The following is a 71,551-nucleotide window of genomic DNA, read 5'->3' on the forward strand; positions in this document are numbered from 1 at the left end:
CCAGAATTTCTTGCAGCCAAGGTCAGTGGGGTTTTTCTCCCAGGGGGGATAAGGATTGCAACCCTAAGATGCAGAGAGTGTGTGTGGTTTTGGTGCAGCTGGCCGCCTGACCTGGTGAAGCTTCTGGGGACAGAGCAGCAAATCAGAAGTTCAGTCAGACACTGCACTACCATGCCCTGGAAACCGAAAGTTAAAAATTTGTGCTTTGAGGAAGAAAGGCAGCCCTGCGCTCTGACCTTCCCAGGGAAAGGAAACTGGGAGGAGGTTGTCTGGCCGATCAGCTTCCGCCTCTCAGTTCCTCCTCCAGCGCCAAAACTTTTCAACAGGGCTTGCAAACCAAGTTTGCAAGGAAAATCCAGCCTTTTTTGCAGCTCCGTGCCAGGTAGGTCAATATACGTAGTTCTCGCCGAGGAGGAATTTTATTTGTGCTCCCAGAAGATTCTGGCTTCTTTCCCAAGCTAGGCCCCACATCGAGCCACGACTTGAGACAGACGGGCAGAATGAGAGGCTTGTTCTCAGGCTGATTCAGCTCAACCTCAGCACTGTTGCAAACAACAACAACAACACACACAACTCCTAAAGAGTTGTTGTTGTTTTATGCAACAGTGCTGAGGTTGAGCTGAATCAGCCTTCCACCCTTGAGATTCCCAGGGCTTCAGCTCATAGCTGTCAACCCTCTCTGCTGTTTGCCAATGCTATAATAAGGGAATTTCCCGCAAAAAAGGGGGGGAAAGGTTGACAGCTATGCTTCAGCTGCCAGTACCACCAAGCCCAATGGTGCTGCCTGGATCCGATCGCTGCCGAGTCCCAAATATGCCAGGTTAGCAAAGGCTGAGCTAGATGCAGCAGCGACACAGCATAAGGACTTTTCCAGACGCTCCTGTTTGAAACCAGGCCTTTTACGCAGGCCCCATGAGGACTGGAAGCTTGTTTTGTTTTTAGGAAAGGGCTGCAGTTTAAACAGCAGAGCCTGCAAATGATCCCTCCCCGGGAAATGCGACAAGCCCCTGCCTGTTAGTTTAGCGGAGGGTTGCCAATCTTTTTCGAGCTACTGGGCACATTTGGAAATGCTGGGTCCGGCGCGAACATTGGCCGGGCTGCATGCGGCGAGAGGGAAGGAGAGAGCGAGACCATAACCGAGCCTTGAGGGTTGCCAGCGCATGAGTCACCTTTAAGGTGAGACACCTTGAGGCAAGAGACGCCTCAAACGTGGCAAGTTCCCAATCCCACGCTAAAAGGGGGTTTTGTGGCTCTGCTCGAGATCTTGAAGAGCTGCTGCCGGTCAGAGCGGGCAGCACTGGCCTAGAAGGACCAGTGGTCTGACTTGGTTTGAAAACATGCTTCGTGCATTTGGATTGGGCGAGGGGCTATAGATCAGTGGTGGTGCTTGTGTGTTGCCTGGTTTTTTTGGGGGGTGGGGAACCCACCCCTCTGCCTCCTCCAGTATCTCCAGCTAAATGGAGAATCCCAAGCAAAATCTTGTAAAAAAAATAATAATGAAATTTTATATATGCACCTCACTTGAATACCCTGTTCCCTGCCTGCACCCATAGCAGTGACCAGTTCCGGATCCTGTTAGCTTAACTTAAATATACTTGAAACCAGGGGTCAGCAAACTTTTTCAGCAGGGGGCCGGTCCACTGTCCCGCAGACCTTGTGGGGGGCCGGACTATATTTTTTTTAAAAAAATAAAATAAAAATGAATGAATTCCTATGCCCCACAAATAACCCAGAGATACGTTTTAAATAAAAGCACACATTCTGCTCATGTAAAAACATGCTGATTCTCGGGCCGTCCGCGGGCCGGATTTAGAAGGCGACTGGGCCGCATCCGGCCCCCGGGGCCTTAGTTTGCCTACCCAGTTTGAAACAGACAAGTCAGCCAAACAATATTCAGCAAGCCGATTCTTAGAATTGCCTTAAAATCCATCCACAAAAAGTGTTGTTTATTTATGTTTTTAATCTTCCCAGTTGATAAAAATCCAGAGGGCCACATTAATTAAATTATTCCCTTAACGTTTTTTTTTTAAAAAAAACCTCTGCTGGGTTCCCCTTAAGCTTGCCGATGCCGCAGAATTGTAGGGCTAAGGGACCCCCGAGGGTCACCTAGCATGCTAAGGAATCCCAGCCAACCTCTCTTGAGGAACCTCCGATGAAGGAGAAGCCACCACCTCCCAAGGGGGACTTGCCTTCCACTGTCCAGCAGCTCCAAACCACCAGCCGGTTCTTCCTAAGGTTTAATTGGAATTTCCGTTCTTGTGATTTGAATCCTTTGGATCGGGTCCCACCCTCTGGGATTTCATATGTTGGAATATATATATGAATGTACCATTTTGGCTATATAAACATCGACACTCACAGGCTGAACATTGGAAATAGAAGCTTGGGGAGTATTTATTGGGGCTCCCAGACTTTGCTCTGTGAACCATTAGTTGTCCATGAGCTCTATGAGAGCCAGTGTGGTGTAGTGGTTAAAAGCAGTAGACTCATAATCAGGTGAACCGGGTTCGCGTCTCCGCTCCTCCACATGCAGCTGCTGGGTGACCTTGGGCTAGTCACACTTCTCTCTGAAGTCTCTCAGCCCCACTCACCTCACAGAGTGTTTGTCGTGGGGGAGGAAGGGAAAGGAGAATGTTAGCCGCTTTGAGACTCCTTCGGGTAGTGATAAAGCGGGGTATCAAATCCAAACTCCTCCTCCTCCTCCTATGTGGGGCTACCTTTGAAGGTGACCTGGAAACTACAACTAATCCAGAATGCGGCAGCTAGACTGGTGACTGGGAGCGGCCGCAGAGACCATATAACACCGGTCTTGAAAGACCTACATTGGCTCCCAGTATGTATCCAAGCACAATTCAAAGTGTTGGTGCTGACCTTGAAAGCCCTAAATGGCCTCGGCCCAGTAGACCCGAAGGAGCGTCTCCACCACCATCATTCTGCTCGGGCACTGAGGTCCAGTGCCGAGGGCTTTCTGGCGGTTCCCTCACTGTGAGAAGCCAAGTTACAGGGAACCAGGCAGAGGGCCTTCTCGGTGGTGGCGCCCGCCCTGTGGAACGCCCTTCCACCAGATGTCAAAGAGTAAAACAACTACCAGACTTTTAGAAGACATCTGAAGGCAGCCCTGTTTTGGGAAGCTTTTAATGTTTAATAGATTATTGTATTTTAATATTCTGTTGGAAGCCGCCCAGAGTGGCTGGGGAGACCCAGCCAGATGGGCGGGGTATAAATAAATTATTATTATTATTAATTCAGTTGGAGTGTAGATTTGTGGCTGAAGACAGGAGATGGCACACCCATCGTAGCAAATACTCGTAACTGATTTTCAGTTGGGGTTTACATTGCTACTTTCATTTCTTACATTGCATTTTATTGCGTCTATGATTTGGATTCAATGGAATTAAAACCGCAGCGCAGCACAACACGACATAAACGGAGCGACAAAAAACCACAACTGAAAATCAGTTAATTTGCTAAAATTGCTAAACCTCAGAATGGAAGAAAAACGCCCCCATGAAATCGTCTGTCAAGACCCTTAACAATTTATTATTATCTATTAATCATAATGAATTCCATTATTATAACTTATTTATTAATTTCCTTCTAAACCTTCTCAAGGCCATTTGAAAGATAATTAAAAAGCAGTTAAAAACGCGAGAACAAGAAGTACATATAAAACAAGGCCAACTCTTCGTTGGTTCGTAAGGACCAAAAGTTTGGGAGCCACTGATTGATTGTTTTCTAAGCAATTAACCCAGGGCATAAACGAGGCCTGTCGAGACCCAGAGATGTTCTCAACGTTTCCTCCACCTTTTACATTGCAGGTTTGCACAGAAAACAAAACACCGAACCCAAAAAACCCAGAGGAAGAAGATGGCGGGCTGGTGACATCTCCTCTTTCTCAAAAGTTTCGGTGAAGATCCGAGTAAGAGGTGGTGGACAAAATCTCACTGGGAAAAGGTTGATGGCCTGCTGGCATGGTGGAGAACCTCCCTCTGCTGCCACGCTTCCACCCCTCCCGGCCCCAAGATGCTCTTCCAACTGGGGCGTTGGCCTCGCCAGACCATTCGCCAAGACGGCGGAGGGCTGTATGGGATCTCCGACCATGGAGGGCATCTTCAGGGTCTTAGCCACGATCCCGGCAGACAGGCTGGTCCAGTACAAGCACAAGCTGAGCTGCAGGCGGCAAGGCGGGAAGAGCTGCAGGCTCCTACAGGCCATGATCCTCTTGACCCTGGGCAGAGAGACGGAGGCCAGACTGAGCCTGGAAGCTTTGGAGAATTGTGCTGCCGTGGCAGACATCTACAAGAGCCACCAGTGGGGCGCTGCAGCAAGCAGGGCCGATCCAGCCCCCTCAAACCAGGATGCAGAAGTGGCGCTGGCTGTGGCCCGCATCTATTCGTTGTTAGTGGAGGAAAATCTCTGTGGGCCCCTGGCCAGAGACGAGGCCTACCGTATCGCCATCAAGGCTTTCCTCGAGAGCGATGTCCCAAGGTCTACTTTCGAGAGCCTCTTGAGCGAAGCTGGGCATAAGTGCGGGCTGGATTTCGTGGCTGCGGCGGCGGCAAGCAACAGCTCCAGCGCTCCGAGATGCGATGTGGGGAAGCCTCCCTCTGGAGCGGCAAAGAGCTCGCCGGTGCCGGTTTCGAGTTCCTGGGCTCCCTCCGAAATCCAGCCTCTGTGCTCCACGGGCAGCCCTATTTCGCAGCTCAGCCACCTGGAGATCAGCCAGTCTCCAACGTTGCCGTTCCTCACCCATTCCGTTCAGCATGGTGTCCCCGAGCCCAGCAAGCTGTGCGGAAGTGGCCCCAACTCCCTGGTGCAGCCTGGAGAAGGGGCAGCTGCTGCCCAGTCTCCAGCCAATTCTTGCTCTGGGAGACCAGCGGAGCCCGCCGTGCAAGACCAAGAGAAAACCAGGCAAACCAGCGATTCCAGAGGCAACCATAAAATTGCGCAGCCGCTGGAAGATGGAGAAAACAGGGAACCCCGAAGTCTGGTGGCCTCAGAACCGCAGGGTCGTGCAGGATGTTCGCTCCATAACTCACAAGCGCTATCCACACCTCTGCCTGGTTTAGCACCTTCTACATCGTTTGTTCCAAGAACCGTGGAAGATTCGTCTTCCCCGAAGCAGAGCTCGGAGACTGGGTCCTCTTCAAGTTCTGGCCCTCCTCCTCCTCCTCGTTCATCAGGAACCCCCTCGACAGATCTGCCGGCTGAGGAGCAACCCTTCTTCACTTTCGTTGTGGTCCATGCCCCTGAAGACGAGACAGTCGCCTGCCGGGTGAGGGAGCGGCTGGAGGCCCTGGGCATTGCCGACGGGGCGACGGTCAGCGAGGACTTCTTAGTCCCTGGGCACTGCCAGCTCAGCTGCTTCCAGGATGCCCTGGATAACTCGGCCTTCACCCTCCTCCTCATGACGGAGAACTTCAAGAGCCGCTTCTGCGCCTTCCAGGCAAACGTGGCCTTGATGGACTCCTTCCAGCGCTTCTGCAAGAACAACTCGGTGGTGCCCTTCATTGCCAAAGAGAGCCCCATGAAGAGGCAAGAGATGCCTTGCCTGCTCGCGGCGATCGTGCCGCTGGATGAGACCTCGCCCGTCTTCGCCAGGCGGGTCAAGAAAACGTTCTCCCCAGCGGTGATCCGGGAGAAGAGGGCCCTGTGGAATATCTCAAGGCAGATCCGGAACCAGGAGCGCTTGCGGGAGCAGCAGAGCGATTACAGGCACGCCCTGCAGCGCCTGTCTGCCCTCAGGGTCAGCTCGCAAACTCCGATGCCCTTGCAGAGGGGCTTTCTGGGGCTCCAAGCCCCACCTGACCAGGGCTCACAGCCATTTTTCTACTCTGAAATGCCTCAACCTCAGCTGGGGCCTGATCAACTCTCCCTTCCTTATGTGTTCTCCCGGGGACCCCCGGGGCTCATGTCTGGGGCGCCTCCGTCGCACCTCATAATCCAGAATGCCCAAATGGTCCAGATCGGAGACTACAACCAGATGCAGGTGGATAAGGCAGGTGCGGCAGCATTCAGCGCAGAAGAAGAAGAAGAAGGTGGTTTGGACGGGAGAGAGAATCATAGAATCATAGAATCATAGAGTTGGAAGAGACCACAAGGGCCATCCAGTCCAACCCCCTGCCAAGCAGGAAACACCATCAAAGCATTCCTGACAGATGGCTGTCAAGCCTCCGCTTAAAGACCTCCAAAGGAGGAGACTCCACCACACTCCTTGGCAGCAAATCCCACTGTCCAACAGCTCTTACTGTCAGGAAGTTCTTCCTAATGTTTAGGTGGAATCTTCTTTCTTGTAGTTTGAATCCATTGCCCCGTGTCCGCTTCTCTGGAGCAGCAGAAAACAACCTTTCACCCTCCTCTATATGAGAGACCTGGAGGCTGAAGCTCGAAGTTCTTCCACCTCTTTGTGGCGTTGTGATCAGGGACACGGCCATATTTAGAAGCCCTGTTTTGCTCCTTGTCGGCCCAAAATGGGCACCAGAAGATCTGGAGAGGCAGCAGCAAAAGGGAGCCCTCCTGGAATGAGTTGGTTCGGTTTAACGAAGTTTGTCAAATCGCATCAGAAATGTCTGAATGACACTCAGAAGCAGCTCACGTAACTCTCAGGAGAAGTGAATGAGAATCGAGTTCGTTTTGGAGCAGAACTCAGAACAATTTCTCGACGGTTGCCTGATTTGAGTTGACTTGCAGGCCGCTTTTCGACAATGAGCTGCACCCAACGTGACTTGCGGCAAACATTCAAAACATAAGTCATACCTCAGGAGTCGAACGCCTCGCGACTCGAACATTTTGGCTCCCAAACGCCGCGAACCCGGAAGCGAGTGTTCCAGTTTGCGAACGTTCTTTGGAACCCGAACGTCCGACGCAGGTTCCGAGGGTTCCGATTGGCTGCGGGAGTTTCCTGCAGCCAACCTGAAGCTGCGCCTTGGTTTCTGAACGTTTTGTAAGTCGAACGGACTTCCAGAACGGATTCCGTTCGACTTCCGAGGTACCACTGTATATGAAATACAGAGCATGTCAAAACTGACAAGAACACAGTTTAACAAACACAGAATGAATTCAACATTACGGAAAAACAACAACAACAAAATGCAGCAATCTAGGTATAAGTACATACAGTATAAGCAAAGCAAAATGAGAGTTAACTGACAATAAATAATGGGTTAATATGGGGAAAGTATAGTTCATCTCTAAGTTTATTCTCTTACCTGTGCTTTAGGACTTCAACCTTAAAGACCATAATAGTTTGGGGGAAATAAATTAAACTGTTCACACTCCACTCTGTCTCTATTCGTTCTGCCGCTTCCTTAGGGCACTTTTGGCGTAACCAATTTGTTCCCTGGCTTCTATTTGGACCCGGAATTTTAATCCGGAATTTTCCTGCCCGTTTCCCCTGTTTTCCACGATTTGCTGATTCAGGCCAACCTGCCTCTCTGGAAGCTGCTCCAAATAAAAATACTCCCACCGAAAACAAAACAAAAACGGACAAAGGTATTGACGTAAAGGTGACAGAAGAGCTTTGAAAGCAGAGCAGATACCTTTTTCGGATTTTCTGAGGACAGGGAAACTCAGGATTTAGCAGGGTGAAAGTTTGGGACAGCAGCTGTTCGCAGCGAACATTGTATAGACGAAGGGGGAATTAAAATGTGTGTGTTAAAGGATTAAAGCAACGGGTGCTACCACCCCCCAGGGTGGGTGGGATGACCCAGGGGGCGCTAATAGGTGAGGGGGGAGCTGGGGGCACTGGAGGCGCAAATGAATATCGGACTTCGAAAAGCTGGTATCGCTGCATCCGGTTCACGAGTCTCTCTGAATTAATTAAACTCAATAGTTTCAACTGGATTTTGACTAAATGTGTAATTAAATTACACTTGTATTAAGGCTTGCTAGGGCCAGTGGCGTAGCTTGGGTTGCCAGTGCACGGGGCACACACACACACAAAACGCTACGCCACTGGCTAGGGCAGTTCTTAGTTCAGGTGAGATTTGAGTCAGACAGAAGCTGTTCTTCATTAATTTATCCTTGTGAACAAGTCCACGAAAATTTGTAGCTCGCTCACTCAACTTGCTCAGAATCCCAGGGCACTCCCCTGCATTGAACCGAGTGTCACCTATGGTGACTATAGGAATGCAAGCGAGCTCTTGTTCCGCAGGAATGAAGGACCAGTGTTCGTGCAAAGCCCTCGCCCAGAGGAAATCACCCCTGGCTGAAATAGAGCTTGCCAAGTTTCTTGTTTCACATGCAACCCTCTCAGCTGCTCAGCTCCAAATCTGGACCAACCTGACGGCAGCTTTTATTTTTAACCTGCTGGATCCCAACAAAGGCCAAAGCAATGGGTTATTCAGTACGGCTGCCACTCAAGGTTTCCTTGCACTTGAAGTTTCAGAAGCCTAGCTGCTTAATAATAGCAGCAGAAGCAGAAGAAGAAAAACCTTCCATACCTAAATCTAGGTGCAGAAATTAAGCAAGCTGAGCAGGTGCGGTGCTTTTAGGTTGGGGAAAGGCGAGCCGGCTTCAGTGCTGGCCATAAATCCTTAGGATTCCTTGGGGACTGAGCTTGTGCCACCGTGTGCGGTTCTGGGCACCACCCCTCAAAAAGGAGATGGAAAAGGGCAACCAAACTGATCAAGGGGTGTGTGTGTGTGGAGTGACTCCCCTATGGGAATAAAGTGTCGTCGCTTGGGGCTTTTTAGTTCAGAGGAAAGACGAGAAAGAGGAGACATGGAAGACATCTACGGAATGTATGCATGGAGTTGAGAGAGGGAAATCGTTCGTGGCGGCTGCACACTGGGTCAACGTCTTAATCGAGCAGTCCATTATTTATTAGTTTATTTATTTATTTAACCATTTCCCCCCCAAGGATCTCAAGGTGGTTTCACATGGTTCCCCCCCCCTCACCATTTCCCCAAGGTCTTATTCCTGGCCAGTCACCACTGTTCCATGCCCCCTTGAGGATGTAAGTGAAATTAAGGGTGTCCTCCAGGTAAAAAATTGTATACACATACATCTTTCTACAACAGGCATTCATGCCAGGCCCAGGGTCCGAATGTGCCTCCCCAAACCTCTCTACTACCTGGCACCTAGGACTCTGCATAGGCCACACCCCCTCTCCCCAGGCCACACCCCTCGCTGGTCTTGCTTGGCACCTCCCCCACCCCCTTGAGTGTTTCTGACCGGCCAGAATGCACCCCTGAACTCTGCTGAATGCCTCCTGCTTTCCTGGATGGAAGACAGAGAGGGTTGGGTGGGTTCAGAAACTAGACTACTGAGAAAGGTTAAAATCTAAAACCCACACACATATTTTTGCTCCTGCCCCCGCCCACCAATGACATATGGCTCCCAAGGGTTTGGCCAGCCCTTTTGGGCTGAAATATTAAGCAATAGGTGTCTTGGCTGCTCTCCACAAAGTCCTCTGCCCCCATCCAAACAAGGGCTCGGCTGGAGCCCCAAGCAGATGTACCTGAATCCTAACCTGGAATCAAAGTGTACAAAATTCCCCGGGCGCCAGGTGCGTTCTGAGACTGACACAGGTCCAACTGCGACCACGTGGAGATCTTTCTGGGCGTCAGGTGGGCGACTGGCATCTCCATCTGGCTGGGCCCCCCAGCCCTCTTAAGCAGGTCAGCAGAACAGCTTATCGACTGCATTTATCTCCTATCTTTTTATCCATGGAGTACATGGTTCGCCCCCTCCTCGGTTAATCCCTACCACGACCCTGAGAGGTAGGTTGAGAGATTGTGACTGGCTCCAAGGTCAACCCACGAGCTTCATGAGCGAGTGGGGATTTGAACCCTGATCTCCCATACGCTATCTGATATGCTAACCCAGGGGTCAGCAAACTTTTTCAGAAGGGGGCCAGTCCACTGTCCCTCAGACCTTGTGTGGGGCCTGACTATACATACATATACATACATACATACATACATATATATATATATATATATATATATATTAAAAAAACATGAACGAATTCCTATGCCCCACAAATAACCCTGAGATGCATTTTAATTAAAAGCACACGTTCTACTCATGTAAAAACACGCTGTTCCCTGGACCGTCCGCAGGCCGGATTTAGAAGGCGATTGGGCTGGATTTGGCCCCCGGGCCTTAGTTTGCCTACCCATGCTCTAATAAAACTTTTATTCTTCTCCACTTAGAGAAGGATCTGAAACCTTTCCCTTGAAGCTTATATTTATTTATTCTGGATCGTTTGATTGGGTGTTCTAATGTATTGCTGTCAACCACTTTTCAGATTTTTTTTAAAGCAGTATAGAAATGAATAATAATAATAATAATAAGCCTCATTGCAATAAAGGAAAGAAAAGGTGCCTAGACGTTCCGTCATGGCGACCGCAACCTAGGTTTAAGGTGTCATTTGGGGATCGAACCTGGGGGCCCCCCTGTTTGCAAGGGAGATGCTCCACCACTGAACTACGGCCAGAATATTCCCAAATACTAGCTGCTGCTGGGGAGCTATTGCCAGAAGCCTCTCTAGCTGACAATAGGGACGGCTATTAATGGCCTTGACCCTGCAACACCGATTCCTCCGTCCATAAATAAACCTGTTTCCCTGTGAGTAAATGCGGAGCTCCTCTTCTGCAGAATAAATGGCATCCCTCAAACAACCCCTACAGTGTGGTGTAGTGGTTAAGAGCGGTGGACTCGTAATCTGGGGAACCGGGTTCGTGTCTCCCCTCCTCCACATGCAGCTGCTGGGTGACCTTGGGCTAGTCACACTTCTCTGAAGTCTCTCAGCCCCACTCGCCTCACAGAGTGTTTGTTGTGGGGGGAGGAAGGAAAAGGAGAATGTGAGCCGCTTTGAGACTCCTTCGGGTAGTGATAAAGCGGGATATCAAATCCAAACTCTTCTTCTTCTTTTACCAACCAACCAGATCCCAACAGACATAAGAACAAGAAAGTCAGAGGAAATTGGTTGTTTTTTTTTAGCAGCAGGATTTTCTTTTCCTTCTTTTCCTTTTTATTTTTTTTTAAGTGTCATTTCATTTATTTCAACTTAGGAGTTGCCACCGGCCGACAAGTTTAACACATTCCACTTATTCTGCTCAACGCGTTGATAAATGAACACTTTTCTTTGAAGCAAGAAAACAACAGCAGCAGCAGCAGCAGCAGCAGTACCCTGGAACCATCTTTCTTTACCCCTCGAAACTGTCGTTTGCTTTTTTTAACAAAGCGGGAGGGACGGGGAGGGGGGGGAAGGACAGTTGGAAGTTATTCCTCCTCTGAGGAAAACCTTTCTGAGGTTGATATGGTTCAGCAGAGCCATCCAGTCTCAAGCAGGGAAAGCACGTGGTCAGGGGTCCCGAGGGGTGCTGTGAAGAACGGAAGCGCCTAGAGGGGTGGGCAGCTGGGGTGGGGGGGAATCGCCCCTTCCTCTGCCCCCCCACCCAACCTCAGCGGCTGTTTTCTACCCTTGCTCTCCTGCTCACACCAAGTACCAAAGAGAGCCTTTTGGAACCAAACTTGGAGCCCACGACTTTGGTGTTCAACACAGAACACTCCGTCAACTTCTGCCATACACCACCCCCACAAAAAAAACCACCCAAACAAATATGTAAGGAGATTGATTCAGACAAAGCCCTTCATGCTACAGCAGCATACATTGGTTTGTGGGTAAATGGCACCTTGCAGAACTTGTGGAACTGGGGGAAGCAGTGGCCCGGTCAGGCCATGAAGGAGTCCATGGACCAGCGTCCGAAACGCCTCAATTTTCCAGCAGACATTGGCCTGGGAGAGGGACCCTTGTGCATTGCATCCTCTGGGATGAACCGTGTGGAATTGTAGAGTTGGAAGCGACCATGAGGGTCACCCTAATCCCACCCCCTGCCATGTGGGAATCTTCTGCCCAAGGTGGGGCGTGAACCCACGACCGACCCTGAGATTAAAGGCTTCACACTCTAGACCAGGAGCCACCTTGCGAGTTCACTGAATTCCCAGCCTGTAAAGTCAGGGCAGGGGGCGGGGAGGAGGATGGAACTGTCGTCTGAATCCGCCCTCTGAAAGCAAAACCAGATAGGGTCTCCTGAACCCTTCCAGAGGTTGACCCTCTGAAGGGCTATTGGAGGGGGGAAAACACCTCTGGACTAACAAGCGGCCGGCGCCTTCCAATGCCCCCCCTCCCAATCTGCATTCTGCGCAAGCTCTGTCCCTGTCAGGGCGGTGCGAGGTGGTCAGTGGGTCAACAGCGCTTTCTTGTGGCTGGCTGGCTGGCAAAAGATGGCAGCCGAGAACGGCGCTCCGGTGCCTGCCTTCCGGCCGGGAGATGATACCCCTGCTCCAAACATCTCCCCAAACAGCACTGGCAACTGTGAACAGCTATGCTCCCCCCTGCAATAAGTACGCCTTTCAGCCGCATGAGCTGCCATGCTGTTGGGTTGATGCGATGCAACCAAATGGCGAGCAGCTCAATGCGCCTTCTCCCCAGACTCTAAAACTCAGCGTGCGTTGGGTACCCTCTGAGTTCCAAATAAAGTCCAGATCCCTGCATCCTTCTTCAAAGACCTGAGACTCCTGACTCTCACCAAGCCCCGGAACAGCATGTCTGGGATTAACAGGATTTGGGGATCCATTTTCAGGGACCAGCCTTCACGGAGGATGGAGCAAGTTTCTCTTCTCCTGCTCCGGAGGAACCAATGGATTCAAAATGCAAGGGAGGAGATTCCGACTGAATGCCGGGAAGAACTTTCTGTAGTGGAAGATTCCCCCAAAGGTGGTGGACTCTCCCTCCCTTGGAGGTTTTTGAACAGAGGTTCGATGGCCACCTGTCAGTCGAGATTCCTGCAATGCAGGGAGTCGGGACTAGATGACTCTCGGGGGTCCCTTCGACTCTCTGATTCCCGGACTGAAAAACAGTTCAATTAACATGATCTCAAAAGTCTGCTGCTTACAGGTCCCGACTTTCAGAGATGGAGCAGCTGTGAATGAAGTGTACAGCTGCCTAGAACGACAGAATTGTAGAGTTGGAAAGAGACCACCAGGATCATCTAGCCCAGGGGACGGCAACGTTTACCTCGCCTGGGCCTGCTCACTCCAGCAGAGATCCCTCCGTGGGCCGGATGAGCACGTGCGCCCGCAATTTTCGGTGTCTGTGTCTGCGCAGACGCGATTTCCGGCACCATGGAAGCGAGACCCTGCGCCACGCTGCGCTGGTTTAGCACAGCGCGCGGGGACTCACCGAGCAGGCGGCTCGAGGGCCAGTTAAACGACCCCCGTGGGCCGCTTGTAGGTTGCCAACCCCTGATCTAGCCCAACCGCATGCAATGCGGGAATCCTTTTGTCCCAAGGTGGGGCTTGAACCCACGACCCTGAGATTAAGAGTCTCGTGCTTTACTGACTGTCCTTCCAGACACTTCTCTCAATGCTATTGGGAGAGGTTGCACAAGTGCAGAAACACACTAAGGCTGCTTGACAAACCTTCCGCTTTTAAGTTACAGGTGGGTAGCCGTGTTTGTCTGCCATAGTCAAAACAAAATAAAAAATTCTTTCCAGTAGCACCTTAGAGACCAACTGAGTTTGTTCTTGGTATGAGCTTTCGTGTGCATGCACACTTCATCAGATACCGCTTCTTCCGCTTTTAAGACCTGCCTGAGATGCGGCAAAACCAGCCGGTGGAGAAAGGGGCCGTCGGCTGCAGTCCGGGACAAAACCTGCCATCTAGGTCTGTGGGCCTGTGCACTGCATTTTATTTGCAAGCACAAGGTGCTGCAGTCTCTCCCCCTGCCCTGATGCCACCGAAAGACCTTTAAAGGAACATTTCTGACCCCTTTCCGCAGCTATGCGAAGGAAGAAAGGTCTGCAGGCACAGAACCTATTAGAAGAAGCAGACATTCTGGAAGACTCTTCCCCCTTAAAAAAAACAAAAACACAACAATCCCTATCTGTGCTCTGAAAAGAATGGGGCTGTCTTAACACAAAGGCGAAACAATATAAATTTTTTTCCTCCCAGTAGCACCTTAGAGACCAACTAAGTTTGTCTTACGAGTAATACCCCTTCCCACCCTCTCACTATATATAAGGGTCTGTTTCAGTGTATCTGAAGAAGTGTGCATGCACACGAAAGCTCACACCAAGAACAAACTTAGTTGGTCTCTAAGGGGGCTACTGGGAGGAATTTTTTATTTTATTTTGTTTCGACTACGGCAGACCAACACGGCTACCCTACCTGTAACTTAACTCGAAGGGTCATCTTTATTAACACACTCAGAAAAGAATCCTCATAATGGTTTTTCTGCCTCTCTCTCTGTTGCGGGTGGGGAGGAAGGTGGGTGGCCGCTGGTTTGATACTAAAGGCGATTTCAGAGTTTGGGGTTTCTCCAACCACCCTCAACTTTCCTGAACAAGCGATAGCGCCAGCTTGATCTTAAAAAAAAATAAAAATAAAAAAATGAGGGGGGAAACAGCAAAAAAACAGCACAACACCACAACCAGCCTCTCAATAAGAGCCAGCAAAATCTCAGCAATGCAATATGGGACGTTGGAAAATGGAAGTAAAATCAAACCCAGAACACAACCAAGCCTTGCCATACCGGGTTGGGTCAGCTGCGCGAGGCGTAACAAAGCTAACTTTCAACATTACCTGCAGTGTTTGGCTGAAACCTATACCCACCCCATCCCCGGCACCCCTGAAAAAAGGATAGAGTGTGTTTTTTTTGTTTAGGTTTTTTTTTAAGACTTGACTGCAGGCTCACCTAAAACCCCTCGCTTGCATTCAAGGGAGAGGAAGAAAGGCATGCAAACTTAGCTTGTAAGGCAGGCTGCGCTTCAGAAAGCAAGAGGTCAAACATAGGATGTGTGTGCTTTGAAAAGGGGAAAAAAATTAGTTGGCAATGGAGGAGTCAGCAGCGATTCTGACCCGACCGTGCTGCTTGAACCCTCCCATCTGTGTGAGCTGGGATCCTGGTGGGCTCCCTTTCCTTTCAGGGGGCAGGGCGATGAGCAGTTGGTTTTGGCCACCCTTATTCTGCCCCCAACCCCCCATAGAGCCACGCTAGGTCACAGAGTGGGGGCTAGATCCAGCCACCTGCTGTTGCTCAGGGGTTGCCGGGCCCCTCAATGGGTGCCCAGGGCAGCCACACCAACGTGGCACGGAGAGAGCAGCTCTCGATTTCCACAGGTTCCCTTTCTCGCTCGAGTCCCGGAGAGAAAGGGGGGAGGTCGACCCGGCCCCAGTGTGCAAATGGAAGCATTTTCAAATCCAAACCCGAGCAGAGGCGGGCCGAGTCCCAGCCCCAGCCCCTGCGGGAGGGGTCTCGCGATGCCGCCCACCCCCCTCTTCAGTGGAGTTCGATGAAGGCCTCCAGCTCTTCGGGGATGAAGCCCTTGTAGGGTATCTTGTGCTTGTCGAGGGCCCGGGCGGCAAGGCACTGCAAAGTGATGTAGTTGAAAGGCTGCATCATGGCTTTGGTGAGCAGCTTCTCGTCTAGGAGCTCGTAGGCCGTCTGCTTGAAGGCGTTGGTGGCGTCCATGTGCGCCCCGGCCTCGATGAGGGCGCTCATGATGAGCGGGCAGTTGTTGCGCGCGGCAACGTGCAGGGGGGTGTTGTTGTCGTAGTCGCGGCCGTCGGGGTCGGCCCCGCACTCCAGGAGGAGGTTGACCACGTGGAGGGAGGGGAACTTCCCCACCGGGTAGCGGCCGACGGAGGTGGTGTCCTTGTCGACCGCCATGTGCAGCGGCGTGAAGCCGTTCTTGCCCCGCGGGTTGCACTTCAGGAGGCGGTAGATGGTCTGCCGCTTCTGCTGCTCCTGCTCGGGGGCGCACTCCACCTTCTCCAGGAGGAAGACCAGGTGCAGGATGATGGCCAGGGCTTTGGTGAACTGGGCGCAGTCCGTCACGGGGTCCTTGCGGTGGAGAAGCGCCCGCTCGACCTCGCGCACCCCTTTGCTCAGCACGCCCATGAGGTCGGGGAAGCCCAGCTGCGTGGCCAAGGTGCCCTTCGAGCGGTCCTGCAACACGTAGGAGAACAGCTCGGCGAAGGAGAGGAAGCTGCTGGCCGTCATGGGGCTCAGCGGCTCCAGGTTGCCCTGCTGCATCTCCAGCGCATACTTCCACAAGTTGATGCAGCGCTCGAAGTTCCCCGAGTCGGCGTAGACGGCCCCCCGGTAGCGGATGTAGTAGGAGGTGTCCGGGTGCGACGGGCCGAGGATGCGCTCGCGGATCAAAAGGGCCTGCATCCGCATTTCGTCCGGGTCGATCACCAACGTCTCCAGCTCCTCCGCCGTGCTCACCTCCCGCGAGTAGTCGTAGGCCAGCACCAACTGGCGGGGCTCCGGTTTGGCCAGGTACTGCCCGCCCTGGTGGCGCAGGCTCATAGCCCTCTGCCAGTGCTTGTACGCTCCCAGCAGGTCGCGCTTCTTGTCCACAAAGGTGGCTCCCAGGAGCTCCAGTGCTTCCACAGCTGCCTCCCGCGTGCAGTATACTTGGGGACGGCCGTCGACGGCAGCAGAACACCCATCGCGGTCTTCGGCCTGGCTGCCGTCCTGCTCCCCTACGGCCGCCTCCTCCTCCTCCAACGCTCCCTCTATAAAGTATTCAACGATGTTGGTGTGGCCAGTCACGCTGGCGGCCAGCAGCGGGGTCATGCCATACCCATCCTTCTCCATCCTCGCCCCGGAGGCGAGCAGCAGGCGCAGGATCTCCAGGCTCCCGGACTCGGCGCAGTCATGCAGGGCCGTGTTCCCCTTGACGCTGCGGCGGTTGACGTCCGCCCCCCTCTGCAGGAGGTAGCGGGCAATCTCCGTGTGGCCCTTGTAGCACGAGATCATCAGGCAGGTGTGGCCGTGGCGGTTGGCCACCTCCAGGTCGGCCCCCCTCTCGCCCACCAGGTAGCGCACGATCTCCAGGTGCCCGTCAAAGCAGGCCGCCCGCAGTGGCGTCGAGTTGGTGAGCGTGGTCTGGTTCACGTTGGCCCCCCGCTCCAGCAGGCTGCGAGCCACGTCCAGGTGGCCGGCGGCCGACGCGGCCCAAAGCGGAGGGGCTCCCTCGATGGTCTCGCCGTCGAAGCTGACCGAGCCGCCCGCCTCCACCCGGGCGCCGCAGTGGTCCAGGAGGTACTCGACCACCTCGCGGTGGCCGTGGCGCGAGGCGATCAGCAGCGGCGTGCCCCCGGACCCTTCGCCGCCGCCGGGGCCGGCCGTCAGCTCCTCCAGCTCCTCTCGGCTCCTGGTTCCCAGCAGCTTCTGCAGCAGCTTCAGCTTGCCTTCGCGGGCGGCGTTGTAGACGGCCAGGCGGAGGTCCATGGCTCTGGCCAGGGGGGCAGCCAGCTCCCCATGAGCTGGCAGGGGGCTCTGCTTGCACAGCCCCACAGACCTTTTCCAATAGGTGAGGGGGCTTTCTTTCCTCTGGGTGCCCCTGTGCAGCAAGGCTTGGGGTGGCGTCGTAACCTAGCAACCAAGCCTTCCTCCCCAGCGCCTCTCTCCTCCCTCCACAGCTGCAACCTTCAGTCTATTCCTGCCCCCGGCGCCATCTTAAGTATATTCAGGGGGATATAAGGGTGGGAGGGAGGGAGGGGGGGAAAGGAAAACGCCACCCCAAAATGGCTGGCCCCAGAAATGGGCAGAAATGCATGCCGGTAGTCGTAGTCCTGCGCTCAAGTCCCGCACTATGGGTTTCCAGGAGGCGCGCCTGCGCAGGAAGACTACGATCCCCAGGCGGCTTTAGAGGCAGGATGGGGCAGGCTGCCGCGCGGTGGCTCCTGGGAAGCGGAGTCCGCGGCGGACTACAGCCCGGGAGCGCGACGGTGGGTGAGGGACTCCATTTCCCAGAAGGCAGAGCGGGAATGGAGGGAGGGAAGCAAAGGTTTCTGGGAAAGGAAGGAGGCTAGAGGGTTCTGGGGAAACGCTGTCCTTTGGACTAAGGGATGGGAGGGGATTGCGGGTTAAGGGGCTTGCTCATGAGTAAACCTGCTTATAGAAGAGGAGCTGGGGGGGTCGGGTTTCTCCACCTAACAACCCTTGGCACCCGAGCAAACTACAGTTTCCAGGGAGCAAACCCCAAGCAAACTACAGTTCCCAGGGAGCAAACCCCCAAGCAAACTACAGTTCCAAGGGAGCAAACCGCCAAGCAAACTACAGTTCCCAGGGAGCAAACCCCAAGCAAACTGCAGTTCTCATGGAGCAAACCCCCAAGCAAACTACAGTTCCAAGGGAGCAAACCCCCAAGCAAACTACAGTTCCCAGGGAGCACACCCCAAGCAAACTACAGTTCTCATGGAGCAAACCCCCAAGCAAACTACAGTTCCCAGGGAGCAAACCCCCCAAGCAAACTACAGTTCCCAGGGAGCAAACCCCAAGCAAACTACAGTTCTCATGGAGCAAACCCCCAAGCAAACTACAGTTCCAAGGGAGCAAACCCCAAACCAACTACAGTTCCAAGGGAGCAAACCCCCAAGCAAACTACAGTTCCCAGGGAGCAAGCCCCAAGCAAACTACAGTTCCCAGGGAGCAAGCCCCAAGCAAACTACAGTTCCCAGGGAGCAATCCCCAAGCAAACTACTGTTCTCAGGGAGCAAACCCCAAGCAAACTACAGTTCCAAGGGAGCAAACCCCCAAGCAAACTACAGTTCCCAGGGAGCAAACCCCCAAGCAAACTACAGTTCCCAGGGAGCAAACCCCCAAGCAAACTACAGTTCTCAGGGAGCAAACTCCAAGCAAACTACAGTTCCCAGGGAGCAAACCCCCCAAGCAAACTACAGTTCCCAGGGAGCAAACCCCCAAGCAAACTACAGTTCCAAGGAAGCAAACCCCCAAGCAAACTACAGTTCTCATGGAGCAAACCCCAAGCAAACTACAGTTCCCAGGGAGCACACCCCAAGCAAACTACAGTTCCTAGGGAGGGTGGGGAATCAGGACTGTTTAATGGGGTATGAAAACTGTTTTAAATAGCAGTGGGGAACAGCAGGGAGGGTTGACAGCTATGTTTAAATATGCGGTGCAAACTTGGGGAGGGGGTCTTTTAGGGCATATCTTTGCTCTGTGGGAGCAAAAATATACCTTCTACTGAGTTTATCGTGTTCTCCATTTGGAGTGGTTTTGCTTATTATATATATATATATATATATATATATATATATATATATATTCAACAGGTAGATAAACAACAAAGGGACACGGGTGGGGCTGTGAGTTAAACCACTGTGCGGCTTGGGCTTGCTGACTGAAAGGTCGGCGGTTCGAATCCCCGCAATGACAGGGTGAGCTCCCGTTGTTCGGTCCCAGCTCCTGCCAACCTAGCAATTCGAAAGCACACCAGTGCAAGTAGATAAATAGGTATCGCTCCAGCGGGAAGGGAAACGGTATTTCCGCGCGCTGCTCTGGTTTCGACAGAAGCAGCTTAGTCATGCTGGCTACATGACCCGGAAAAACTCTGCGGAAGCGGACAAACACCGGCTCCCTCGGTCTTTAAAGTGAGATGAGCGTGTTAGTGTGGTTAGTGTATGGTTGGTGTAGAGAACGTGGTCAGTATAGAGAGAGAGAGAGACAGAGAGGAAAAGATTTTATGTTTTGTTTCTTTTATTTTGTAAAGTCTGTACATAGTAGCTTATGGATACTAGTTGCTTCAATCAATAAATACTGTATATAGTTATCCAGTGAGTTGCTGAGTTCCTGCGTCGTGCTGTCCAGTCAATCACACAACAGCCAGAAGCTTCCAGAAAAGTCTGCGTCTAACTCTGCGGTGTCCAGGAATAAGTTATACTCCTGACACTAAATCTTAAGAGAGCGCTGCTACCCCAGAGTCGTTTGCGACTGGACTTAACCGTCAGGGGTCCCTTTACCATTTAGATAAACGACAAGAAGGACAGCTCAGTGCGCAGCGCACGATACTCTTAATCTCAGGGCCTTGGGTTCGAGCCCCCACACTGGCCAAAGGATTCCTGCATTGCAGGGGGCTGGGCTGGATGGCCCTCGGTTGCCCCTTCCAACTCTACGATTCCGTGGCATGATTCTCAGCTGTTTCTAACTGTTCTTAATGTTAAGAATTAAAGAACCTTTTAATGAGGGTAAAAGAAGAGAGCGCAAAATATGGTCTGAAGCTCAACATCAAAAAAACTAAGATCATGGCCACTGGTCCCATCACCTCCTGGCAAATAGAAGGGGAAGAAATGGAGGCAGTGAGAGATTTCACTTTCTTGGGTTCCATGATCACTGCAGATGGTGACAGCAGTCACGAAATTAGAAGACACCTGCTTCTTGGGAGAAAAGCAATGACAAACCTACACAGCATCTTAAAAAGCAAAGACATCACCTTGCCGACAAAGGTCCGTATAGTTAAAGCTATGGTTTTCCCAGTAGTAATGTACGGAAGTGAGAGCTGGACCATAAAGAAGGCTGATCGCCGTAGAATTGATGCTTTTGAATTATGGTGCTGGAGGAGACCCTTGAGAGTCCCATGGACTGCAAGAAGATCAAACCTATCCATTCTCAAGGAAATCGGCCCTGAGTGCTCACTGGAAGGACAGATCCTGAAGTTGAGGCTCCAGTACTTTGGCCACCTCATGAGAAGAGAAGACTCCCTAGAAAAGACCCTGATGTTGGGAAAGATGGAGGGCACAAGGAGAAGGGGACGACAGAGGATGAGATGGTTGGACAGTGTTCTCGAAGCGACTAGCATGAGTTTGGCCAAACTGCGGGAGGCAGTGGAGGATATGCGTGCCTGGCGTGCTCTGGTCCATGGGGTCACGAAGAGTCGGACACGACTGAACGACAGAACAACAACAAAAGAGGAGGCAGGGGGCAGGGTCCAGGATGCTCAGATTACTGCCACCAGACCTCCCCCTTCATGATGTGTCCATGATGTTTCTGGGGGTGGTCTTGAAGGCAGCGGGGGAATTTTAAATTGTCTATATATGGTCAAGCAGACCTTTCTTCTGGATTCCTCCTCCATCCAGTATGTGGCGAGTGAGGACCCCTGTTACAACAGTATTTGTGAATAACGATCAGGTTTAATAGCCGCCTTGCTTTCCATTAGAACTCTGGTCTGGTCTCTGTTTTTTCTGCGCAGGCTGGGGTTTCAAAATAACGTTCTGCCTTTACCAAAAAACCAGAGATATTCTCATTAAGCATGGTGGACCAAGAAATCCCAACCAAGTCAAAAGAAGTGTTTTTATATGCAATTGCAGCGGCCCGAATGTTGGTAGCAAAAGGTTGGAAAGACCAGGAACCCCAAAAAATTTCAGAATGGCAGAGTAAATTACAAGAATACGCTGAGATGGCCTTATTAATCAACAGCCTAAGAGGAAATCCCAAGCAGAAATTTGTGGGGAAATGGGGTATATATATGAGATATGTGCAAAAAATATAACAACAGCTTTGCTTTCATGCCAGCTTTTGAGTGTTAAATGAAAGATATGTGCTGGAAATTTTGGATGTATAATGTTCAAGAGAGGTGTTTTAATCTTTTCTTTTTTCTTTTTCTTTTCTCTTTCTTCCCCTTCCTTTCTTTGTTGAAAGGGGATTAATTAAGATATGAAAGAAAAAATAACAAGTTGAAAGAAGTCTTTTTGTATGCAGTTGCAGCGGCAAGAACAGTTATAGCAAAAAGATGGAAAGAGCAAGAAGCGCCAACGGTTACTGAGTGGCAAATCAAACTACAAGAATATGCAGAGATGGCTCTGTTGACAAACAATCTGAGAGGAAATACAAAGCAGAACTTTACTGGTAAATGGGAGGTGTATAAAAAATACGTATCTGGAATCGGCAAAGCTGACCAATATAATAAAACAAAAGTCAAAAAAGGTAATTCAAGACCAATGGAATTGTTTTAATGAATATTTGAATAAACAAGGATCTAGAGAAAGGTTTTGGTTATGTTTAGAATAGCATTTAAGTGGATTTATGGTAACTCTGATGTTAAAGGGAAGAATGGCAAAAATGTTCAGATAGTGTAGGTAGTGAAATGCAGCAATGGAAGTTGATTATTGTAACTTTAACAATAATTTACTTTTCTTTTTCTTTCTCTTTTCTGCTTTTCTTTCTTTCTTTCTTTCTTTGGCCTCTTACTTTTTTCTTTCTCTGTATTTTCCTCTTTCCTTCTTTTCCTTTATTGTTTGTAATGTAAACTGTTTTTTTTTTATTGTGTGTAATGTGTATTTGTAAAACTTGTAAAAATTTGTAAACCATTTGGAAATAAAATAAAGATTTTATATTAAAAAAAAAAAACGTGTTAAAATACAATAAAAGTACTGTTATCATGCCTGCATTCGAGGAGTGAAGGGAATGAAAACAGCCTGAAGGAAAAGAGATGGGAGCAATGTAATGCCTAAGAATGCATGGTAGAAGGGAGTCAAGGAAGTGTGCAGGGTTGTAAGCATTCACATTTATAGCGGTTTAAGCAAAGGGATTTCTCAGGAAGACGGGGAATTTCCTTTTTTTTTTCTTTCTTTCTTTTTTTCTTTCTTTCTTTTCTTTTTTTTCTTCTTCTTTTTTCACGGTGTGTATTTAATTTCTTATTTGTTTGTTAGATGGTTGTATTGTATGTGTATATGTACAACATCTACATTATATTTTGTTCAGAATCGGAAAATAAGACGCATACAAGCAAAATGATTACTGTATATAATTTTATTTAAGACTGTACTTGTGGTGGAGTTTTCCTCTTTTGGTTGTATTTGTAAAATCTATAATAAAAATTATAAAAAAAAGAAAAAATACAGACAAGATAATGTTTTATGTAAAATTTTATTTTATTTTTCTTTCCCCCCCTTTTTTCTTTTTCTTTTCTTTCTCTTTTTTCCCTTCCTTTCTTTGTTGAAAGGGGATCAATCAAGACACAAAAGACAAAATAAAGACACGATAACATATGTAAAATTTTAATTTTTTTTATTTTATTTTTAATTAAAATTCAATGTCGGTCAATTCCTGAAAATTAAAGAAAAACAGAACTGTTAGTCAAGATGCTCAAACACCACCTCCCTTAACACCACCCAAGTTCTCAATTAAAATGACAGTCACCCGCAACCCTTCTCTCTCTTACCTATCTGCTATTTGGGGGGGGGTCTCGGCAGCAGCCGCAGCGGGGCAGAGCGTAGGTGTTTCTGAAAAAAAAGAAGGAATGTTTGTTACAGGAAGTCCCAGGTGGGCAAAGGGCTCTTGGGCTCTGGGAGAAGAGGAGGCTGGACCAGACGGGCCCTTGGCCTCATCCTGAAGGCCCTCCTCTTGTGTTTCCCAAGGCCCCCCTCCAATTACCTCCAAGGCGAGAGGCCATCTCTTGGGCTCCACTCCCTCCCGGGCGGCGGCTCCCAGCCTGATGCTTGCTGCAAAACAAACAAACAAAGAAACGGAGATGTCAGTAGATGCCTGGCTCCCAGCCCCATAGCCCCATTCTGGGCCAGGAGGGTGGGGGAGACCTGGGAAGGGGGCATTTCCGCTTACCTGATCTGACCACCTGCTCCACCTCCGTACGGGGTACCGGCCGCCTCGGCGCAGAAGCAGCAGCCAAGGGCTCCGGAACCACTCTTGATCGAAGAGCGGGCAACCTTGGCTGCTGCTTCTGCGCCAAGTGGGGCCGGGATGGAAGCTCACCCGTACGGAGGTGGAGCAGTGAAGCTGGGGCTGGGAGCCGCCGAGATGTTGCGGTCCCGGGAGCCGGATGTGGAGCCTCATCCCTGGAGGCGTGGCTCTGTTGTTCTTCGCCACGTCGCTCCAGGGATCTGGCCAGGACTAGGTAGAAAGGCCCCCGCTCTGCAAAAAAAAAATGGAGGAATCAGCATTAATGAGGGGGGACATGGGAAGGCAGCATTCCTTAATGCCCGGACACTCAATTGGCATTTCTACTTACTTGAAGTGGGAGCCTTTCCACGCCCGTCCTGGCCGGCCCCTCGCCTCCGCTCTGTTGTGTGTGCCCCGCTGGGCTGCTGCTGGGGTGGGGGGGTGGGAGCATTGGCTCTCCCCAGGCCACGGCCCTGCGAAGGAAAAAGAACATTGTGCTTTTTAAGAGACAGGGGTCCTGTGGGCCTGCAACCCCCCAACCACCACCTCCCTGCACATGTGGTGGACGGATTCCCCATGGAATTAACTTACCATGATTGAAAGGGGCGGGGAGATCTGTGGCCGTCTTAACAGCCTTTGGCGTCCTAGGAGACAGAAATAAAAAATATAGACATTTAAATTGCCCGCCCTGGAATCCAAGACCACCCCCCCCCCGATACATCATATATACATCACAGAAGGGGTGTAACCCAAGACCACCCCCCCCCCCCGATACATCATAGTTATATCATGAAAGGGGAGGTCTGGTGGCCTCCTCTTGCCCTCCACCCAACACCCACCAAGTGAAACAAAAGAGATATTTACATTTCCCTGTTTCCCAGCCAAGTTAATCACACCCTTTTTATGGCACTCAGGTATCAGGATGCCAGGGATATTATAACTTTAATTCCTGAGGCAATGGGAAGGTTACCCCCACCCTCTCCCTCCTTGCAGAAAAACACTTTGGTCACCTTGGGAGTAAAAAATGGTGTCAGGCCTGTCTTCCTGTACTGATTCAGACATGTGGCCTCGTTTGCTTGGCACACTTCTGAACATTATATACATACACACACACTCTTAAAATTTTTAAAAAATATATATTCTTAAATATATCTATCCTTAAAATTCACCATGTATTAATAATAATAATAATAATAATAATAATAATAATAATAATGCCACTCATTTCCAGGCCTCCTACCTCCACCATTCATATTGCTCTCTGCTCTCTTGTCTGTCATCTGACAGGCATCCCCCCTTGAGGGGCATTTATAAGGTTTTCCTAAAAATCAGCACTTTGTGACATCAGCTGGCAAACAGGGGCCAGGCTGCCTTATTAAGAAAAATATTTTTCTTAATTAGGCAGCCTGGCCCCTGTTTGCCAACTGATGTCACAAAGTGCTGATTTTTAGGAAAGCCTTATAAATGCCCTGCAAGGGGGGGATGCCTGTCAGATCAAAGTGTGCTGGGATGAGGCCACCATGGGTCAGGCAAGAGGGTCTCACAGACCTACGAATCCCAGAACCCCTAACAAACTACGACTCCCAGGATCCTATGGGGGGAAGACACCTGCTTTTTAGAACAGGGAGGAGAACCTGCAGGTCACTCCCCCCAATTTCCTAAGAACCAGGAACGGGAAGCTCAAGTGCTGCTAACAGGGTGACTTCACAGAGCAGGGTGGATAAAATATTGCTCCAAAAGTTGGGTGCCTCCCCTGGCTGTACATTTCTAAAATAAAATATAAAAAACAAAACAAAATAAAACCTACATAAAGCCAGAGTGTTTTGTTTTGTGTTGTGTAGGCTCCTGTTTGTTATGAGCAAATGGCTTGAGATACCTATCAGGTCCATCAATTACCATATAGCAACACAAAAAACAGCGGCAATTTGTTGTTGACAAAGGACAGCTGGACATATAAAGGGCCCCGTTACCTTCAGTAGCTTAGGACTTCGTCAAACTTAAATCTGGCTCTGCATCGGACGTTCAGCTTCCAAACAACGTTCGTAAACCAGAACACTCACTTCCGGGATTGCAACATTTGGGGGCCAAAATGTTCGAGTCGCAAGGCGTTCGAGATCCGAGGTACGACTGTTATGTTCTTCTAAAAATTTAAATAAAATAATGCTTTCAGCTTTGGGTTTTTCTGCGCTGAATGAAATGGTCTTAAATTGATGCTGTGAGCTATCTTTAGCGGTTGTGGGAAGCTTTTGAGTATTTCAAATAAACAAATGTCAGTGAGACTAATCCTGCGTTGTCTGCTTCATGTTGCATTTGTGACGTTCTATCGTGTCGTCGTCGTTTGTTGTTTGCAAGCCGCTTTGCGATTCGCGCAAACGAAAAGCAGCGTAGAAATATCATTTCTGGCGCTACCAAACAAACAAATAAAACGGGGGGAAGTGCATCTATTGAGTTACACCGCTTGAGTTTTCCTGCTTGAGTTACACTGAGTTGCTGGGTCATGTCGGTTAGCTGTGCTGGTGAATCTTGCCACATTACTGCCTAGATGGGCAGTAGGCTCTTACGACCATTGGGTCCTAAGTGGGCACAAAACTGTATGTTTCTCCTCCTATTTACTGTTAATGAGACGGGAGTAGTGTTCATTTTAGTTACGATGTCCTGGTAAATGGATGTTCAGCCAGCCTAAATCAGAAACTAGTAGGTGTACAAGTGGGACCCGCAAGTAAATGTTGCAGGGTGCTGTTTAGGGTGCCAGCCAGCCATGTGCTATGAACCTCCCCGCCAACTACCCCTCTGTTACGGTACTAAGTGTATTATTTCTGAGGTGTTCCGGGTCACTTTTTCTATCCACCCCACCTCGATGCCTTGAGGTCCGTCTGTGTGGATAATCCCCTTTTATTATAACTAGGGATAACTTAGTAACGGGGTTCTCTTGTCCAGCTGACGTGGCCTGTTATATATATACAGGTGAAACTTTAAAAATTAGAATATCGTGGAAAGGTTCATTTCTTTCAGTAATTCAACTTAAAAGGTGAAACTTAGATATGAGACAGACTCATGACATGCAAAGCGAGATATGTCAAGTCTTTATTTGTTATAATTGTGATGATTATGGCGTACAGCTGATGAGAACCCCAAATTAACAATCTCAACTTTGGGGTTTTCATCAGCTGTGCGCCATAATCATCACAATTATAACAAGCAAAGGCTTGACATATCTCACTTTTCATGTCATGAGTCTATCTCATATATTTAACTCCAGTAGCTAATGAAAACAATTGCTTACATAAATGGACTTTTCCACGATATTCTAATTTTCTCATATATTTAACTCCAGTAGCTAATGAAAACAATTGCTTACATAAATGGACTTTTCCACGATATTCTAATTTTTCGAGTTTCACCTGTATATTGCTCTGGGCTCCTGGGTTGAGAATACCTCAGTTCTGGGGGTCTCTCTCTCTCAGATTCCCCCCACTGCCGTCAGTTAGCTAAACCCTTTTAGCAACTGTGCAGCCTTCCCGAGGTTTCTGCCCTTTTGCCCCTCCTGAGTGAAACTCCAAGACACAAACTATCACCCTGCAGGTCAGTTTTGCCTTTTCCCTGAGTTCACCTCCTCATGAGCATCCATACATGGCTGGACCAAATAAATGACTCTTTTCTCTTGGCTCAACAAAAACAAGTCTTTATTTATTTCAGAACATCATGTTTCGCGTATTTCAATAGTTCATCAGCTTAGTTACATCTAAAATATAAACTCTTTTCAGTATAACTGACTGATCTTCATCCTATCCTAGCCTAACCACCACTATCCTGGCCCCACACCCCTCTTCTTCCCTGTTTCCACACACACCCTCCCTCTTCTCAACTGCCAAAACAGCCATTTCCTCCTTTTAAACAGGGGGTCGCCCCTTCCCCAAAGGATGAACTGTCTGTCAAAATGAAGGTGGCTTAACTCTTTCTGCGCTGGGATGTCATACCTCCTCCACCCTAGGGCCAATCCAGCCAGCCATGCTTTTTTCCCTAGGGTAATTCCTCCATGGTATTTCCATGTGCAAAGCAAAGACATCATCTTGCCGACAAAGGTCCATATAGTTTAAACTATGGTTTTCCCAGTAGTGATGTATGGAAGTGAGAGCTGGACCATCAAGAAGGCTGATCGCCGAAGAATGGATGCTTTTGAATTCTGGTGCTGGAGGAGACTCTTGAGAGTCCCATGGACTGCAAGAAGATCAAACCTATCCATTCTTAAAGAAATCAGCCCTGAGTGCTCACTAGAAGGACAGATCCTGAAGTTGAGGCTCCAGTACTTTGGCCACCTCATGAGAAGGGAAGACTCCCTGGAAAAGACCCTGATGTTGGGAAAGATGGAGGGCACAAGGAGAAGGGGACGACAGAGGATGAGATGGTTGGACAGTGTTCTCGAAGCGACTGGCATGAGTTTGGCCAAACTGCGAGAGGCAGTGAAGGATAGGCGTGCCTGGCGTGCTCTGGTCCATGGGGTCACGAAGAGTCGGACACGACTGAACAACTGAAAAACAACAACAAATGTTGCAATGCGCCCCGGGACCTTAAGGAGAAGGGTGGGTTATAAAATATAAATAAATGGGACAACAGTACTTGTCTCTGTTTTGTTCCCCCCCCCCCAACACTGGTGTTTGCATATTTTCATGGTGGGTGCTAGTAAAGGACCAGAAACCCAGGCCGGTGGTGGGCGGTGAGGGGTGCAATGACAAGAAAAGCTTGGCCTGCGCCTGTCCACCTTTCTGTCATTCTAGCTCTTGGACACAGCAGTGAGAACTCCAGCCATGGCGGGTTGTGTGTGGTGGGGGGAGGCACTCACAATAGGCCTGAAGGAAGGAATGATTTGCAGCTTTGGAGCAGCAGAATATTGGACCGTACCATGTTGCTATGGCACCCAGATTTGCTCTGACATTTTCCTCTGAAGTACCCATTAGCCAGGGACAAGTGGCAACGTCCCTCCATTGTGTTGTGTTTGCATTTCTCTCTCTCTCTCTCTCTCTCTCTCTCTCTCTCTCTCTCTCTCTCTCTCTCTCTCTCTCTCTCTCTCTCTCTCTCTCTCTCTCTCTCTCTCTCCTGCAAGCAGATCTGTCTGATGATGTTCTTCAGGAGCATATTGATTTACTGGGGCGGTTGGGGAGCGCCCTGGGTGAGGCAGGAGGGCGTAGGAAACCAAGTTCCACCAGACCAGGGGGTTGCCACACCAGGGGGAGAAACCAGCTTCTTAAAGACTCCTCTGGAGAGGTAGCAAAATCGCCACCATCTTCTTAACGCTGGGCCGTGGGAGCTTATTTCAGTTTTTTAATCGGAAGGATTTCCGGCCTGCTCTTCAGGGCCCTCGCCTCCACCCCCAAATGTGTCCCAGTGACGAGTAATAAGGTGCCGGCATTCTCAGGCTTACAATCTAAAAGACGCGGCACAAAAGGAAAAGCGTCTGGGAGGGAGAAGGGGGGGAGGAAAGCAAGCTTCTACTAAAGCTCTCAGCTGCATGGTCCTTCTAAGTGTTCTTTCCTCTGGGGGGGGAGGGGAAAAGGAAGCCCCCCTGCAAATGCTTCCATGGGGCCCAGTTGGTTCCCTCCTTGCAGTGATGTTCCTTTTGGGAGGAAAGGGGGTCCAGCCTCCCCAGAGCTGATGGTGATTAGACAAATCAATGAAGGTGGAAGGCTTGCTCTGTGTCCATGGTTGGTGTCAGCTATGCTTCTGGATACAGTGGTGTAATAGGAGTGCACCCCACCTGTACCCCATCTGCACCCCACTGCCTCCCTATGAACAGAGAGGGGACCCAAGTCCAGGACAAAGCCAGCTGGGAAGAACCATTTTTCCTTGGAAACAGAGAGGGGCAGGGTGGGGGAAACGAAAGGTGACAATCCTGCCTATTGTGATGCGTGACCTCCAGCCAAAACCCAGATGTACAGATGTAAATCCGATCGCCCACATATCCCCAACTCCACCCTGCAAACAAAGATAAACAGAGCTGTGATCTAGTCAAAGGATGTTCAGGAAAAGCACTCGACCACCATTGTTAACCCAATCACTCAGTATTAGATGTACTTACCTTATGCAAAAACCCTTTTTCCTGCTCTTTTTGTATCATTGACTTGTATGGGAACAGAAATGTATATAAGTCTCCTTGTACCATAAGTCAGGGTTCTCTGTTCGTCTGGGGAACCTCTGTTGCAACAGATCTTGGAATAAATGGGAAGGCTATGCTTTGCTTTTTCAGCTACGGTTCGTCTCTGTCATTTCAGCATAAGTGGGAGGCTCTGCAAATTACAGGGTCTTCCCCAGGGTAAAAATTCCGGAACTACCCCTTGGGAAACAGGCCCTATTTTCTCCTTATTATAGTTTAATTGGCTTACGACAGTGGTGTCTCTGGTTACGTCCTTAATTCGTTCCGGAGGTCCGTTCTTAACCTGAAACTGTTCTTAACCTGAAGCACCGCTTTAGCTAAGGGGGCCTCACACTGCCGCTGCGCCGCCAGAGCACAATTTCTGTTCTTATCCAGAAGCAAAGTTCTTAACCTGAAGCGTTATTTCTGGGTTAGCGGAGTCTGTAACCTGAAGCGTCTGTAACCTGAGGTACCACTGTACCGGTTGCTGGAAGCCTCCAGAGGGGACAGGGCCCGTGTTCAAATCCTGCTTGCTGGTTTCCCATGGGCGTCTGGTTGGCCACTGGTTGGTGTCTGAAGAAGTGTGCATGCACACGAAAGCTCATACCAAGAACAAACTTAGTTGGTCTCTAAGGTGCTACTGGAAAGAATTTTTTTATTTTGTTTTGTTTTGGTTGGCCACTGTGAGACTAGATGGGCCCTTCTTCTATTCTGAAAACTCTCCTAACAAATAACGATGGTGCTGAGGGTACAGAGAAGCATCCCACCAAGTGAAGTAGTATAGCCCAGAAACAGCTTCAGCGCCTCACTGAGGACTAGCCAATTGCAAGGACAAAGCCAGGCAACGGTGGTAGTATTTTACCCACGCGGATTCACAAGCGCGCATGGTGCGTTCTTACTGTTTTGGGCACGCTCTGTTATTACCTACGCGGGTGTCTACACGGTAAGTCCGGATTAAACAAGAAGTGGTAAACGAGACTTTTAGCAACTCAACAATGTTCCTGTCACAAAGGCAACTGATCTCGGGGGGGACACCACCGAAAAGCCTCTCCTTTGCCCACAAAGGCAATTGCCGATAGCATCCTTGTTTATCACGGAGTCGCAAGGAATCTGTTGAAAGAAAACACAGGCCGACCAAGACCTGGAGAGATACGCACAGCGCATCTCGGCGGGAACACTTGTCCTCCATTTCGCCTTCGGCGTGGTAAATAAATAATTGAGGTCACGGCTATGTGGGCTAGAGGACAGTCAATCAGGTAGGAAGTGGGGCAGCGCAAGGCAGGAGAGAGAGAAGGCACTCGAGTCCCTCCTGCTGAGAGGCTGTGGGGTTTCGCGGGAGGCCAGTGTGGGGTGTGCTGCTGAAAGAAACCCAAAGCGCACCGTCCAAGAAAGATCGGCAAAATGGCCCCCCCCCAAAAGAGGCAGCACCCTGGGGAGGGGATGTGGAAAGGGTTTCGGGGGCCTGAATCCGAATAATAAGTGGGACTAGACCCAAATGTGAATAGGGCAGACTCACAAACAATGGAGTCGCAGAATCAGAGTGGGAAGGGACCCCAAGGGTCATCTAGTCCAACCCCCTGCGATGCAGGAACCTCAACTAGATCATACGTGACAGGGGGCCCATCCCACCTCTGCTTAAAAACCGCCAACGACCATCTACTTAAAAACCATCTTGTTCTATCATGAACTGCACTTGCCACCTGAAAAGTTCTTCCCGGTGTTTAGTCGCCAAAGGGGTACATCTAATTTTCTTTGCAACTCAGGGGGACCCCAATCCCTTTTGGGGTGGCTTCTCCCAATACGGTCCTACCTGCACCCTTCGATCTCCCTCTGTGGAAAGAGGCTTGGAGGAGGATGTCAAGGCAAAGGACTTTTCGGTGGTGGCTTCCTGTTTGAGGAACACTCTTCCTGAGAAGGTCTGCCTGGCACCACGTCAAAACTTACTTTCCAGACAGGCTTTTTTTTTTTTTTTAATAAAGATTTTATTGGTTTTCCACAAAAACAAAAACACAGAGACAATACAGAACACAAATACAACATACAACAATTTCAAACAAACCTAAACATAAATACATCTAAATCGGAACACCAACATCCCTTTACTTGTTACAAAATTTTTTTTATTGTTTCAAATCTTCTTAGGGTGACTTCCCCCGTTTTCTCTCCTTTGCTTTCAATACTAATATACTTTGATAACATCCATCTTTGAGGAACCAGAGACCAAATTGCAAACATGCGCTGGACTATGGAGAAAGCTAGAGAGTTCCAGAAAAACATCTACTTCTGCTTCATTGACTACGCAAAAGCATTTGACTGTGTCGACCACAGCAAACTATGGAAAGTTCTTAAAGAAATGGGAGTGCCGGATCACCTCATCTGTCTCCTGAGAAATCTCTATTTGGGACAAGAAGCTACAGTTAGAACTGGATATGGAATAACTGATTGGTTCAAAATTGGGAAAGGAGTACGACAAGGCTGTATATTGTCTCCCTGCTTATTTAACTTATATGCAGAATTTATCATGCGAAAGGCTGGGCTGGATGAATCCCAAACCGGAATTAAGATTGCCGGAAAAAATATCAACAACCTCAGATATGCTGATGATACAACCTTGATGGCAGAAAGTGAGGAGGAATTGAAGAACCTTTTAATGAGGGTGAAAGAGGAAAGCGCAAAATATGGTCTGAAGCTCAACATCAAAAAAACTAAGATCATGGCCACTGGTCCCATCACCTCCTGGCAAATAGAAGGGGAAGAAATGGAGGCAGTGAGAGATTTCACTTTCTTGGGTTCCATGATCACTGCAGATGGTGACAGCAGTCACGAAATTAGAAGACGCCTGCTTCTTGGGAGAAAAGCAATGACAAACCTAGACAGCATCTTAAAAAGCAAAGACATCACCTTGCCAACAAAGGTCCGTATAGTTAAAGCTATGGTTTTCCCAGTAGTAATGTACGGAAGTGAGAGCTGGACCGTCAAGAAGGCTGATCGCCGAAGAATTGATGCTTTTGAATTATGGTGCTGGAGGAGACTCTTGAGAGTCCCATGGACTGCAAGAAGATCAAACCTATCCATTCTCAAGGAAATCGGCCCTGAGTGCTCACTGGAAGGACAGATCCTGAGGCTGAGGCTCCAGTACTTTGGCCACCTCATGAGAAGAGAAGACTCCCTGGAAAAGACCCTGATGTTGGGAAAGATGGAGGGAACGAGGAGAAGGGGACGACAGAGGATGAGATGGTTGGACAGTGTTCTCGAAGCTACTAACATGAGTTTGGCCAAACTGCGGGAGGCAGTGAATGATAGGCGTGCCTGGCGTGCTCTGGTCCATGGGGTCACGAAGAGTCGGACACGACTGAACGACTGAACAACAACAACAATCTTTGAATTTAAAATCCATTATCATTATCCATTATCCTTAAAATAGCCAAATAAACTTCTTTACCTTTGATTAACCTTATAATACAACATATTGCTTCTTAAATCAATTCTAAAATCTTATTTACCTAAACTTCTGCTAATAATCATTCAAATATCACTTCTTTAGTTCAAAATCATAAAAACTTAACACCTTATAATACAACATAATACTTCTTAAATCAAATCTTAAATCATATCTTGCTTAAACTGCTGCTGATAATCAATCACATATCTCTTCACTAGTTCAAGCCAGACAGGCTTTTGATGGGCAGTGATCAGTGGGGGCTGGTCCATATCGCGAAGGGGTCCCTGCCCCATTAACCTCCGCTTGCGCTCAGCCAGGCCTCACCCACCGACCTCAAAACCAGTCTTGGGGGGCAGCACAGCCCGGCAGCTTCCTCCTATAGCATCTCAGGGTTGCCCCTTGTAGAAATCAGCAACGAGGAGAGGGATGGGGACAAAACTAAAACGAGTTGGCTCCGCTTGCTGTGCCCGTCGTTGGTTCTGGCGCCACCTACTGTTGGACTCCCAGGATGCCACCCTACCCAGTCTCATTAAGTACCAGCCCCCACTGACCGGGATGTTGCCATTGGCTGTTGGTTGTGCTGTGCCGCCTTGCGGGAGAAGAAAGGGGCTGAGGAGTAAACTTGGCCCTCCCAGCTGTTTTGGGACTACAACTCCCATCACCCCTAGCTAACAAGACCAGTGTTCAGGGATGATGGGAATTGTAGTCCCAAAACAGCTGGGAGGGCCAAACCCTATGCAAACCTGGTGTGGAATGCCCAAGGCAGTGGGGTGGGCTGGTTGTCCGCCTCCTTCCGGCAACTCCCGCAGCCAAGCTGCTGCCAAACATCTTGGTCTGAAGAAGTGTGCATGCACACGAAAGCTCATACCAAGAACAAACTTAGTTGGTCTCTAAGGTGCTACTGGAAGGATTTTTTAAAATTTATTTTTGTTTTGACTATGGCAGACCAACACGGCTACCTACCTGTAACTGCTTTCCTTTGGTCCACCTCAGCATGGCTGAGGGGGGCGGGGGGCTTCTCGTCTGGACAGCCTCCGGACACCCTGCCCAGGCTTTTGCCCCAGAGACATCACTTTGGTGCTGCTAACACAGCAGTTTGACTTCACACACCCACACAAACCCGCGCAATCCATTGTCTCTCAAGACAGACGGATGCCTGTGTATTTATTTTTGCAGACCATTTCTTGTTTCATGTAAACGTGTTTCTATTGTAATATACAGTGGTACCTCTGGATGCTAGTAATGTATGGAAGGGAGAGCTGGACCATAAAGAAGACTGATTGCCGAAGAATTGATGATTTTGAATTGTGTTGCCGGAGGAGACCCTTGAGAGTCCCAAGGACTGCAAGGAGATCAAACATATCCATCCTTAAAGAAATCGGCCCTGAGTGCTCACTGGAAGGACAGATCCTGAAGCTTAGGCTCCAGTACTTTGGCCTCCTCATGAGAAGAGAAGACTCCCTAGAAAAGACCCTGATGTTGGGAAAGATGGAGGGCACAAGGAGAAGGGGACGACAGAGGATGAGATGGTTGGACAGTGTTCTCGAAGCGACTAGCATGAGTTTGGCCAAACTGCGGGAGGCAGTGGAAGACAGGAGTGCCTGGCGTGCTCTGGTCCATGGGGTCACGAAGAGTCGGACACGACTGAACAACAACAACAACAACAACAACATTGTAAACTGCTGTGATGTGTATTTTTTTTAATGATGTAGGAGCATAACAGTTCAAAAACGACAACAAACAAATGAAGGAAACTTGGCTGATCCAAACTGACCACAGCTGATGTCTCATGGCTTCAGGGGAAGGAAGGAGGAAGAAGCGGAATGGAGCAGGGGGGTCTTGCGATTTGTCGGGAGGGTGGGCCTGTGCTGGATGGCAGGCTGTGATTTGTTGTCTTCTCTATACGTCACAACAACAAAATCACTAGTCTTCCAACCAGAAGCAGGCCAAAAACATCGAGGAAATCCTTTTCGTCCCCCCTGCTCCTCGGCCAGGGCTCTTCTCTGGAAAGGGTTTGCAGTGAGTTTTGAGTTCAACGCCTGCAAACGTCCGGAAACGTCTCCAAATCGCTATGGTTCCATTGCAGGGTTCACGAGCTCTCCCGATTTTCTCTAAACCCTGGTCTGTGCTGGGGGGTTAGTGAACTTGTTTTGTGGGTAGGACTCTGAATGCCTCTTGAACGCTTTGCTTGCCTGGGTAGGGGACAGAGAAAGGGATGTGTTCGAAGAACGAACCTGCTGTACAAAGGTTAAATTTGCATTAACTGGCATGGGGCCCTCAAAATTTTGCCCAGATAATTAATTAATTAATTAATTAATTAATTAATTAATAATAATAATAATTTTATTTATACCCCGCCCTTCCCCGCCAAACCGGGCTCAGGGCGGCTAACACCAATAAAATCACAACATAAACATAAAACAAATACATTAAAATACAGATTAAAACACAATTTAAAATTGAATTTAGACTGCAGCCTCATTTTTAAGTAGCCCACCAATCACACCAAAAGAACGAAACATCAGGGTTAAACTGAAACCAACCCAAAGGCCAGGTGGAACAGCTCCGTCTTGCAGGCCCTGCGGAAAGATGCCAAATCCCGCAGGGCCCTGGTCTCTTGTGCCAGACTGTTCCACCAAGTCGGGGCCAGTACTGAGAAGGCCCTGGCCCTAGCTGAAGCCAACCTAGCATCCTTGTGGCTCGGGACCTCCAAAAAGTTATTATTTGAGGACCTTAAGGTCCTACCCGAGACATACCAGGAGAGGCGGTCCCTTAGATAGGAATATGGCCCTCAGGTTTCCCAAAATGCTCTCGGGATGTGATGCTGAGGAAGGTTCCTTCGAAAGTCTGTGAAGATGGAGAATTTTGAATGATCGGGTCTGAAGGAGTCTGCTCGGCCTTTCGTTCCCCCAGCCAGCAGGCCTTTGGACAACACAGCCTCTTGACTCCCCTGGGCTGCCTCCATCTTCAACCTCAAGGAAAAGACATGGGTTAATATTCAAAAATGGAACCACTGGAGGGTGGTGCAGTTGAGCAAATGGGGCACTGCTCCCATAATCTGCCCCCAGCTGGCTCCTACCTGCCTGCCCTCCTACTGACAAATAGCGTTGAGGGCGACCCTGCCTAGTGTAGCCGGGTCGGGAGCATCTCAACCACTGGATGCAGCCCAGGAGATAACAGAATTGTAGAATCGGAAGGGACCAAGAAGGGGTCATCTGGTCGAACCCCTTGCAATGCAGGGATCTTTTGCCCAATGCAGGGCTCGAACCCACGGCCCTGAGATTAAGAGTCTCATGCTCTCCAGACTGAGCTCTTCCATATGTTGCAGGGTTGGTGCCTGGAAACGGAGGTTAATTGGGAGAGGGGAGCAGATGAAGGCAAGTCCCCTGGAGTGTCTATGCCAGGGGTAAGCAAACTTTCTCAGCAGGGGGCCGGTCCACTGTCCCTCAGACCTTGTGGGGGGCCGGACTATATTTTGGGGAAAAAAAAAAACCAATTACCCTTTCTGCAATTCTAACAGCTCGTTGGAGCCTTTTCTCGTCTTTCTTGGAGGCTGTACCGTACCAAGCTGTTATAGAATTACAGAGAACAGTTTCAATGATGCCTCTGTAGAATTGGGTCAACACTTCCTGGGACAATTTAAATTTCCTAAGTTGACGCAGGAAATAAATAAATAAATAAATATTATTATTATTATTATATAAATTTTTCTATCACTCTTCCTCCAAAGAACACAGGGCGCTTGACAATGTAAAAACAAACATAAAATCCTATTATTCTTTGTGACATTTAGATCCCTCCTTTTCCTCCCTGGATCTCAGCGTGGACCCCATTTCATCTCCACAACCCTGTGAGGTAGGCTGAGGCAGCGCGACTGACCCACGTAAGGGTCACCCAGCGAGCTTTCGTGGCCGAGTGGGGTGGTGGTGGTGGATTCGAACCCTGGCCTCGCAGGTCCCGACCCGACGCTCCAGCCTCTACATTGCGCCAACTCTCCTCCTCCTCCTCCTCCTCCCCCGTCTACTCTTTCCCTTTGGGCGCCGCTCAGACCTGGTTCCCTAAAAAGCCTGCAGAATTATTATAATAAGAAATTTTCACTGCCAGCGAAACGATTGCCGCTTAATTGCCCCAAAAAGTCCTTCCCGGATCCACTCAAGCCGCTTTGTGAGAGAGCTGGGTGGGCTCCCCCCCCCCACTCTCTTTCCGTGGCCTTTTGGCAGGCTATTGACAGGCGCTTGATAGCTTCCTTTGTCCAACAGCTATTTCTCCTTTCTACTCTACAATTTTCTACTTCTCTTTTTCTTTAAAAGATAGCCCTTTCGGGGAGAGAAAGAGAAGGAGAGAGTAATTTCGAAAATAAAGTACCAGTCTGGGAATGAACAATTGAAGGGCGGGTGTCTGAAAATGAGCAACATTTCAAAGTCTCTCTCTCTCTCTCTCTCTCGCTCTCTCTCTCTCTCTCTCTGTCTGTGTGTGTGTGTGTCTCTCTCTTTCTTTCTCTCTCTCTCTTTCTCTCCCCCCCCCCAGCGCTCCCTTCACCTCCCAAAAGGTGCGCCAAGGCTGGCCGTGAGATCCACATCCTAACATTGCAACCCTGTGGGTGCGCTTTCCCCCTTTCAATTCAGTGGGACTTACTCCCAGGTAAGTGGGTATGGGATCGCAGCCTTTATCTGCAAGCTGCCCCCCCTCCCCGCAAGAAGCACTCATTCATTTTAACAAAGTTCAATGAACTAATTCAAGAATCTCCATAAAGGAGTCCCCGGAATTTCCAGGTGAACTGAAGGTGAATTAACTTCATCTGAGGGTAGGATTTCAAATGGTTTCTCGCTTCGTGTTATTTCTCTTACAGGTGTTTTGGAGCACCTACAACAACTTGAGGCACCTCGGAGTAACCAGGAGCGCCAGCTCTGTGGTCCAGCCACAGATCGTGGGCACTGGCACATACTCAACTGTGTTGCTGGGCCTCAGGGAAATCATAACTGAACCACGGACCAGAAATTTGCGTGCAGCTGCAACCCGCGGCATGCTCACTTGATGGCACCTAACTCTGTACAGCCCCACCAAAACAACAACAACAGGTCTTCAGAGAAACTATGCCTGAGATTAGATAAATAAAGCCAAACGTTATTTCTCTTCCATAAACCTGACGCGTGGGGCAAAGCTAATGTCCTCCCCCCAAAAAATGTTGCTAAGATTGCCAGGTCAGGAATAAGTATCCCAGGCCCTGAAATCCCAGGGCTCAAAATTCAGACCCAGGGGAAGGATTCTGATGCCCAGAATGCATGCGCACTCACAATCCTCTCTATTAAATAGTGGGTGGACATAGCAGACGACACAGTGATTCTTCAAGCAGCTCTGCTTATTCTCAGGCTGCAACAGAACTGATCCGAAGGGCTCAGCAGCCTGCTTATATAGAACTCAGCTACAAGCAACAGTAACAACTTTCTGCGGTTACCCAATCCCTGAACGTCACTTTCAATCCCTCATTTGCATGTGCGGACCTGAGTGAGAACTGCAGCAGCATGAACTATATACACACACACCCCTAGTGGGCTAGGGCGAGAACTTCAATACATAACACTCTCCTCTTCTTGAGCCCAGCCCAGGTTCCCACCCCCTTCCTCTGTGCTCCTTTCCAACACTGAGCCTCGGAGACGGAGGTTAATAGGGAGAGGGGAGGAGGGAGAAGAGGAAGGCAGATCCCCCCACTCAAGAGAGTCTATGCAATAATTTGCAGCCATATCCTGCCTAGCTGAATCCTGCAAGCTACACACAGTCTCTCTCTCTCTCTCTCTCTCTCTCTCTCTCTCTCTCTCTCTCACACACACACACACACACACACACACACACTTCAGGTCAGCCTTGGGAATCTGGCAAACCTAGTGCCTAGCCAAACACTTGTACCCACCCAAACACTTATTCTTGCTGATAATTTTACTGGTGTATAAGGCTATTGCATTCCCCCACTCCACCCTACTTGCAAATGGAAATGCTCCAAGGCGGTTGCGCCTGCTCACAAAATCAAGGGTCAGGAACGGCACTTCGTTTCTCCCGAAAGAGCAAATTGTCTGCCCTCGTCCTCCCCAAGTCTGCAGAACGAATGTGTGTTTCATCCCTGCAGGGCTAAACCGAGTGCTTCCTTCCTGAAGCTTTTCTGCCCCGGAGAGGCATTTCATTCCCCTCAGAAGCAACATCTTTTCATGGTTTAATGATGCCCAGCTGGGCTGCTGGGCTTCACAGCCAGCCGAGGTCATTTTCAAGTTATCTCTGGTGCATGCATGATTGCAGTGTATAAATGGAAACCTGCACCGAATAGTAACTCTTGCATTAAGCCACTTTCTCCAGAAGTCTGGCAAACCTCTGTGATCAGAACCGCTGGCATTCCAGCCCTCCGTAGTCAAAGGCTGTTTGGAAAAAAAAAAGATCTATTTATTTTATTTTTTATCTCTCCCTCTTTTTTAAAAAAAAAATCTATCCCTTGGTTTAAAATCTTCTCCCCTGGAGAAGCAAAAAGAGGAACAGAGAGGCCAACACATTAAAAAGCTCAGGCTGGTGTTGAGCTCAAAGATTAGAACCGCAAGCTGTTTGGAGGGTCCATCTCGGCTGGGGTTCCTCTTCCAATTTCTCCGCGGAATCTGTTACCTTGGGACATAATTCAGAATTCTCAGGTCCGCTTGAAATACTCGAAACGGGAGATGTGGCGATTGGAAATGGTGGTGGCAGGGGAGATTAAGTTCCTGGCCTTTATGGATACGAATCGAAGCTTGAAGTCACCAGGCCCAGTAAAAGAGGAGCTTACGGTGGGTGGTATGAAGGCTAGAGGAAACTTCGAGAGGAAGGCCTTGCCAGGGGCCCCAGGGCTGACTTGAAGTCTCCCGGTTTCCCTGACCCCTTTAAAGTAGCGGTGTGTGTGTGGGTGGGTGTGTGTGTGAGAGAGGGGGGGTCCTTAAATTTGGAGCTTGCAAACGTCAGTGCAGCAGGAGCGACCTGCAAATTGCTGCATCAATTCTCTGGGTGGGATCTGCCCTCTCCCCTCTCCCAATTAACTGCCATCTCACAATTAACTGCCATCTCCAGGGCTCAGGAGTGGGAGGGAAGTCAAGAGGAAGTTTCACCAGGGCCTGCCGCCCAAGTTCTTGGGTTTGGGCCCTGAAATCTCAGGGTCTGGGGTGTCCCTGAACTTGCAACCCTCATTTTTGGGGCATGTCATTTTAGGGGGCAAAACTTAATTTTTGCAAATTTCTCCAGTCTTAAAAAATATGTTTCCGGGTGTGAGGAATTCAAACCTGCTATGATCAGGTAACATCTAGCTTGGTTAGTCTACGCCTGAAGAAGAAGCACATAACCTGCTTTTGGAATTTTTAAATTTAACCTTCTGAAAAATTTCAAGTAGTGCGCCCTATGGTCTGGTGCGCCCTATGGAGCGAAAAATACAGTATATTCTTCCTGTCTTGTTTTTCACTGCTGCAACAAATCTGAAGATTTATTTTCAGACAATTATTTTCATTCTCGCATCACAGGCTTCTGTGAGATTATTTTGTTTAGAGGGATTAATAATAATAATAATAATAATAATAATAATAAAGAAAGCAGGAAGATCCAGTCTGCGAAAGCGTCCTTGATAAATATGAATAAGGTGAAGCAATTTGGTCCCAGAGGGTTTCCACATTTTACGCTGCAAGGGGTATAATTTTAAACTCTAGCTAGCTAGATGTTAATCCCAAACACAAGCTGGTAAGAGGAATGACGAGCAATAAATAATACCCTCTCCAGATCCATGCAGGGGTGTCGCTAGGGGGGGCAGGGGGCGGTCCGCCCCGGGTTCCAGGGGAGGGGGGGTGACTCTCAGCATGCCCGCCCCACAACTCATAAGTTGCTCAGTGCAGCAGCTGGCTTACACAGCACACACTTTGCTTTTTCCTTCCTGCTGGGAAGAGCCACAGAAGTACAGCTCTGCCCAGCCAGGGCTCCACCCAGCAGCCTGGCACATTTCACCAGGGCACTGCCCTCTCAGGGGCCACAAAGGTGCCATCTTCAAGGGGTGGCATTTGGCACCTCCACCCAGAGCCTCAAGCACAAGCCAGAGCAAATCCAGCGGCTTTGGGCTTAGGACTCACCACAGCACTGCAAAAGCGTTTGCTGTGTTTGCTTTACTCAGTCCACCAGGACCTGGGGTACCATCCGCCCACACCCCATCAAGTCACAGCGAGCGTTTTGTGTGCAAATGAGGTGTCGCAAAGCATTGTGGGGGAACACAAAACGCTCACTGTAACTTGAAGGGGTGTGGGTGGATGGGGGGCGTAACAAAAAAAATCCACACCGGGTACCCCTTGGACTTGCTACGCCTCTGGATCCATGCAGCATTCAAGACCCTTGCCCCCAGGGGGAGCCAGGGAGCAGAAAAGACCAGAAGCAGTTTCAGCACCATGGACAGATCTCTCTGGCTTATGTGTTGCTCCTTCCACCACTGCAACAACACCCACCTCTTCAAAGAGAGCAGGGTTGTGCCAGAATGGGCACACTGGCCAACTCTTTATCTCACCCACTGTGTCCTTCTCCCAGCCTTGAGGAATTTCAGCTGTGGGTAGGTCCTCAGCACCGACTTGGCTCTCATCCTCATCCTCCTCAGTAGGGTCTGTGGAGAGAAGGGGAGGGAGTCAGGACACCTGCACTATGCAGAAACACTCTCCAGACCTCTCCCACCTGGGAAGCCCGCCTGTAAAGGCACCTGCTCCGATCCTGGGTACCAACCTCACCAAGGGACACCGTCGGGGCAAGGATCTTTCAGTCTCGCAGCAACACCGTGTCCAGATTTTTCTTAAAGCAAACCTGGTTGCAGGGTGTACAGAGTAGTGTCTAGGTGTTGGGTGTACCTGTTGGTTTTAGTCCCTCCCCCCGGTCCATTTCTACATCATGATTTACAGGTGAAACTTGAAAAATTAGAATATCGTGGAAAGGTTCATTTCTTCCAGTAATTCAACTTAAAAGGTGAAACGAATCTATGAGATAGACTCATGACATGCAAAGCGAGATATGTCAAGCCTTTATTTGTTAGAATTGTGATGATTATGGCGTCCGGCTGATGAGAACCCCAAATTAACAATTTCAACTTCGGGGTTTTCATCAGCTGTACGCCATAATCATCACAATTCTAACAAATAAAGGCTTGACATATCTCGCTTTGCATGTCATATATTAAACTCCAGTAGCTAATGAAAACAATTGCTTACATAAATGGACTTTTCCATGAGATTCTAATTTTTCGAGTTTCACCTGTATTTTACACCCACACCCACACCCGTACACACAGCCCTGCTAGCTTTGCAGTCATACATAAAAAGGAAGAGAGAAGGCATTACAGACAAAGGAGGATTTGAATGTTATACCCAGAACAAGCTGCCAGGACCATATAATACCTACGTTGGCTCCCAGTATGTTTCAGCGCAATTCAAAGTGTTGATGCAGACCTTTAAAGCCCTAAATGGTCTCGGCCCAGTAGACCTGAAGGAGCATCTTCGCCCCCATCATTGAGCCCGGACACTGAGGTCCAGCTCCGAGGCCCTTCTGGCGGTTCCCTCCCTGAGAAAAGTGAGGTTAGAGGGAACCAGGCAGAGGGCCTTCTTGGTAGTGGCACCCACCCTGTGGAATGCCCTCCCATCAGATGTCAACTACAAAACCTTTAGAAGACATCTTTTTAATGTTTAATGCTTTACTATGTCTTTATATAAGGGACGCAGGTGGCGCTGTGGGTTAAACCACAGAGCCTAGGGCTTGCCGATCAGAAGGTTGGCGGTTCGAATCCCCACGATGGGGTGAGCTCCCGTTGCTCGGTCCCTGCTCCTGCCAACCTAGCAGTTCGAAAGCATGAAGTGCAAGTAGATAAATAGGTACCAATGGTCCAAGGCCTGGAAACGATGCCTTATGAGGAACGGCTTAGGGAGCTGGGTATGTTTAGCCTGGAGAAGAGAAGGTTAAGGGGTGATATGATAGCCATGTTCAAATATATCAAAGGAGAAAGGTTGTTTTCTGCTGCTCCAGAGAAGCGGACACGGGGCAATGGATTCAAACTACAAGAAAGAAGATTCCACCTAAACATTAGGAAGAACTTCCTGACAGTAAGTGCTGTTGGACAGTGGGATTTGCTGCCAAGGAGTGTGGTGGAGTCTCCTTCTTTGGAGGTCTTTAAGCGGAGGCTTGACAGCCACCTGTCAGGAATGCTTTGATGGTGTTTCCTGCTTGGCAGGGGGTTGGACTGGATGGCCCTTGGGGTCTCTTCCAACTCTAGGATTCTATGATTCACTCCAGCGGGAAGGTAAACGGCGTTTCCGTGTGCTGCTCTGGTTCACCAGAAGCAGCTTAGTCCTGCTGGCCACATGACCCGGAAGCTGTATGCCGGCTCCCTCAGCCAGTAAAGCGAGATGAGCGCCGCGACCCCAGAGTCGTCCGCGACTGGACCTAATGGTCAGGGGTCCCTTTACCTTTATGTCTTACATATATATACTGGAAGCTGCCCAGAGTGGCAACCCAGTCAGTTGGGCTGGGTACATATAGATTGTTGTCGTTGTTGCTGAATGGCAATGGGGCAGTGCTCTCTACTGCACTGACGGCAACAGGTGAGCTTAGTTGTTGCTTGGCAGAAGAGAGCTGCTGGATCAGGAAAACGTGATTGGGGATGATAGGGTGAAGGCAGCTTTTTCCCACCCTGCTCCATCCCTAGGGGCCTTCGTAATGTGGCTGCTTAATTAATGCTTCCATTTGACCTCCTAGTGAGTGGAACGCTCTCTCAAAACGCTTCTAGGCGTTAAATGAGCTGTTAATTGCTAAGCGAAAATTGTTTCAGCGTTAGGTAAGCTGCGATTCCTCCATTTATTCGTTTACTCGAAGTTGAGGTAATTTTATAACTCACTTGATTTCAAAACAACAACAGGCGGTTTGAAAAAGGTACTTTTGTTTCAGTGTATCTGAAGAAGTGTGCAGGCACACGAAAGCTCATACCAAGAACAAACACAGTTGGTCTCTAAGGTGCTACTGGAAAGAATTTTCTATTTTGTTTTGAAAAAGGTAAAGCAGTGAAATGAAGGGGGGGGGGAAATCACAACCCTACTTTAAAGGATAAAGCTTTGTTATACAGGTGAAACTCGAAAAATTAGAATATCGTTGAAAAATCCATTTCTGTAAGCAATTGTTTTCATTAGCTACTGGAGTTTAATATATGAGATAGACTTGTGGCACGCAAAGTGAGATATGTCAAGCCTTTGCTTGTTATAATTGTGATGATTATGGCGCACAGCTGATGAAAACCCCAAAGTTGAGATTGTTAATTTGGGGTTCTCTTCAGCTGTACGCCATAATCATCACAATCATAACAAATAAAGGCTTGACATATCTCGCTTTGCGTGTCATGAGTCTATCTCATATATTAGTTTCACCTTTTAAGTTGAATTACTGAAAGAAACGAACCTTTCCACGATATTCCAATTTTTCCGAGTTCCCCCTGTATAATGCTATGGTGTTGCTGGCTTTGGACTCAGACCCCCCCTCCCCCCCGAACCACTTTGAACACAGGCTTGACTTGGAACGCAGCACATAAATTAATCGACAGTGGCAGTATATACACACAAGCCAATGAAACAGGGAACAAAACGCGGCACACTGAACAAACCGAAGCAGAGACCGGGAGTCTGCCCCACAAGCTCTTATTACGATGAAATCATTTTACGTAATCGCAGTAAAAGCACAGCAGAAGCCGCGGGTGCTGGGTTTCAAGACCGATAATGAAAATTCACCAGCATTTCAGCACGACATTCTCCTAATTCAGTATGGGACTTTCCCCTGCGATGCAGCTTGGCTGGAGAGCTGCGTTGCGACCTTCGTGGAAGCGCAGATTTGGAAAGGAACGGCTGTGCTTCGATTCACATTTTCATTTTGGAAAATGCAAAAGCCTTCAGCGGCGTAGCAAGGGGGCAATTTTTTTTTGTCACCTCCCCCCCTCCCCCCGAGGCATAGGAAGGTCAGGTGGTACCCGGTGCGGAAAATTTCTTGTCAACCCCCCCATCGATCCCCCTCCCCACAAAAATAGTTTTACGTTATTTTATACTTAATTTATAGAGCTGCTTTCAGATGTCTTCTAAAAGTCTGGTGGTTGTTTTTCTCTTTGACATCTGGTGGGAGGTCGTTCCACAGGGCGGGTGCCACTACCGAGAAGGCCCTCTGCCTTATTATTATTATTATTATTATTATTATTATTAATGTTAATCAAATGAACTAAAGACCTGGTTAAAAAGGAACCTTTTTTGCAATTTCAAATACTCATTTTACATCCTTAAAGTATCAATGACTTTCCTCCTTCTCCTTCCATGGTTCGTTCTGTGAGGGGGAGCACATCTATCCAGAACTTGCAATTTGAATTCTGAAGTGTTTACCAAATGCTGCAGTATTATTATCATTATTATTATTCTGTTATTCTGCCTCTGGTACAAACCCTGAGCACGGATTTGCTAGCGCATTGTCAGACTCAGGGTGCGGCAGCTGCTGGAAAGGCAGAATCCATGCCAGCGATATCATTATAGGAAAGCAATTGAAAACGAAACTGCCGATATCGTAATGCCATTATGCAAATCTATGGCGTCACCGCCTTTGGGATATTGCTTCCGGTTCTGATCGCCTCACCTGAAAAAGGATATTGCAGAGTTTGGGAAAAGTTCAGAGAAGGGCAAGCAAAACGATAAAAGGGGTGGAGCAACCCCCCTAGGGACAGGTTGCAGAATTTGGGACCAGGGTGGATGAAAAACAATTTAAATAAATAAATAAATTTTAGTTCAATTGGATTTTTAAAATAAAATGCTTTTGGAAGAAAAATATTTCCAAAGATAGTTTTCTATTTAAGTTACATGATAGTCCGAAGGCTATTATTCATCAGGAAATAAGGGTTTGTTTTAAGTTTTTCATGTGTGCTAAAACTCAGTCAAAGTTTCTTTTTGTGTGTTTTTTTAAAAAATTGTTTAACCACATCAGTTAACGAACACGGATATGTATCCTATGATGTTATTGCTTTAGTTAAATAAATTGTTTAAATTGTTATTAAGGAAATGATTATTTTTTTCTCTCCTCCCAATAAAGTACAGCAAAAAGTTGCCCAAATATAAACAGTTTTAAACCTCACAATAATTTCATAATTATCGGTCTGTGTGTTTCTAATAGTATAACCAAATCAGCAAATTTTTTTGATATAACTGTAAAAACCACTCTGAAAATTTACCATTCCAAAAACGAAACCTTCCTCTGGTTGTGAATATTAAACCCAGCAAGAACGAGTCTTTCTGTAAATAAGAACAAAAACGAAAATGATTTCAATCAAGTCTTACCGACTAGCGATTTAAATCATATCCACCTTGTTTGGGACGTTTTCGTTTAGAGGAAAAGCAAGTGAGGAAGATAGGTAGATGGACCATGGGCTTAATCCAGCGTGTTCGTCTTTCGTTCTTAAGAACACACACCTTCTGCTATATAAGATGTGATGAACTCAGCCTTAATCTAAAGTAAGCCTATTTAAGATTAAAGCATTAATAAAGCTAAACTACTTAGGGGTAGATCAGCTTGTTAGATGCAACAAACATCACCTTTGCAGATTTGGATATTATTTGTCAGATTGGGGGCTGGGGGCAGGGAGGGAGGGAGCACAGTTCTTGCTAGAGATCCGGGGGGTGATATTTTGTTTGCCAACCTTTTGGCCCCAGTGGGCACCTCTGCAAACTGTATGGGGTGGGTGGGTTGTGGGAACCGCTGGAGGTGAGAGAGGAGTTAGGTTCACTTAGCATTCAAAGGCTTTCAGGGGCGTAGCAAGGGGGGGGCGGGCCGCCCCGTGTTCCATAATGGAGGGGGTGACAAATTATCAATTTGAAATTTGAAAACGCCTGCTCCGAAGGTCTTACCTTACTATACTAGGGATTATATAGCTATAGATGAAATTTCATGCATATCGGTTAATATCTTGACCTTCCTCCACCAAAACGGCTGTTCACTTGGCTGTTTCCCTATGTCGCGAAGGCTGAAATTTCAGTTCCGTGGAGAACTTACTGTTCCCAACCCTAACCCTGTGGAAAGCCATCTGATTAGACTTTAATTTGATTTTGAGATGTTTATAGGAGGTAATTTAATTATTGTTTGATTTCATACCAATGTTATGTACCTGATGTTAGCCACCCTGAGCCCGACTTCGGCCGGGGAGGGCGGGATATAAATAAAAGTTTTTTTTATTATTATTACTTGTTATTATTCCTTTGTAAGAAAATATGAAATAACGTAAAACCATTTTTGTGGGGGGGGGGATCAATGGGGAGGTTGACAATATATTTTCCGCACTGGGTACCACCTGACCTTCCCATGCCCCCGGGTACCAATTTACCTTGCTACGCCACTGACTCTAACCCAGGCATAGGCAAACTCCGGCGCTCCAGATGTTTGGGACTACAATTCCCATCATCCCCGACCACTGGTCCTGTTAGGTAGGGATGATGGGAATTGTGGTCCCAAACATCTGGAGGGCCGAGTTTGCCTATGCCTGCTCTAACCACTACACCCCACTGGCTTCCTAGAGTGCTTCTGCTATGGGGCAGCTCTATAAATTAAGTAGGGAAATAAATTGGGGGGGGAGCGAAAGGACCTGAAATATTTTCCTTGGAGCTTGAATTAGTTTTATTCTGGATTGTATGATAGGAATAATTTTTATTATTATTGGCCAAGTACATTTTCCAACATACTTGGAATTTGTTTCGGCTACATTGCAATGTAAACATACAGACACTGTTCCTCTCACAATACAAGGAAGCAAAGAAACCCCACCCATATTTTACCTCCCCTTAAGCTATACAACTACGAATTTAACAATTTAATGGCACAAGGGGGGGGGAACTATTCTTGTGCCTGGCCGATTTTGTATATGAAGTCCTGTAGCGACGTCCAGATGGAAGTAAATCAAGCAGATGATGACCGGGATGTAAAGGATCTGCTACAATTCCCTCTGCTCTCTTCCTAACTCGGGTAGCGTAAATTGTCTCTATTGAAGGCAAGCTCACACCAATTACCCTTTCTGCAATTCTTACAGCTCGTTGGAGCCTTATCTTGTCTTTCTTGGAGGTTGTACCGTACCAAGCTGTTATAGAATTACAGAGAACAGTTTCAATGATGCCTCTGTAGAATTGGATCAACACTTCCTGGGACAATTTAAATTTCCTAAGTTGACGCAGGAAATACAGCCTCTGGTGGACCTTTTTAATAATACTATTGATGTTGCTTGACCAATTTAAGTTATAAGAAATTATAGAGCCCAGGAACTTAAAGGACTCTACTAATACAACCATGTTACCAAGAATGGAAAGCGGTGGCAGAACGGAAGAGTGCCTTCTGAAATCAATTACCATTTCTACTGTCTTTTGGGTATCTTTTGATAGGATGTTTCGGTGTGTTGTAAACTGCTTTGAGATTTTTTTCTTTAAAATACAAAGTGGTATAGAAATGAAATTAATAATAATAATAATAATAATAATAATAATAATAATAATAATAGACATTGGGGGGAAAGGTGCTACACATTCCATTGTCGCAACTGTAACCTGGGTTTAAGGCTTCATTTGGTGATTAGCTAGATCAGAGTGTGTGGGTGTGTCCTCAGGGGCCTGGGAAAAGGTTAGTTTAACCTCTGGTTTGCTATTAAAACTGAATTACCGTGTCGCCAAATGATGCATGCATGCCTAAGAAGTGTGTCGCCAACATGAAAAGTTTAGGAAGCTCCACAAATGCCCCCAAGACTGAGAAAAGCAGTTAGAACAGTCCGTGCCACTAAATAACAGCATCACCAGTATCCAGAGCAGAGCTTTCGTAGAACCGTGGAATTGCAGGTGTTGGAAGGGAACCCCAAGGGTCATCTAGCCAAACCCCCGATGCAGGAATCACAGCTCAATCATCCCCGATCGCCGCTGGAGAGTGGGTTGCAATTACTCAGAGGGAGAGAGGGTTTCCTTGGGGGGGGGGGGCAGGGATGGGAAACACCTGCGGCCTTCCAGATGTCGTTGGACAACAGCCCCCATCATCCCTCATGCTGGCTGCTGGGAGTTGCAGTCCAGTCACATCTGGAGCAGACGATAACTGGGCTGTGTGGTCAAAGAACCTGACCGCTCCCTCCGTTAGTATTCATGTATGGAAAAGGGCAAAAAAGGGAGGCTGCAAATTTTAGCAGGGTTTCCAACAGATATAATTTTATAGGTGATAAATATTACAAAGGGTGGGATAGGAAATGGGATGCTGCCGAGTCAGGCCGTTGGGTTCCCCCTAGTTCAGTGTTGTCTGCACTGACCGGCAGCTGCTCTCCAGGGCTTCAGGAAGTAGCGTCTCTCTCTCCTCCAGCCCTACCTGGAGGTGCCAGCGAGGGTCGAACCTTGGGTCATTCTGCATTCAAAGCAGGTGCTTTGCTGCACCGAGCGACGACCCTTCCACAAGTTTTACCTGGGTAAAATGAACATTAATGGACGTAGACAGCTTTTCTCTATCCTGTCTACCTGACACTTCTTTGCAGTCTTAATTTGGCCTCATTTACCCCCCAAGATCTACCCCCTGCCAAGCTGCCTTTGGGGGTCAGTGCTGAACTAGGTCCCTGAGATATACCAAGAACAAACTTAGTTGCTCTCTAAGGTGCTACTGGAAGGAATTTTTTATTTTATTTTGTTTTGACTATGGCAGACCAACACGGCTACCTACCTGTAACTAGGTCCCTGAGAGCGGACAATAATAATAATAATAATAATAATAATAATAATAATACCATGGTACCTTGGTTCTCAAACTTAACCAGTTCCGGGAGTCCGTTTGACTCCCGAAACCGTTCAGAAACCAAGGCGCGGCTTCCGATTGGCTGCAGGAGCTACCTGCCGCGTCGGACATTCAGCTTCCGAGAAACGTTTGCAAACCGGCACACTTACTTCCGGGTTTGCGGCATTTGGGGAGCCAAGCCGTTCGAGAACCAAGATACCACTGTAATGTAATACAGGGTGGTAATTTGTTTGGGGCCAACTCCTGTTGGGTGTGGTGGCAGCTTTCCACAGAACTCCTCGCCAGCCTCGCTGGCTGAAGGCAGAACTCTGTGCGATCCCAAAGTCTCCCACCGTCAATAAAAAGCTGTGTTGGATGAGCCTCCTAAGCCTGTCCATATTCTTTGGGAGGTGGGGACAGACACACACAATTTCGGCCTCGTTTTCTCCTGAAGCTAAAAAAGAGTGAAACCTGGAACCTTATCCGTCATCTTCACTCTGGGGGGCTAACCCAGTTGTCCTGTTGCACAACACCAGGTCAGGCTGCCATAAGCTCACGTACCTTCTGTCTGAGATGCAAGGATTTACCTCTGAGTAAACAGACGCGGGTGGCGCTGTGGTCTAAACCACAGAGCCCAGGGCTTGCCGATCAGAAGGTTGGCGGTTCGAATCCCCGCAGTGACGGGGTGAGCTCCCGTTGCTCAGTCCCTGCTCCTGCCCACCTAGCAGTTCGAAAGCATGTCAAAGTGCAAGTAGATAAATAGGTACCGCTCCGGCGGGAAAGTAAACAGTGTTTCCGTGCCAGAAGCGGCTTAGTCATGCTGGCCACATGACCCGGAAGCTGTACGCTGGCTCCCTCGGCCAGCAAAGCGAGATGAGCGCCGCAACCCCAGAGTCGTCCGCGACTGGACCTAATGGTCAGGGGTCCCTTTACCTTTACCCTGATCATTGCTTTCATTTTATAGAGCAATGGTCTCGTTAGAGAGTAAAATTCATGTTAAATTGCTGTTTTAGGGCTTCTTTTTAAAAGTCTGGATTAATCCGTTTTGCATTACTCTCTACGGGAAAGCGCGCCTTGGTTTTGGAACACTTTGGTTTTGGAATGGATTAAGTTTTAGAACCAAGGTACCACGGTATTCCTATTTAAACCAGTCCTTTCCTTCAAAGTCATGAGGACTGATATCTTGATTTAGTTTATTATTATTATTATTATTTAAGGAAATGAACATAACTCAGCGGCAAATCTCTGGCTTTGCACCCAGAAAGCACTGAGTTCGATCCTCGGCATCTCCAGGAAGGGCTGGGAACATACCCTGCCTGAAAACCTGGAGGGCTGCTGCCAGTCAGTGTGGACACTACTAAGCTACTACTACTACTACTACTACTACTACTACTAATAATAATAATAATAAATTTTTATTTATACCCCGCCCTTCCCAGCCAAAAACCGGGCTCAGGGCGGCTAACATTAATTAAAATCAAAACAAAAACGTAGAACAAACGGTCTGACGAGGTATAAGTCACCTTCCTGGATTCTTCGCGGGCACTTCTGATAAATTGGCAAGGCTTTAAACTGCCTGGGGCAGAACTCTTTCGAGTGCCATCTCCCTTCTTTTTCTCCAGTGGTTTCAGCTGGAACAGAAGACAGATCTCTGCCCCAACGAGCTTACAGTCTCAGATTCATCATGTGAAAAAGGCTGTAAGAAGGAACGCTTAAAAAGCTAGCCTGAAAAAAATATTCTAAATGAGAAAACGATGTATCGATGGTATTTAACTCCTAGCAAATTAGCAAAAATGTATAAAACAGGATCGCGTGTATGCTGGAAATGTGAGAAAGAAGAAGGCACCTTTTATGATACGTGGTGGAAATGTAAGGTAGTAAAAGGATTTGGGGAAATGATATATAATGAGCTGGAAAAAATGTTTAAAATAACCTTTGCTAAAAAAACAACCTGAAACCTTTCTTTTAGGAATTCTAGGTGCTGAAATCCCAAGGGAGAAGAAAAGAATATTTATGTATGCGGATGTTATTGGCCCAGAGATGGAAAGAAGATAAAGTCCCTACCAGAGAAAAATGGCAGATTAAATTGATGGATTATGCCGAAATGGCAAAAATGTCCGGAAGAATCAGAAATCAGGAAGACCAAAATTTTAATAAAGAGTGGAGGGAAATTATAATTTATCTTATAAAAAAAACCCATTGTGAACAGTTTAGATCGTTACTAGGATTGGAATAACACTTGTAGTTTAACGGTGAATTTTGGATATAATGGAGAAGTAAAAGATTTGGATGACCGTAAAAGACGTAGGAGGGAATTATGAATAACAAGATCCCCCACAAAAAGGGAAGGAGGGAAGTCCAGGAGATTCTTTGGAATCTTGTTTTTTATGATCTATGTTCAACATACGACTGGAAAATTTTAACCTGAAAAACCAAATAAATAAATGAAACAAATATATATTCTAAGTGAAACAAAGAAGTGGAGGTCCACGCGTTCTTAGGCTTCATTATGGTTAGAAGATGGGGTCGGTTTTGAGGTGTGTGCGGTTGGAATTTGTTAAAACTCTTTCTCCCCCAGGAAATCAAGGAAAGAATACATGGTTCTCCCCGTCCCTCCTCATTTAACCGCTACAACAACCCTATGAGGTAGGTTAGGCTGAGAGGAAGCAATGATGGGACCCCAACATCCATCCACCCCCCCAGTGGGATCCATGGCCAAGTGGGGGATTCGAACCCTGGTCCCGACACTCTAACCACTGCACCACCCAGTCCCTCTTCCTACATCCCTAGGGAACCGAACGGAGGAGAAGCGCATCATTTCGATCCGTCTCCTCTGATTCATGTGGGTATTAAGAGACAAAACAGACAAGCACCAGAATACCAGGAAACACACACACACACGTACACACACACACTGCTGCAAATTGTGCCCCAAAACAAGAGGACACCCAACCCCAGAAGCTACCCAACCCCCCGCGCGCGCCCCAAAACATGCCCAGAGGAAGGATTTTGCAGTCTTAATGGACAGGACAAAGGTGGAGAAGGAGCGATGGAGAGGGGTCTTTTTTTGCAAGAGGAGAAGCTTGCAACTTTTCGCATCCTACCTGCCTGGCAGTCCACAGGTGGCTGAGTTTCCCCGCTTGCCTTGGAGATCAGAAACAGCTGAGGTTGGGGGGGGGGAGAAGAGATGCAACCCCCTCCCCTCCTCCCCGTCTGATTTCCTTTCTTCCCATTCCCCACCCCGTAGCCTTAAAGGGTAGAGAGAAAGAAAAGAGAAGAATCCAGACCTCACCTGCGTCTCTCTCTCTCTCTTTCAAAGCAGCTTTTGCAATTCAGAGCTCCAAAAAGGCAGTCCGAGCCGGAGAACCCCCGCTTTTTATAGAGGGGCATAGGGGAGGGGCTGCCATGCTGACGAGCCCATTCTCTCTCCCCCCCCCCACCACTCCACCTTCCCCTCTTTTAATGCAACCAGTAAGTTTTTAGCTACCCACCCCTCTCTCTCCTCTCTCATCTGTGCAAAGGCACAGATTACATCATAGATAGAGTAGCCTCTCTTTCAGAATAAGAGTCTCCTCCCACCCTGGGTGGGAGGGGAGGAAAAGAGTGGGGGGTGGGCAAGGGAGGGGGGGAAAGAAAGCAGGCTAGCAACAGGTTTGATGAAGCTGGAATCATTGGAAGTTTGGAGGGAGGGAGGGAGGAGACTGGGAATGAAGGCGAGCTGGCATAGAAACTGACTTGGCATCAGCAAATCTCACCACCAAACACCTGTGCCATTTTCCTTAACTTTTAAGTGCCTATTACAGGTAGGTAGCCGTGTTGGTTATCCATTCTCAAAGAAATCAGCCCTGAGTGCTCGCTGGAAGGGCCGATCCTGAAGCTGAGGCTCCAGTACTTTGGCCACCTCATGAGAAGAGAAGACTCCCTGGAAAAGACCCTGATGTTGGGAAAGATGGAGGGCACAAGGAAAAGGGGACGACAGAGGATGAGATGGTTGGACAGTGTTCTCGAAGCGACTGGCATGAGTTTGGCCAAACTGCGGGAGGCAGGGGAAGACAGGAGTGCCTGGTGTGCTCTGGTCCACAGGGTCACAAAGAGTCGGACACGACTGAACGACTGAACAACAAAGCCGTGTTGGTCTGCCATAGTCAAAATAAAATAAAATAAAAAATCCTTCCAGTAGCACCTTAGAGACCAACTAAGTTTGTTCTTGGTATGAGCTTTCGTGTGTATCTGAAGAAGTGTGCATGCAACGAAAGCTCATACCTAGAACAAATTTAGTTGGTCTCTAAGGTGCTACTGGAAGGATTTTTTTTTTTTTAAGTGCCTAGCTATTTCTCTGATGCTAACTTCTCCGTATGGGACGCGGGTGGCGCTGTGGTCCAAACCACAGAGCCTAGGGCTTGCCGATCAGAAGGTCGGCGGTTCGAATCCCCGCAATGACGGGGTGAGCTCCCGTTGCTCGGTCCCAGCTCCTGCCCACCTAGCAGTTCGAAAGCACGTCAAAAGTGCAAGCAGATAAATAGGTACCGCTCCGGCGGGAAGGTAAACGGCGTTTCCGTGCACTGCTCTGGTTCACCAGAAGCGGCTTAGTCATGCTGCCCACATGACCCGGAAGCTGGACGCCGGCTCCCTCGGCCAGTAAAGCAAGATGAGCGCCGCAACCCCAGAGTTGTCCGCGACTGGACCTAATGGTCAGGGTTCCCTTTACCTTTAACTTCCCCTGCGGGCTCCATCACATTGAGGGGAAGAGGTTAAGAGTGGGTCCAGCTGCCGAGAAAACGGTTCTCTGCAGACCTCTGAGTGTCCCTGTTTTTCAGTGACAGTTCTGGGCTGGGTTTGCAGAAACCGCCCCAAGTTTCTGATTTGATCCCGCTTTTCTTTAGGGCGTCCCTATTGCTACTGTGCCCTTTCTTCTAGCACAGGCACGTCCAACAGGTAGTGATCACTGGACGTCTGTGGTAGATCACTGGTAGATCACTGGCTCCCCTCAAAGAAGCTCAACAACTCTGACCTGAGCCCCGCAAAAGGGGGCAGATCACTGCCAGTTTTTAAATCTGTCAGTGGATCGCAGTCTCTTGGGAGTTGGCCACCCCTGCGAGATCAAGAGGATCAGGTGACAGCAAAAACTGCAAGGTTTTTAGCTGGAGGCAATTATAATAAGATCTATTATTTGATTATTGATGCATTTTGTATCGTTAAGTTTCTGCCTCTATCTTCAGTATATTTCATCTTATCGCTATGGCTAGTGGCTGATGCAAATAAGGATTTTCCTGATCTGATCTGTTTTTTTGTTTGCTCTTTCTACAGGTATTTTATTTCACTTAAAAGGGACAGAGATATATAATATGCGTTCGTTGGAGAAACTTCGGAGTGTATGGAGTTCAGCGACCCCCGAGCCAAGGAGATAAGTAACTTAAAAACCTTTAGAGAACATGTGAAGGCAGCCCTGTATGGGGAAGTTTTTGTTTTTTAAAAATGCTTTGTTTTATTATGTTTTTATATACAGGTATGTTGGAAGCCGCCCAGAGTGGCTGGAGCAACCCAGTCAGATCGACAGGGTACAAATAAGAGAGCCAGTGTGGTGTAGTGGTTAAGAGCGGTGGACTTGTAATCTGGTGAACCGGGTTCGCTTCCCCGCTCCTCCACATGCAGCTGCTCCTCCATGACCTTGGGCTAGTCACACTTCTCTGAAGTCTCTCAGCCCCACTCACCTCACAGAGTGTTTGTTGTGAGAGAGAGGAAGGGAAAGGAGAATGTTAGCCGCTTTGAGACTCCTTCGGGTAGTGATAAAGCGGGATATCAAATCCAAACTCTTCTTCTAATGAGATTATTAGTCCTGGTTTTGGGAGAAAGGTGGGATATAAATAAAAATTAACAACAACAACAATTGCAAAAACTTGGCGGTCATTTTTTTTTTAACAAGTTCTACGCAATTTTACACACATTTTACTTACCAAGCAAAACCAAAACTATATTAATTTAACCAAAAACATATTTCAAATTCCCAATTTATGTTGCAACTTTTTAGCACTCTTCATTTTTTTGGAATTTGAAAGCTGAAAAATCCAGCACCATAGCTGTCCACTTTTCCCTTTTCCTGCGAGGAATCCGATTTGGATTTGGAATAAGGGGATTTCCCTTAAAAAGGGGGGGAAATTGATAGCTATGTTCAACACGCCTTGGTCCAGCAGGAATCTCGACGTTCAGGGATTGCAAAAATATTGGGGGGTGGGTATTGTTTCTGTTTGCTACTATGGTAAATATGCTTGTGTTTTTTATATTGTAAACCACCCTGGGATACTTGGATGAAGGGCGGTATAGAATAATAATAATAATAATAATAATAATAATAATAATAATTGCAGCGACACATTCACACCACGCTTTTAAAGCACCACAATACCACCTTATACAGTCATGTCTCCTCATCCTCAAAAGAATTCTGGGAGTTGTAGTTTCTAAGGATGCTGAGAGTGGACCAAAAGCCCCTATTCCCCTCACCAAACTACAGTTCCCAGAGTGCTTTAACCATGGATATGCAAACTAAGGCCCAATCGCCTTCTAAATCCGGCCCTTGTACGGTCCGGGAATCAGCGTGTTTTTACATGAGTAGAATGAGTCCTTTTATTTAAAATGCATCTCTGGGTTATTTGTGGGGCATAAGAATTTGTTCCTCCCGCCCAAAATATATATATATATACAGGTGAAACTCGAAAAATTAGAATATCGTGGAAAGTTTCATTTCTTCCAGTAATTCAACTTAAAAGGTGAAACTAATACAGGTGAAACGCGAAAAATTAGAATATCGTGAAAAAGTCCATTATGTAAGCAATTGTTTTCATTAGCTACTAGAGTTTAATATATGAGATAGACTCATGACATGCAAAGCGAGATATGTCAAGCCTTTATTTGTTATAATTGTGAGGATTATGACGTACAGCTGATGAGAACCCCAAAGTTGAGATTGTTAATTTGGGGTTCTCATCAGCTGTACGCCATAATCATCACAATTCTAACAAATAAAGGCTTGACATATCTCTCTTTGCATGTCATGAGTCTGTCTCTTATATTAGTTTCACCCTTTAAGTTGAATTACTGAAAGAAATGAACCTTTCCATGATATTCTAATTTTTCGAGTTTCACCTGCATATGAGATAGACTCATGACATGCAAAGCGAGATAGGTCAAGCCTTTATTTGTTATAATTGTGACGATTATGGCGCGCAGCTGATGAGAACCCCAAATTAACAATCTCAGCTTTGGGGTTCTCACCAGCTGTACGCCATAATCATCACAATTATAACAAGCAAAGGCTTGACACATATCTCGCTTTGCGTGTCATGATTCTATCTCATGTACAGCGGTACCTCGGGTTAAGAACTTAATTCGTTCTGGAGGTCCGTTCTTAACCTGAAACTGTTCTTAACCTGAAGGAAAGTTCTTAACCTGAAGTGTTATTTCTGGGTTAGCGGAGTATGTGACCTGAAGCGTCTGTAACCCGAGGTACCACTGTATTAAACTCCAGTAGCTAATGAAAACAATTGCTTACATAAATGGACTTTTCCACTATATTCTAAGTCACTGTGAAACTAATGAAACTTAACCTTCAGGGCCCTAATCCCAGCAGGGCTCCAGAAGTGGCTTTACATTGCTTTAAAAAATTGGGTCCAGCAGACCCAATCTTGAGTCTCATTGATTTGAGTCAAATTGATCAACTTTTTGGTGTGTGTGTGCACGCACACGCACACACAAACACTCCACAATCCCAAAGCTTGAGAGTCAGTAGCACAGAAGTTGTAAATGTTTGGTGATCTGCCACAGAATAATCCTACCGAAGAAGATGTCAGTGGGTCCCCCAGACCTCGTCGCTGGTTGCGAAGGGCCCCCCGCCCCCCATGACAGTTCAAGCTTCAGGGCCCCCAAAAAGGTCTGCCACCCCACACTAGTCCTCGTGGTGCAAACGAAAACTTTCTGCTCCTTTTCCCCTACCAGACGCTTCTTAAAATAAGATATCTTGAATCACTGGACCAACTTAATATGAAACCTTTGTGATAGGGTTGCCAGGTGTGCTTCCAAAAAATAGCGGACAAGTGGGGTGGTGGTGGTTAAATTAAATTAAATTATATATTATATATTTTCTTACAAACATTTTGACATTTTGAGAGCCAGTGTGGTGTAGTGGTTAAGAGTGGTAGACTCGTAATCTGGGGAACCGGGTTCGCGTCTCCGCTCTTCCACATGCAGCTGCTTGGGTGACCTTGGGCTAGTCGCACTTCTCTGAAGTCTCTCAGCCCCACTCACCTCGCAGAGTGTTTGTTGTGGGGGAGGAAGGGAAAGGAGAATGTTAGCCGCTTGGAGACTCCTTCGGGTAGTGAAAAGCGGGGTATCAAATCCAAACTCTTCTTCTTCTTCTTCTTCTTCTTCTTCTTCTTCTTCTTCTTCTTCTTCACGTATTAATATACCATTTCATCATAAAGCTTTTGAATAAAAAAAGTCCACTATTTTGTGGGAAAAAAACCAATGAACATAATGTGAAAAAGTAGACTGTCCACTCAAATAGTGGACACCTGGCAACCCTACTTTGTGATGGCTTCTTCCCTCCTCCTTCGCCACCAGGTTTCAACAGCAAAACACACACCTCCAGACTGTTACCCTCTGGGGAAAGACAAAAAGTCTTGTTTCACAACGTGTTTTTTTTTTTTTTTTTTGCAAAGTTTAAAAAAACTGTACGTCCCATTGAAGAGGAGGATGCTCACAGCCCATCCACTTGCAAGATTTTGGCCCCTGTCTCTTTATCCTCCCCTCGACAAGCAACACCTGCTTTGTTTGCCTTTCTGCAGCAGGACCCTGTGTCCACACATCCACGGTGGATCCAGCCCTCGGCTCTCCCTCTCGCTTTCTCCACTGTTACTATAGAGACGCTAATGTCGCTCTTAGAAAGTGTTTACAAAGCAAGGCCACTGGCAGACAGATGGTGGCCTCCAGCCCACCTCAACCCGCGTTGCGTGTTTTTCCATCCAGGCTGGGATCCGGAGCTCGCCGAGGATTAGAAAGGAGGGTTAAATTTTACACATCTGTTGTGGCTCCGAAACCTGAGCTTTTCCTCCAGGTTTGGGGGGATTAACTGGCATGGCAAACGGCAAGGTCTCACATGGAAACAGCTGGTCTGGCAGTAGGCGCTTGCAGCGGGCAGCTCACCTGGTTTGGAGTGTATTACTGGTTTTGGAGAGAGTGTGGTTTTTGGAGAGATGTGTATGTAGGATGGGACTGGGGCAGGGGGGGATAAATTCAGTTCCATTCACATTTCGGCATGATTTGTGCTGTCTGAATCAACGGGGGACGGGACGGGACCCTCCCCTCCTTTAAAAATTGCACTTCCCCAAATTTTGCAGCCCAGTTCTCCAGCCAAGTAAGATGCATTTATTAGCGAGAACTGTGGCTGTGATGCATACTTTAGCAGGACCAACCTACAAAAATTGGTAGCTTGAAATTAGCTTGAAGCGACTGGATGCATAAAAACTGACTCCTGTTGGAAATGAAACATTGTCAAGGCCCAATAAGTTTAATTAAAGCTTTTCTTGCATAACTTTCTTCAAAACAAAACAAAAAAACCGCAGTAATATTATACAACCAAATAAATCCGTACAATATCTTGTGCTGTCTTAGCATCTTGGAACTAAAAGAAAACCCCCAACAGAGCTATAAGCAAAGGTCTCTCCCATTACAGCCTCCGTTTTGCCTGCAGCTGTTTACCTGGACATTTGCATCATTACTGTCACAGAACCTGGGAACAAAGACCAAAGGCAACTCCTTTTTAAAATGGAGATTTGCAACCCAATACCTTTGTCATCTGATCTCGGTAGAGGACAACAATTAATTATCATCTCATCAAGGAGATCAGAGACCACTTAGTATACTTTAGTGGAATTGTTGTTGTTCAGTCATTTAGTCGTGTCCGACTCTTTGTGACCCCATGGACCAGAGCATGCCAGGCACCCCTATCCTCCGCTGCCTCCCGCAGTTTGGTCAGACTCATGTTGGTCGCTTCGAGAACACTGACCAACGATCTCGTCCTCTGTCGTCCCCTTCTCCTTGTGCCCTCCATCTTTCCCAGCATCAGGGTCTTTTCCAGGAAGTCTTCTCTTCAAAAGCATCTGATGCAAGATGAGGCGTCTGCCTCCGCAGTGGCTACAACGGTTTTGGCATGCTTCTTGGAGGCCGGGTCTGCCATTTCCTCAGCAGTCGCCCAATGCCAGTACTACAGCAGCCCCTTGGCCAATAGGAGGCGCCGATGGCCTCCTCCCACCCTTGTTCCCAGATGTAGATCCTACCTCAAGCCTTCTTCCCTGGTGGCGGGACGCCATTTTGTAGTTAGCCTCAGGCGCCAAAATATCTTGGGCCGGCCCTGCCATGATCACAGCTTTTGCAATGCACTTGTTGGTTTAAACAACAACCTTGAATCGAACTGAAGATGAACCAGACTCTGTTTCTTTATTTTTAAAAAAGGAGGGCTATTCGTGGAAAGTAATAGTGCTGGGAGTGCTGGGCGAGGACTCTCAAAGAGATTCTCTGCATTGATTTTGGCCAGATCCATACCCTGTCCCATCTGGTGTTGAATAGGTATGCTGCAGGCACGGAGAGCCTTAGTTTTTTTAAAATCTATTTTCAAGTCTGTTGTTTGCTGTCCGTCTCTCCACCGACAATAGTGTTGGTCTTATGTGAAAACCTCTTATAATTTATCTGCTTATTGCCGCTTGACTAGCCATCGCCCAGGGATGAAGGATGAAGGTTTAAGAAGGTCTTATTGCAATACCTATTTATAAAAAAATACTACTCTCAGTTACCAGTACTTTGTATGGTTTTATCAATGGTTTGTTAATCTTATGTGATTTATGTCGTGTTTGTCATGTTCCATTTTGTTATTTATTGAGAGCCAGTGTGGTGTAGTGGTTAAAAGCGGTAGACTCATAATCTGGTGAACCGGGTTCGCTTCCCCGCTCCTCCACATGCAGCTGCTGGGTGACCTTGGGCTAGTCACACTTCTTTGAAGTCTCTCAGCCCCACTCACCTCACAGAGGAAGGGAAAGGAGAATGTGAGCCGCTTTGAGACTCCTTCGGGTAGTGATAAAGCGGGATATCAAATCCTGAAATCCTGAAGGTGTTTGTAAGCCGCTTTGGGATTCATTTGAATGAAAAGCAGAGTAGGAATGCAATAAATAGCTCAGCTGGTTAGAGAGTGGTGCTGATAATCCCATGGTTGTGGGTTCAAATCCCTGTGTGGGGACAGTTGCAGATTCCTGCATTGCAGGGGGTTGGACTGGATGATGCTCAGGGTCCCTTCCAGCTCTACAATTCTATGAAATCAAATCAAACAGATGCTTCCAGAAGACTGAGAAAGAAATGGAAGAAAGGTAAGAAGAACATACGAAGAAGGCTGCTGGATCAGGCCAGAAACCCATCTAGTTTAGCTTCGTTTTTCCCAAAGAGAACTTGTCCATGGGACTTAATTCCTAGTAGGAGGATATAGGATTACAGCCTTAAGCTCTATTGGCTGGTGCAGAGAATACGTTCATTTCATGTTCTGTCCGTTCCTCATTCCCCCCAGCCTCACATTCAGTTCTCCCCATTTCCACACCTGTTTGCTGCCGTGCGCGTTTCTCAAAAGCCCTCGTGGAAATGTGCCAGCGTTTTAGTGCAAATTCCCCCCCCCCCCGTGTTTGCACGCAGGTCTGTCTAAATAGACACATTTCTGCAAGGCGATTCTGCAGAACGTAATGCTTTATTGCATGTTATTTTCACCAATATGTGCACATTTTTTTTTAAAAAATGACTCATTGGTACGTGGCCCACGTTTATTAGCCGGAGAATTGCATTGTGAAATCCAGAGAAGCGCCCGTTTTGAAGGACAGCTGTGTGTCGGTTTGCATATTGTCTCTGATAGTGAGAATTTGGATATTTTCCATGAAACGCACCAACTGAATTTAATTTTATTATCTCTTTCCCGGGAGGGACCAAATACTTCCCGACACTTAATGCACAGCCAGGTAAACAAAGGCGCACGGAAACAACTGCCTAGACCCAGCCTGACATTTCACACACGGTGTCTAATGCAGTCTATGCCTGCGTTACGGTAAGGTAAGTATGATTTTCAAGTATATCCCTGCACCCAGACAACAAGGACCCTCTCTCGGCTTTTAAATCAATGGAAGCTGCAGTCAATAAATAGCTGGAACTAAGTGGGCCTTGGACAATGGCCCTTGACGAGAACATAAGAACTGAGAAGAGCCTGCTGGGTGGATCGGGCCGTGCGGTGGGGGTGGGGGGCGTCTAGCCCAGCATCCTGTTGTCACAGCAGCCTTTGGGAAACCCTCAAATAAGACCCAAGCACAAAAATAACACTCCTATCCTCCTGCGGCCACCGGCGGCAGCTGGGTTTCAAAAGCATTGCTGCCTCCGACTATGGAGGTTGAGCGCAGCCATCATGTTGTTGTTCAGTCGTTCAGTTGTGTCCGACTCCTCGTGACCCCATGGACCAGAGCACGCCAGGCACGCCTATCCTTCACTGCCTCCCGCAGTTTGGCCAAACTCATATTAGTAGCTTCGAGAACACTGTCCAACCATCTCATCCTCTGTCATCCCCTTCTCCTTGTGCCCTCCATCTTTCCCAACATCAGGGTCTTTTCTAGGGAGTCTTCTCTTCTCACGAGGTGGCCAAAGTACTGGAGCCTCAACTTCAGGATCTGTCCTTCTAGTGAGCACTCAGGGCTGATTTCTTTGAGAATGGATAGGTTTGATCTTCTTGCAGTCCATGGGCTCCTCAGAGGACGAACCAAACCTCCCACCAACTGAAGATTTGGAACCAACCAACTGGAGAAGGAACTGGCAAGCCGCTGCAGTATCCCTGCCAAGAAAACTCCATGGACAAAGACAACAGGCAGCCATCATAGCTAGTAGCCATTGACCGCCCCAAGAATTAGCCTTATCCAGGTATGCTCAAAGTTCGTTTTGGGGGTCTAATCCGGCCCGCCGGTCGGTTTAATCTGGCAAGGTAGGTGAGGCGGAGAGGTTGCAATCGGTGTGAGTTTGTGGCGTCTATGTGGTGAGGGAGATAAAACACGGGAGAAACTTCTGGATGTAGCGGTTGTTGAGTCGTGTCCGAGTCTTCGTGACCCCATGGTCCAGAGCACGCCAGGCACTCCTGTCTTCCACTGCCTCCAGCAGTAGCTTCGAGAACACTGTCCAACCATCTCGTCCTCCGTCGTCCCCTTCTCCTTGTGCCCTCCACCTTTCCCAACATCAGGGTCTTTTCCAGGGAGTCTTGTCTTCTCATGAGGTGGCCAAAGTATTGGCGCAACAGCTTCAGGATCTGCTCCCCCAAATCTTCAGTTGTTGGGAGGTTTGGTTCGTCCTCTTAGGAGCCCATGTAGCAGAACTGTAGAGCCGGAAGGGACCGTGAGGGTCATCTAGCCCAACCCCCTGCAATGCAGGAATCTTGTTTGAACCCACAACCCTAATTTTAAGAGTCTCACTGGCAATAACTTGCTAAACAGACAAGGTATCCTTCAGTTTCCACATCAATCTTATTTCTTTCATTTACACCCCACCCTTTTCTCCAAGGAGCTGAAGGTGGAGATCATGGTGTGTGTGTGTGTGTGTGTGTGTGTGTGTGTGTGTGTGTGTGTTTGTGTCCCGGCTCATTTAATCCCTACAACAACCATGTGAGGTAGGCTAGGGGATGATAGGCACTTACTGGCCCAATGTCACACCCTGTGAGCTTCATGACTTGAGTGTGCAGATTTGAACCTCCCAGGCCCCAATCCGATGCTCCACACTTGAAATGCCTCTGTGGATTCCCCCCTCCCAAAAAAACACGTTGTTTTTAATGTCATGGAGAAATGTTAATGTGGCAACTCTTTGTATGTTTTTGTACACTTTCTTGACTCCCAACCCTCAAAAGAAACAAAAGCAACACACCTTTTATTTCACGATTAGTTGTGCGTACCCATTTTACCGTTGTCTTTGTCCATGGAGTTTTCTTGGCAGGGATACTGGAGTGGTTTGCCAGTTCCTTCTCCAGGTGCTGGAGGAGACTCTTGAGAGTCCCATGGACTGCAAAAAAGATCAAACTTATCCATCCTTAAAGAAATCAGCCCTGAGTGCTCACTGGAAGGACAGATCCTGAAGCTGAGGCTCCAATACTTTGGCCACCTCATGAGAAGAGAAGACTCCCTGGAAAAGACCTTGATGTTGGGAAAGATGGAGGGCACAAGGAGAAGGGGACAGCAGAGGATGAGATGGTTGGACAGTGTTCTCGAAGCTCCCGAGCTGAGTCTGACCAAACTGCGGGAGGAAGTGGAGGATAGGCGTGCCTGGCGTGCTCTGGTCCATGGGGTCACGAAGAGTCAGACATGACTGAACAACAACAACAACCCATTTTACTTCTATTATTTTTTTTGGGGGGGGGCGTTTGGCTGGAAAGCAGCAACGTTCTCTGGAGGTTCATTTCTGTTTATCAAGTCGAGGGGGGGTCTGTCACCGGAAAGAGTGGGCGAGGGCATGGGGAAGACCTTGGCGATGGAACAGGTGAGCCAGGCAGATGCAATTGCAAAAGGTCAGGGTTGAAAATGCCGTCGTTTCGGAGTTGTTTTCTACCCAGGTGTCAGCTTCCTCCACCCTAATCGCTCTTTGGGGTAATTAGCAGTCCAATCTGATCTAGGGAGGCGTTTGCATCTGACAGAGGGGATTAGTTGGACTTTGGCCTTCACCAACGCAGCTTTTCCAGCCTGCCTGGTTAACCCCCCCACCCTCACCCTCTTCTAACCACATGACAGGTGTTGGCAACCTATCCCCGGAGCTGATTCAGAGACGTTTCCAAGGGAAACGCTTCACCTCCTAGGTGAGAAAGAGCAGCTTTCACTGGTACCAAGGCCAGCAAGATGCAACTCGGAGGGGATTGGTTTTCACCCTTCACTGCAAAACCCACAAGGCAACTCCTTTCCGCAGGGAAGAAAAACCTCCCTTCCCTTTCAAAATTGTTGTTGTTGTTGTTGTTGTGGGAATGTTGAGGGATGTGGGAGAGGATATATTGTTTTAGATATCCTATCCCAACTTGCGTTTTACAAGCTCGATAATATCAGCAGAGCTAACATTCCCTTTTTACTTCATATGCGCAGCAGATAGTTTGCATAGACTCGCTAGAGTCATAAAAAATATTGTCCTGGTGTCTTCCCCTTTTTATCCCTCTTTCAATAAGACGCTTCACAGTGTTTGGTAAAGTGTATAACGTTTACTTACAAGTAATCATCTAGTCACACAAGGATCCTAGAGGCAGGCTTAAAAGTGACTGAATAATATACATATGGTGACTTTCTCCTTTTGAGAGAAAGTCCCTCTTTTTACTTTTGGCCTAGTGCCAACGGTGCATTTTAATAATGCTGCTTTTAAACTGTCTTAGAGATCAACACGACAACTGACCAGCGACATGGAGACTCGGCATATACTACAGTTGGCAGCTTCCAACTGTAGAGTTCCATATAAGGAAGTTGGGTTTGACAGTTGTTCAGTCGTTCAGTCGTGTCCGACTCTTCGTGACCCCATGGACCAGAGCACGCCAGGCACTCCTGTCTTCCACTGCCTCCCGCAGTTTGGTCAAAATAAAATAAAATAAAAATTCCTTCCAGATCCAGTAGCACCTTAGAGGCCAACTAAGTTTGCTCTTGGTATGAGCTTTCGTGTGCTACCTTCCCGCAGTTTGGTCAGACTCATGTTGGTAGCTCTAAGAATTAGCCTAATCCGGGTATGTCCAAAGTCCGTTTTGGGGGTCTAATCCGTCCCGCCGGTCAGTTTAATCTGGCAAGGTAGGTGAGGCGGAGAGGTTGCAATTGGTGTGAGTTTGTGGCGTCTATGTGGTGAGGGAGATAAAACGCGGAAGAAACTTCTGGATGTAGTTGTTGAGTCGTTGAGTCGTGTCCGAGTCTTCGTGACCCAATGGACCAGAGCACGCCAGGCACGCCTATCCTTCACTGCCTCTCGCAGTTTGGCCAAACTCATGTTAGTAGCTTCGAGAACACTGTCCAACCATCTCATCCTCTGTCGTCCCCTTCTCCTAGTGCCCTCCATCTTTCCCAACATCAGGGTCTTTTCCAGGGAGTCTTCTCTTCTCATGAGGTGGCCAAAGTACTGGAGCCTCAACTTCAGGATCTGTCCTTCCAGTGAGCACTCAGGGCTGATTTCCTTCAGAATGGAGAGGTTTGATCTTCTTGCAGTCCATGGGACTCTCAAGAGTCTTTGGATAAAAAGGTAAGGTGCAACAAATACACATTGCTTTTTTTTCTTCAGGGGGTACGCAGGGGTACGCATACCCCTAAACATTTTGTGAATCTTTGTACTTTTACTGCATTTATTTTTCCCCGATTTAAAGTATAAAATGATGATTGTCTTGTGTCAAAATGAGCGTACCCCTAAACATTATTTTTTTAGAATAAAAGCACTGTAAATACATAATAACAGTGCTTTTTTCTTTTAAAAAAATGTTTAGGGGTACTCTCATTTTCCTATTCATATTGAAATACTGCCCCTCAATGAGGCCAAACTTAGATTCACAAAATGTTTATGGGTATGTGTACCCCTGTGTTGTCGTTGTCCCCCTCCCCCGAAAAAAGCACTGCATAATAGTAAACGCTCTTAGAAATCTTATTCCCCAGTAGAAATATTTTCTTAGAGGGCTTCGCAACCTGTCTGCACCCCTAAAGCAGCCCCCCCCACACCCCAAGCCCGTTTCTTTTGCACATGGAAAGGGACACCACAAATGCGCCTTTCCGGCAATCAGACAAATGTGCCGCCTTCTTCCACCTTCTATTTTCAAACCTCTGCTGACCCGCCATGCTCTCTGATCCTGAGTTCCACTTTTGCATCTGTGCCGGGAACAGAAAACTGGTCATTTTGCAGTTGCAGGGGAATCGTGCAGAATAAAGGGGCTGGGGGTGGGGTGGGGATGAGAGGTGGCTGTTTCCCCCCCAGAGCAGAGACTGCTCTGTGCTCCAAAGGCAATCAAACTCATCTGCTCCCGTGCACGTCCAGCGTTCGCCGTGCGCTTTGCTGGCGGCTAAACCGCGGCCAGAGTGGTGCCTGGCCCTCACCGCTGATTGAATGACATCTCTCTCAAACATCCGTGACACACTCAGGCTGTCACGGATCTCGCAGGTTTGCAGGTGCGAATCCAACAGGGGACTTCCCTTTCTTTGGAAGAGGGAAAAAGGTGTGGCGGTCCAGAGCTTAATCTGATGGGGAAAGAGGTGTCACCCTCTTGATTGACAGGCCTTGCAGAACGGCATCCTGTCCTGGCCATCAGTTTATGGCAGGCATAGGCAAACCCGGCCCTCCATATGTTTTGGGACTACGACTCCCATCAAACCCGACCACTGTTAGCTTGGGATGATGGGAGTTGTAGTCCCAAAACATTTGCCTATGCCTGGTTTTTGGCTTTCCCTGGGAGCTCTTGGATTTAAAAGAGCATGCCCTTTTGAAGCTGGGTACTAAAGTGCCTTTTTGACTTGTGTGCTGCCACCTGCCATGTCCCCTTGTGATTGTTTTTGGCCATAAAAAAAACCCTGGGGGAAAAACCGGCTAATAAATTCTCAGAGAATTTTATTTCCTGCGCTTTCCCGCAGCTGTACTGTTGGAAAAATCCCCCTTTCGCCCACAAGCACAGTGGGGAAACTGGATCCAACCCAATACATCTTAATAGTGTTGAAGGAAGTACAGTCAAACCTCAGTTCTCGAACGGCTCCGTTTTCGAACGTTTTGGCTCCCGAAAGCCGAAAACCCGGAACTAAACGCTCCGGTTTCTGAACGCTTTTCGGAAGCCGAACATCTGACACGGCTTCCGCTTGACTGCAATAAGCTCTTGCAACCAATCGGAAGCCACGCTTCGGTTGTCAAACGTTTTGGAAGTTGAATGGGCTTCCGGATCTGTTAAGTAGTGGGTGGACACAGCAGATGACACAGTGATTTCTAAGCAGCTCTTGTTTATTCTCAGGCTGGAACAGAAGTGAGCTGAAGGGCTCAGCAGCCTGCTTATATAGAACTCAGCTACAATGCAACAGTAACAACTTTCTGTAGTTAACCAATCCCTGAACGTCACTTTTCAATCCTTCATTTGCAAGAGCGGACCTGAGTGAAAACTGCAGCAGAATGAACTATATACACACACCCCTAGTGGCCTAGGGTGAGAACTTCAATACGTAACAGGAACGGATTATGTTCAACAACCGAAGTTTGACTGTAGTTGGCTTCGATTTGCACCCTGCGCTTCCCAGTTGTTTTACTATTCATTCGTAAAAACGGCACCCGTTTTCAATGTCCGTGTTTGCTCCTGTAAGGTTTATTATAAATATATATATATATTAACGTTTTATCTATCTTTTCCAGGCAACTCCCCATTTACACAGAGGTTACGTTCCGAGGCACCGTACCTTTGAGTGGATATGCGTATATTGGGGAACACCATTGAAAAAACCTGCAAACTCTGGAAACTCTTGAAAAACCCTTTAAAAAACCAAAAATCCACCAAACTACACCACAATGGCTCCCTCCAAATCTCCTTGTTCAAAATCCAACTCTCCACACGCCTCAAAGGCAGGTTTACTCGCAAAGGCTTGTGGGATCACCAGACACTATTTTTGCACTATTTTTGCCGTTTTTGCTCTCTTTTAGGGCCTTTTCTTGCCGCTTTCTTGTGCTACTTCTGGGTTTGTGGTAATGCACAGGTGCTCGATCACGCATTCCTTGGGCACACATTAACAACAACAACCAGAAGCGATCTGTGTGCTTCGCGCATGCGCAGAACCCATCTGTGCGCTTTGTGCATGCGCAGAAGCACTCTATCGCAGTAGCGGCACTCTACCTACGGATTTTCAGGGTGTGAACGGCACCCCGAAAGGGATTGCGTTTGTAAGTAGTGGTACAACTGTATATAAAAACAGAATAAAACATTGAACTTTTTTTTTTTATAATTTCCCTATACAGGATTGCCTTCAGATGGCTCAGGAGTTGGATAACTCCATACCCTCCAACATTTCCCCGATGAAAATAGGGATGTCCTAAGGAAAACAGTTACAGGTAGGTAGCCGTGTTGGTCTGCCACAGTCAAAACAAAATAATAATAATAATAAAAATTCCTTCCAGTAGCACCTTAGAGACCAGCTAAGTTTGTTCTTGGTATGAGCTTTCGTGTGCATGCACACTTCTTCAGATACACTGGAACAGAAGTCACCAGACCCTTATATATAGTGAGAGAGTGGGGAGGGGTATTACTCAGAAGGGGGGTGGGAGATGGGGGGTTGGCTGATAGGTGTGGAAAACCTGGTCTGAAAAAGCTCTGGGAGGAAGACCTTTCTCCCAGAGCCAGTGTGGTGTAGGGGTTAAGAGCGGTAGACTCATAATCTGGGGAACCGGGTTCGTGTCTCCACTCCTCCGCATGTAGCTGCTGGGTGACCTTGGGCTAGTCACACTTCTCTGAAGTCTCTCAGCCCCACTCACCTCACAGAGTGTTTGTTGTGGGGGAGGAAGGGAAAGGAGAACGTTAGCCGCTTTGAGACTCCTTCAGGTAGTGAAAAGCAGGATATCAAATCCAAACTCTTCTTCTTCTTCTTCTTCTTCTTCTTCTTCTTCTTCTTCTTCTTCTTCTTTCATCGCCTACAGACAGCCACCCAACCTTAAACAACTCCTCGCCCACAATAATACAACAACAGGACTTAACATGGACACTGGTACCATGTCAAAACCAGCCAGTTAAGTCTGCAAGCTACACTCAGTCTCTCTCTCTCTCTCTCTCTCTCTCTCTCTCTCTCTCTCTCTCTCTCTCTCTCTCTCTCTCCCCATTTTCCCCCCTGCCGGAAATGGATCCCCTCTTTTCATTATGGTAATGGACTCCTGACTTTCCTCACCTCCATTTGATTCTGCTATCTCTAACACTCCAAATGGGAAGAAATGGCATCAGCTTCAAACTATTATCTCTCTTCTTCATTTGCCTGGCATCCTGGGTTATTTTATCCCCCACCTGAGGCAGGTGCTAATAGCAGGAGCATCTGAAGGAGCCTCCAGCATTAGCTGCAAGCATCTCATTAACACTCCTTAACGGTCCTATTCTCGGCAGAGAGAAAAAAGGACTTTGGTGGAGAGGGAGAGACCAGGGGCCCAGAGCAGGAAGCCAGGGTCCCTTCTCCTCCCTTCTCCTCCATGCGCTTGTGCCCCCTTCTCCAAGATCGATTGAAGCCGGAGCTATTTAAGGGCATAAGCAGAGCCAGCTGGATCAGGCCGGTGGCTCTCCAAGTCCAGCATCCCATTCTCACAGTGGCCAATCAGGTGCTCCAAAGGTAAGCCATCAAGCTGTAGGACCATTCTGGGCTCAAGCAAGATCCAACGGCAACTCTCCACTCCTGCGGCTTCCAGAAACCGGTCCTTGCATTTTGCCGCGGAGGTAGACACCAGAAGTCTCCACCCAACCCAGCATGGTCTACTGCAGGCTTCCTCAGCCTCGGCCCTCCAGATGTTTTGAGGCTACAATTCCCATCATCCCTGACCACTAGCTAGGGATCATGGGAGTTGTAGGCCAAAAACATCTGGAGGGCCGAGTTTGAGGAAGCCTGGTCTACTCTAACTGGTAGCAGCTGCCCAGGGTTTCAGGCACATTGCTTTGATGCGTTATGTCCATGCAACTTACTTTAAATAGTAGTGGAGCCTTATTCGCCCCTACGGGTTCCCATGGTTGCGCCCGGTGAGAAAACATGGAAGCAGAAAAGACACCTGAGGCTGCTGGCTTCAGAGAGAGAAAGATTTATTTTCTGCATGCAGAGGTACTGCGGTGTTCAGACAGCCAAGCAAGTACAAAACTAGTCAATTTTCAGACAGTTCTTATAGACAGTTCTCTGGCTCTCTTCCCACCCCAGAAATCTTCCTCTTGTCCATATAAGGAACATTTCCCGTTGTACATTTCCTGTTGTACATATAAGGCAAAAGGACATTTAGCCCTGAGTTGGTTCATGCGCACTCCAGCAAGGCCATCCTATCTCTGACCTACACAGTCAGTTCCTCTCTGTGCAAGGACAGTTACTCTCTGTGTTATCTCCAGACTCTTAGTCATAGCTTGCCAGAAAGAAGTACAATGCAGATCAAAGTTCACAGCTTTACAGAGAGGTTTCATAAGGCAAAGCTTAAAAAGTTCTTTTATACTTCTGGACTAACAATACATTCAGGTAAATATATACAGGTTAGCTAATTAACCCCTTCCAGTAGACAGCGAGACAAAGTAACCTAGCATTTGGAGGCAGCTGAACTGCAGTGGAATGGAAACAGCAGGGGTTAGTGATTAATACACATTGCTGTATTACATCCATAAAAAATCGATTGGTGTGTACAATAAGCTGCTCTCTCTAAAGAGAGAGAGAGAGAGAGAGAGAAGGAGAGAGAGAGGTTTTATTTTGAAGTAGAAGTTGGAAATACAGGCAAAAAACAACACCACATATTAATTAATTAATCCACATTCCTCGTTTATTTATTAACCATTGAATGTATACACTGCTTGACTTTAAAAAAAACAACAACCTTCAAAGCCTTTTACAAAAAGGATAAAACAATGAGATCATCGGTTAAAAGACCTGCTAAAAACAATAATAACATTTTAAAATAATAATAATAATAATAATAATATTTAAATTGAAACCAGCGATAAACGAAAAGCAG

The 71,551-nt window shown here is 47.9% G+C and overlaps 2 protein-coding genes across 2 annotated transcripts; one reads left to right on the forward strand and one right to left on the reverse strand.

Moving 5' to 3' along the window:
• Nucleotides 1-282: 282 nt before the first annotated feature.
• TICAM1 (toll like receptor adaptor molecule 1) lies at nt 283-6,055 on the forward strand (the record flags this gene model as incomplete). The annotated part of the gene is made up of 2 exons (XM_033136883.1): nt 283-382; nt 3,819-6,055. A coding segment is annotated over exon 2 (2,097 nt), but the record flags the coding sequence as incomplete, so codon positions are not given.
• An 8,211-nt stretch (nt 6,056-14,266) lies between these two features.
• FEM1A (fem-1 homolog A) lies at nt 14,267-17,509 on the reverse strand. The gene has a single exon (XM_033136679.1). The coding sequence runs from the start codon at nt 17,250-17,252 to the stop codon at nt 15,291-15,293; it is 1,962 nt and encodes a 653-aa protein (XP_032992570.1). The 5' UTR covers nt 17,253-17,509; the 3' UTR covers nt 14,267-15,290.
• Nucleotides 17,510-71,551: the final 54,042 nt, after the last annotated feature.

This window comes from Lacerta agilis, chromosome 18 (genome assembly GCF_009819535.1).
Source record: "Lacerta agilis isolate rLacAgi1 chromosome 18, rLacAgi1.pri, whole genome shotgun sequence".
Taxonomy (NCBI): domain Eukaryota; kingdom Metazoa; phylum Chordata; class Lepidosauria; order Squamata; family Lacertidae; genus Lacerta; species Lacerta agilis.

Coding starts and splice junctions, on each gene's coding strand:
- FEM1A (XM_033136679.1), bottom strand. CDS start 17,252: ATGGACCTCCGCCTGGCCGTCTACAACGCCGCCCGCGAAGGCAAGCTG.